Here is a 72,089-nt window from a genome sequence, read left to right as displayed (position 1 = left end):
ACATCCTCCATCAGAATGATGTATTTGTTACAATTGATGAACTTACATTGACACATCATAATCACCCAAAGTCCATAGTTTACACTGCTGTTCAGTCTTGGTGTTGTACATTCCATGGGTTTGGAAAAAATGTATAATGGCATGTACCATCATTATGGCATCTTATAGAGTGTTTTCATTGCCGTAAAAATCATCTGTGCTCTGCCTATTTATTCCTCCACTGCCAACCCCTGACAACCACTGATCTTTCTACTGTCTCCATAGTTTTATCTTTTTGAGGATGTCATGTAGTTGGAATCATAAAACATGTAGCCTTTTCAGATTGGCTTCTTTCACATAGTAATATGCATTTAAGCTTCCTCCATGTCTTTTCATGGCTTGATAGCTCGTATCTATTTAACACTGAGTAATATTCCATTTTCTGGGTGTACTATGGTTTATTTATCCATTTACCTACTGAAGGACATCTTGGCTGCTTCCGAGTTTTGGTAATTATGAATAAAGCTGCTATAAACGTTCATACACAGGTTTTCGTGTAGGCATAAGTTTTCAGCTCCTTTGGGTGAGTGGTAAGGAGTGCAATTGATGGATTATATGATAAGCCTTTTTTAGTTTTATAAGAAATGGCCAACCTTTTCCAAAGTGGCCATACCATTTTGCATTCCCACCAACGGTGAATGAGAGTTCCTGTTGCTCCATATCCTCATCAGCATTTGCTGTTGTCAGTGTTCTGGATTTTGGCTGTTTTAATAGGTGTGCAGTAGTATCTCATTGTTGTTTTAATTTGCATTTCCCTGATGGCATATGATGTGGACCTTCTTTTCATATGCTTCCTTGCCATCTCTATAGCTTCTTTGGTGAGGTATATGTTAAGGTCTTTGGCCCATATTTTAATTAGCCTGTTTATTTTTTTATTGTTGAATATTAAGAGTTCTTTGTATATTTTAGATAACAGTCCGTTATCAGATGTGTCTTTTACAAATATTTTCTCCCATTGCATGGTTTGTCCTCTCAGTCTTTTGACATTATCTTTTGCAGAGCGGAAGATTTAAATTTTAGTGAAGTCTTCCCTATCAATGATTTCTTTCATGGATTGTCTTTGGTGCTGTATTTAAAAGGCATCACCAAACCCAAGGTCATCTAGATTTTCTCCTATGTTATCTTCTAGGGGTTTGTAGTTTTGGATTTGACATTTAGGTCTATGATCTATTTTGAGTTAATTTTTCTGAAGGGTCTGTAGGCTGTCCTTAACTTCATTTTTTTTTTTTTAACAAGTGGATGTCCAGTTGTTCCAGCACCATTTGCTAAAGAAACTGTCCTTGCTCTATTGTATTGCCTTGGCTCTTTAATCAGAGATCAGCTGTCTATACTTATGGGATCTTTTTCTGTGCTCTCTATTCTGTTCCATTGATCTGTTTGTCTGTTCTGTTGCCAATAGCACACTGTCATGATTACTGCAGCTTTATTTTAAGTCTTGAAGTTGGGTAATGTTGGTCCTCCATGTTTGTTCTTCTTCTTCAGTATTGTGTTGGCTATTCTGAGTCTTTTGCCTCTTCACGTAAACTTTATAATCTGTTTTTCAATATCCATAAAATCACTTGCTTGGATTTTGATTGGCATTGCATTGAATCTATTAATCAAATTTGGAAGAACTGACCTCTTGATAGTATTGATTCTTCCTATTCATGAACATGGACTGTCTCTCCATTTATTTAGTTCTTTGATTTCATTTATCAGTTTTATAGTTTTCCTCATATAGATCTTACACATATTTAGTTAGATTTATACCTTAGCGTTCAGTTTTTGTGGGTCTTAATGTAAATAGTGTTGTGTTTTTAATTTCAAATTCCCCTGGTTTGTTTTTGGTATATAGGAAAACAATTGACTTCTGTATATTAACCTTGTATCCTACAACCTTGCTATAATCACTTGTTAGTTCCAGGAGGTTTTTTTTGTTGTTGTTGTTCTTTCAAATTTTCTACATAGACAGTCATATCATTTGTGAACAATGACAATGTTATGTCTTCTTCCTAATCTGTATAGCTTTTCTTTTCTTTTCTTCCCTTATTTCATTAGCAAGGTCTTCCAGTAAAATGTTGAAAAGGAGTGGTAGGAGGGGACATCCTTTCTTTATACCTAATCTTACTGGCAAAGCTTTGAGTTTCTCACCATTAAGTATGATGTTAGCTGTAGGCTTTTTGTAGATAGTCTTTTTTAAGTTGAGAAAGTTCCCCTCTATTCCTAGAGTTCTTTTTATAAATCGTGAATTGGTGTTGGATTTTGTCAGATGCTTTTTCTACATCTATTGATATGATCATATGATTTTTCTTTTTTTAGTCTGTTGATGTGATGGATTACATTAATTGATTTTCAAACAATAATTTTTCAAATCAAACAAATGTGTATCTTAGTATTTCAAAGTTTGGCTTAAAGAGGAAAAATGTAATTTTCCCTTTCCATTATTTGTTAAGGAGAAACCCAAAATACTGAAATATATCCTAAAGCTACTAGGAGACTTATGCTATTTTTCCCTGGGCATATTCCACTTATACTCTTGTTCAAGAACTGATAGGTGTTACACGGTGAGGATAATTGTAGCACTTTATCAAACTGGCAGATGCTCAGTAATCATTTTTGTCCCCATTAGGCAACAATGGGTACAAATAAAACGACACCTGTTGGTGTCCTTACAGCTGTGTCTGAATTGGAAGGCACCAACACTCATCATTCCAGATAGTAGGTGAACCAGAGGAGTACTGACATTTTTCATGGTGATGGCTGGATATAAATACTTGGATCATCCTGGAGACGCTACTGCCCAGCCCAGTGTTTCTGTTTAGCCAATTCCTTCTCCTGCTGTATTTGTAAGCTCCAGATTGTTTATAAAGCTGTGGTACAAGAATTAATACTCGAGAATCAAAAGACCCTCCAGTATTATTTCTACACTTGTGAGACAAGGCATAAGAAGGAAGTGTTTTTAAACTTAGGAATGCATTATTTCAGCTTTAGTACATGTAAATGCACAATATGCTAAGTGACTTTTTCAGGCCAATAGTTAAATTATCCAATGACCCAGTTATGAAAAAATCATTCATGAGGAAACAGTAAGATCCCTTACCATTGTGAGGGTTGGTTTGTTTTTCAACTTTAAATAGATTTGTATACCCACATCCTGGAGGTGATAAAAAGGAATTATTCCATTTCATTTTTATTAGATTTTACTACATAGAAAGTAAATATAAAGAAATAAGATGTTTAAAAATACTCCTTTCTTTTTTCTTTTCTTTTTTTTTTTGTGGTACGTGGGCCTTTCACTGTTGTGGCCTCTCCCGTTGTGGAGCACAGGCTCCGGACGCGCAGGCTCAGCGGCCATGGCTCACGGGCCCAGCCGCTCTGCAGCATGTGGGATCTTCCCGGACCGGGGCACGAACCCGTGTCCCCTGCATCGGCAGGCGGACTCTCAACCACTGCACCACCTGGGAAGCCCTAAAAATATTCCATATTTTAGACATCCAAATAACTTTATTGTTCAGAAATCTTACCCTGGGGGAAGGTACTTATTACATGACTGTTACCATTGCTGAAACATTTTTGAAAATCATTTTCTGGAATTTTCTTTTAGCTAGTTTATGTGTCATGCAAGAAACTAGTGAAAGGATATACTGATATATCAAGCTAACGCACAATTTTCCAATCTTTACAAGCAAAAACGAAGACACTTGGAACAATTTTATATTTTAAACATAGTAAGTTTAAGTTGAAAGTAGTAAAATCATGTTAGCTAGAAGCCTCTATTTTTAACTGATTTCTAGTGGTGTCTATGTAAATTAATGAAAGGTTTGAATTGTTGCCATGTAAAAAAACATGACAGTTGAGAATACTGTTGTATTCTGGACATAGGACAAAACCAGCAATCTATATTTTAACTTAATGAAGAATCCATTTTTGTCTTGGCTCATATGTAATTGCCTTGTGTGTTAGTGTATACTCAGAGGTTTCTGGAATCAATTAATCTTAAAAAGTTAAGAAGTAACTTATAGTCTTGTTGATATTGTAAATTTGCTTCGTAAGATTTTCTTTTTATAATCAGTACCAAGTGATACTTCAGCTCGGCTCCTGCCCAAATGATTAAAAATATAGAATATATGGGGATTCCCTGGCAATCCAGTGGTTGGGACTCTGCACTTCCACTGCAGGGGCAGCAGGTTTGGTCCCTGGTTGGGGAACTAGGATCCTGCAAGCTGCATGGAATGGCCAAAAAAAAAGTGTGTGTGTGTGTGTGTGTGTGTGTGTGTGTGTGTGTGTGTGTGTGTGTGTGTATTTATAGAATGCAGGCTAGATGGTACAAATTTTTCTGGTTAAATATTCTTATCTTAGTTTGAAGATTCTCCCATATATTTATTTTCTACTGTGTATCTACTGTGTATCTATGTATCTATAAATAACCATGCAACTATATTATATATAATAAAACCATATAACCATTTATAGTTATATATGGTTATATGTAATATACCTATAGTTATAATAATATACATATAGGTGTATGTACTATAATGTAACATATTACCTCTCTTTCTCTCTAGTTCTAGGCATGTGCAGAAGTTACAGAATGGTGGTCTTTAGTCCAGATTTACTTTTGTTTGTTCTGCAGAATGTTGGCTTACATAGTATTTTCAGTTTGAATTATTTAAAAATCACATAATTTTAAAATCCAGCTTTCTGGCTTCCCTTGACCAGTCATTACTTCTGACAGTACCGTCCTCCTAATAACAATAAACCAAGTTGAACTGAGGGGAGGCTGCGACTATGGTGTGGGCCTTTTGCCCTGCCATTCACTACAGTCTCCCCCACTTCCTGTACCTTCCAGACGCAGAGGCCTAGGGTCAGTTGTCATTTATCATCTAATACAAGGCCTGAGTTTGAAATCCTTGATCTAAATCTTACTGAGGATTTTGATTTTAACCTTCAGGTCAATGGGTAAGGTTTTAAGCCTGGGCATGGCATGGTGTGGAAATTTCCATGGTCATGGAAATTGAACAACTTGAACAATTACATGGAAATTTCCATGGTCATGGAAATTTGGCTAGTTTATTCTCAGCTCCTGTAAGGATAAGTGTTTTTTTCGCACAGGCTACTTTTTTCAAGCTAGAGGTAATAGTTATTTGTTGTCTGTCAGGTTTGTGATTCTCTCCCTTCACTTTTTGGCCGGAGAGGAGTCACACTGTCTCTGATTGCTCTTAACCAGCCTGTGTTGTATATTTGTCTGCTGAATTTGCTTTTCTTGTGTCCTGGGGCTGCACGCCATTGTGGAAAGCTGTGATGTTGGACCCCTGTGGCTGTATAAATACCAGAGCCTTGTTCAGAGAGCCCCTCAGATTGCCAATGAGTATGAATTGAATGATGATATTGTTCACAACTTTCCTTGCTGTTCTCCTGCATGGCCAAGCGTCCTAGCTTTTTAGACCCAGCTATTAAACATTAAGGTGACAGATAAAATTAATATGACAGAATGACAGTCTTGCTTTTGCTAGAACTAAATGATGCAGATGCCCTTAATTAGATTCAATGCCATATGCCTAGAGAGTAAACTCTTCTCCTCAAAAGATAGAATACTAATGTCTTGCATTGATGAAGGGCCTTTCATCTGGGAGTTTTCCCACATGGTTTATAAACCAATATGGCATAGTAAAAGCAAAGCAAAGATAACTTCAACCACAAATGGAATGTAACAACTGCCTAATGGTCTGTAACAAAACAGGAGAACAGGAACTGTAAAAAGCTATTGAAAACATCATTAATGTTTACCCTGAATGCAAAGTATTATTTAAAACATGAAGTTAAATTTTAAGAAAGGTAAGTTTTTAGAGAGTGAGAGCTAGCTGTTTTAAGTTCCGAGGACAGTACAAGAAGTAGTCTTCCAATGTGTAAAGATATTTATATACTTGATCTACAAAGGGGATTAGAGAATTTATCTTGAGGTCTTTAAAGAATGGCACGGCGCAGGGATGGAAGAGTGAGCGAAGGGGAGAACTAAGACCTCTCATGCCTCAGCATGCCAGTCCTTACAGTGATATTACAAGATGTATGTTATTAGGGGCATTGTAGAGATGAGGAAACTGAAGCTCAGGGAAAGTGAGGACTTTACCCAAGTTGTTCAAGTGTTTGGGAGTGTGGCTGCTTGTCTGGGAGTGTGACTTACTGTTCCATAGTTGTTCTTGTCATTCCTGCAGAGGCTCTAGGGTCCTAATGCAAATAGTTTCCTGCCTTCGTATGCCAGAGGGACAGAGGCCCTTGACTGCTGTGTACGGGTTCTCTACCATGAGTGGTAGTAAGTTAGCTATAACCTCTTCTTGCCTCCTCACTCTGTCCCAGAACGTCTGTTATAAAATCATCTCCTTTACCCTTATAAGGCAACCAGCAAGCTTATTCTGCTGTTCTTACAGTTTCCCCTTCTTCCTCCACTTTTGATAGCTGTGTTATAGCTCCATCGCCAGAGCATAGAAGAATTATATGTCACCCTTATCCTCATGAAGAGAAGAAAAAATTTTTTTAATGATGGAGATTCTTGCATATTGAATTGAATGACCTCCTTTTCTGCTACTCATGTTTAAGTAAGATGAGTTTATCTGTCCTTTTACAAGGAAGTTCCTGAGGGTTGGATCAGGATGGCGTTCCAAGCTGCAGAGCTCTTGGGCTTCTTCTCTAGTGTTGCTTTGAAGTATTCAAAACCATGGTCTCTCGGTGTAGCCGTCTCTCTAGTTATTTCTGAAAAGGGCCTCTACTGGCTTCCCATCCCACCACCCCCTGAATCTGGACTCTTTTTTTCCCCCAAAGTCCTTTCCCTGAGGTATGTCCTCAGTGTGGGACTCTCCTTTCTCCAGAGCCTGTGGGACCAGGCTCCCAGCAGTGCTCCTGCACTCACCTCAAGTGGAGGTCTGAGAAGCCTCCTTCTGTTTCCATTGCTTTTCTTAGATGAGCCCACTGAGCCCTCCATTCCCAGGAGGGATGCCTTCTCTTCATGGTGATGATTTGCTGCCAGTTTCTGGATTCCCTGGCTCTTAAGACCACCAGAAATCCCTTTGTCTTCCCTCCTTTTGTGCAGAGCTGCTGCTCCCACATTCCTCTTGCATCTAACCTATATTCTGCGTTCATGGAGATTCATTTGAATTCATTTTTTTATGTTACCCTACTTGATTTTTTCTATTTTCGAGAGGGGTGTAGAGAGGTGAAAAGTCTATGCCATCTCCACCAGTGTCTTGCCAAAGGACAACCTCTTAATTTATCTCCCAGCTTCTGCTGAGCCTCACCCCTAAAGTCCATTATCCACCTGGAACGTGCCTGCTAAAATGAAGTTAGACCATGTTTACTTAACTCTCTTCAGTGGCTTCCTATCTTATTCAGATAAAAGCCAAGGTCCTTACTCTCTGAGCCCTTCTCCTTCTACTCTTCCCTTGATCTCTCTGCCTTTCCATTTTTTCCACAAAAAAATCTGACTTGCTTCAAACTTAGGGACTTTGTGTTTGCTGCTCTCTCTGTCTTGAATGATCCTAAGATTCCCCCTTGGTCTATTCCCTCATTTGCTTTCTGGTCTTTTCTCAGATGTCATCTTTTCTGCGAGACTTTCTGTGCCCATCTTATCTTAGTGGCACACTCCATGACATTTGCTAGCCCTTTCTCTGTTTACTTCTTCTCCTTAGCACCTATGACTCTTAAACCTACTCTACATTTTTTTTTTTTTTGCGGTACACGTGCCTCTCACTGTTGTGGCCTCTCCCGTTGCAGAGCACAGGCTCCGGACGCCCAGGCTCAGTGGCCATGGCTCACGGGCCCAGCCGCTCCGCAGCATGTGGGATCTTACCGGACCGGGGCACGAACCCGTGTCCCCTGCATCGGCAGGCGGACTCTCAACCACTGCGCCACCAGGGAAGCCCCCCTACTCTACATTTTACTCACTATTTTGTTTATATTCTGTCTCCTCACTAGACAAAGATTGATATCTATTTGGTTTATTGCTGTATTTCTAGCCCTTATAACAATACCTGACACAGAGTAGGTTCGGCTAATAACTGTTAGTTGAATGCACTAATAAGGGCAGGAAAATAGGTAAATTATGCAATAAAAGTTCAGAGTGAAGAGTGGTTATACCTGGGTGGGCATAGGAGACAGGGATAAGACAAGAGCTGACTTTGAACTAGTTCTTGAAGGATGAGTCGGATTTAAACAGGTTCATGTGCCGCTGTGATTTCACAGACGTATGCATTTTTTTCAGACAGGTGTGTGAAATGTTAAAGAGGTAGAAATGACAGGGTGGTGAGGCAGATGAGGTTGTTAAAGTGATGCCAGGTTTGAGTGTGAACGATTCAGAAGGTGATGGGTCTACGTGTGTTGAAGGCAGATGTTAAGTTTGGATTGGGCTTTGGACCTTTCAGGGTTCTTGATTGCAAGAAACATAAACTAGGTCAGGCCCTCATAAGAAGAAGGAAAGTTGCCGGAGGGATTGGGGTGCACAGAGTTGATAGGAGGTGTCAGTCCTTTTGGGCTGCTATTACAAAAATACCATAAAGTGACTGATTTATAAACAACAAGCGTTTGTTTCTTACAGTTCTGGAGGCTTAGAAGTCCAAGGTCATGGCGCTGGCAGATCTGAGGTCTGGTGAGAGCCAGCTTCCTCCTAGACAACCGTCTTCTCACTGTAACCTCACATGGCAGAAGGGGCAAGCTAACTCTCTGAAGCCTCTTTTGTAAGGGCACCAAGAGCCCTCATGACCTGATCAAGTCCAAAGTGGGCAGATTACAAAGCAGATGTTGGAACCATGGAGGAAGGTGGGTGAGTGTCTCTGCCACATGTGAAAGTGAAGCACAGATAATGCAGTGTGTGTACCCTGCTTAACCCATTCTTCTCTTCTTCCTCAAATGTTCTGTTTCTGTTTGTAGATATGTTTTCATGGAATCAGTAACAGTCGAAGCAGCAATCCTAGGAAGCATGAATATTTTTCTCATTTGGGGCAGTATTCTCTATGGTGGAAATTTAAATCTCTCCTAACACTGACTCTAGGTAGCATATGAAAAAATTGGATATTGATATCCAGATCATAGAACAAAGTCATTATATTATAACCAGACATCTCCTGTATCAGAAAAACTTGACATTGCTGTGCTCTTATTCTTACTGCCTGAGGCTGCCTTGTTTCCTAATTTTCTTAAGAGCTGGAGGTCTCTACGTAGAATCCTATTTATCACAATAATGTAGTGAATCGTGATCCTCAGACATATAAACACCTAAATGAATCAACCTGAAGATGCATTTAAAGATGTGTATTTTGTAAAATGTTTTTGAGTTTCTTTTTTTTTTGCGGTACGCGGGCCTCTCACTGTTGTGGCCTCTCCCGTTGAGGAGCACAGGCTCAGCGGCCATGGCTCATGGGCCCAGCCGCTCCACGGCATGTGGGATCTTCCTGGACCGGGGCACGAACCCGTGTCCCCTGCATCGGCAGGCGGACTCTCAACCACTGCGCCACCAGGGAAGCCCTTGAGTTTCTTTCTGTTTTTTCATTTTCTCCTTTACTATCCTGAAGTAACATGTCAGAATACATCAGTAAACTGATTCTGCATTGTATTTGTGTTATTTTATAAAGTGAAGTTTATCTTGTTTGATTCTATTTGGTAGTTACTATTTTTATTAACGAGAGAAGTCATCTCTCACATATGTTAGTCTTTGGTTTGTCTAGATCTTTGCCAAGTGGTGTGAAGGGATATAATACATCGTCCTGGGAGGACCACAGTCTAGTTGAGGAGAAAGAATAGATGTGCCTGTAGCAGCCAGATTTAGTACCATAGGGCTTAGACGTTAATTATACACTGTCATATCTTTTCTAATCATTTTGTGGGTGTTGGAGGCAGTTATGAACTGGAGAATCACTGAAGTATTCGTGGAGGTTTTGCTGTGGAGCTGTGATTTAGACAACTTGGAGAAAAAGAGATGAAAATTCTAGGATAGAAGAACTAAATAGAAAACACCCCGGGATAAATGTGTATATTTGTGGAGGGAACAAATGAGGAAGTAGTGGCAGGAGGGGTAGAAGGCAGAGGATTTGAGAGCCCAGATGGCATAAAGAGTTTAAACACAAGTTCAGTGGGAAAGAAGATGAAGAGAAGAGAGAGAAGGTTGGATTCAGAGGAAGCATTTTGTTGTTCAGGATTTTAGGGCAACAGTGATTTGTGTCGAAGAAGTGCACTTATAAGCTCGCATTTCTTTCATGGCTAACTAACAGATTTACCTCCTTTATAATACCTTTCAGATTAAGCTCTGCATTTTCCCTTTTTCTGAGTGGTGTTTATGTTTGAGTGTACGTTGACTTAGCATCCAGTGATTTAATATATGTTCATTTTGTCTCCCCAAATAGATTTAATGATTGTGTCTTTTGTATTAAATATAATAGACTTGTTGAAATTTGACTCAGAAAACTGATTTAGAGGTCACCTACTCCAGTACCCTCTGTAGTGGCCACTGACCTCCACCCACAATGCCATCCCTCCCACAGCTTATGCATTCTTTCATTTCTAAAGGCTTTCTGTGACTTTCTTCAAAGGAATAGCCTTGGGCTACTGGAACCACTTTGACCAGACACAGAGAACTGGAAGTACCTGGGAGTTTAGCCTTACCATACCTACCCCTGGCCCTGTCCCTGCATCAAGGAAGCTTGGCCAGTGACTGACAGGTGTAAATATGAAAGTCCACCCCCCTTGACTCAAGTAGAGACAGGGTGGAGGCTTTACTTGTGTGATCCAGAGCTCCCCTGATCTGACTCAGGCTGGGACTTCACCCGAGGTCATACCCTTGTTCGTTTTTTCCCTCTCTGTTCCCCCACCCCTGCCGCCACCATCTTTCCTGGGAGCACTTAATAAATCACTGGCACATGAATCCTCATCTTAACGTTCAGTGGGAATACTGACCTAAGGCATTATTTCACTATTGGGAAACTGAGGCCTAATGTTGTTAACCAGTGTGTCCAAAGTCACGCACAGCCTAATTTCGAACCCAAATTTCTTGATGTCGTGTCTGTGCTCTTTTAACTTCTCCTTAGTAGTTCTAGGTGTACAGCAGACATATAATAGTTATCTATTGAATTGGTGAAAAATGATGAATGTACTGACTGTGTGAAAGGCATTTTATTGAATACTAAAGGAGGCATGAATTTAAGATGTAATTCTTGCCTTGCAGAAGATTAAAAAAAAGAGAAGGGATACGATTGATATTTATTAAGTGGAATAAGAAGGGCAGACAAATTGCTGTTGGAATCCAGAAGAATACGGGGCAGAGGGATCATGCATGATTAGAGCAGGCAAAGAGCGAGAGAGAGATGCAAAAACAGTGTGGCATCTGGATTAGGGCTGAGGAGGTGAGGTTTAAACAAGAGTTTATTTCAGAGTGTTTGACGTTTTTGTGTCCCAATGTTTTGTGTCAGTTTTGTGTCCTAATATTTTCACCCATCATTGGTAACATTTCCATATTATAATGAAATGGTGAAATGGACTTCGAAATCACTTTTTAATGAATTTCATTAATATTATAGGTAACACTGAATATATTTAATAATATTCCTGTTATTGAATATTTAGATTTCCCAAAATTTATGATTATGGAATGACACTGCACTGAAGATCTTTACATATAAACGTTTGCTTACATTTCTGAGAGTATTTGTCAAGGATAAATTACTAAAAATATAATTACTGAGGAAACTTTTTTGAGCATTCCTGAGACATATTGCTAAATTGCTTCCCAGAAAAGATTTACTATGCCAGCACATCACTTCTCATGGTACATGGCTTGTTGCTTCTCCAGAAATTCTAGTCATTTATTGATTTATTTATTAATTCACAAAATATTTATTGAGCACTAACTGGGAGACCACATGCTAGGTGGCACATCATTATTATGTAGAATTCCTTATTGGGTTTTCCTCCTTTACCTTTTTTCTCCCCACCCACAATATTCAAATTTTGGTTTTGCTCTTCCTTATTAGAACCATGAGCACATTGGCTTCTGAGGGAGAAAGAAGGCTGAGAATCTCAACATTCAGCACGTGAACTTGAACTCCTCTGTTGTCACTCCAGCACCTGCCTTCAGTTGGCCTGCTGTCGCTCAGTCCAGAGGCCTGCAGGTTTACCCTCGCCAGAGAACAAGTCTCTGATCTTTTGACGAAATAGGGGAGGGCCAGTGGCCTGACTGTGCTGAGTAGGGGAGGGCATCTGGGAGTGTAACTGACTACTTTTTTCTAAACATGGTTTTATTGCGATATAATTCACGCACTTAAAGTATTAAATTCAGGGTTTTTACTGAATTCACAGAGCTGTGCAACCATCACCACAATACATTTTAGAACATTTTTAGAAAAGGAAATCTCGTACCCACCAGCAGTCACTCACCATTCTCCGTCACCCGCCCGGTCCTAGGTAACCACTAGACCATTTTCTGTCTCTGTGGATTTGCCTATTCTGGACATTTCATATAAATGGAATCATACAATATATGATCTTTTGTGACTGATTTTGTTTATTTGGGTTAATATTTTCAAGGTCCATCCACGTTGTAGCACATATCGGAACTTCACTCCTTTCTGTGACCGAATAACATTCCACCGTATGGATATAGCACATCTTGTTTTTTCATTCATCAGTTGATGGACATTTGGGTGGTTTCCACTTTGGAGGCTGTTAGGCATAATGCTGCTATCAACATTCATGTACAAGTTTTTGTGTGGATGTGTTTTCGTTTCTCTTGGGAGTGGAATTGCTGGGTCACATGATAACTCCGTGTTTGGTCATTTGAGGAATTGTCAGGTTGTTTTGCAAAACGTCAGTACTATTTTACATTTACAGTGGATGAGGGTTCCAGTTTCTAACTATGCTTAAATAGACTTTCAAGTAGTGTTTAAGCCCTACCTTCCCTGTCACCTTTCCTGTCTCTGCCTGAGGCATCTGGGGTTCTGTGGTGTTTCAGTGTCACCTTTCCTGTCTCTGCCTGAGGCATCTGGGGTTCTGTGGTGTTTCAGTGTTTCTCACTGCTGGCTTGGCACGCAGGTATATTGGTTTCTACTCATCTATTGGCTTTCCCCTCTCTAAAATTTGTGGTATTGCCTTTTCCCCAGTCTCTCTTTTTTTTCTTGTATATGTATATTTTTTTCTTTTCTATCCATTTGCTCTCATTTCAAAGAGGTTTCAAGATGTATTAGAGGTAAGTGCATGTGTTCAACCTACCAGTTTAAACTGGAAATCCCTTCAGTTTCTTCTTTTATTTATTTATTGGCTGCGTTGGGTCTTTGTTGCTGCGCGCAGGCTTTCTCTAGTTGCAGTGAGCAGGGGCTACTGTTCGTTGCGGTGTGCAGGCTTCTCGTTGCAGTGGCTTCTCTTGTTGTAGAGTACGGCCTCTAGGTGCGCAGGCTTCAGTAGTTGCAGCACATGGGCTCAGTAGTTGTGGTGTGTGGGCTCAGTAGTTGTGGCTCACAGGCTCTAGAGCACAGGCTCAGTAGTTACGGCACATGGGCTTAGTTGTTCCGCAGCATGTGGAATCTTCCCAGACCAGGGATCGAACCTGTGTCTGCTGCATTGGCAGGTGGATTCTTAACCACTGCACCACCAGGGAAGTCCCTCTTTTTTCTTTTAAATTCATATAAATTTTAATACATCTGATTAAAAACAACATTTAGAATATAATCCCATTTTATGAGGTGGTCTTATCATTCTATCTTTTCCTGTTTGTTTCCCTATCTCTTTTTCTTTCTTTCTCTAATCTATGTGTATACCTACCCATTTCTTCATTCTATTTCTACAGGCATAGAGAGAAGTGTGGCACATCGTTCACCTAATATTAACACTGTTTGTTTCTGTTTGATGTGATTTGGGGTAATTCTTTTCTTTCTAACACTTTTCTGTGTTGCTTAGTTTTAAAAAAAAATGATAGTGAGGTGGATGGACCTAGAGTCTGTCATACAGAGTGAAGTAAGTCAGAAAGAGAAAAATAAATACTGTATGCTAACACATATATATGGAATCTAAAAAAAAAAGAAAGATGGTTCTGAAGAACCTAGGGGCAGGGCAGGAATAAAGATGCAGACGTAGAGAATGGACTTGAGGACATGGGGAGGGGGAAGTGTAAGCTGGGATGAAGTGAGAGAGTGACATGGACTTATATATGCTACCAAATGTAAAACAGATAGCTAGTAGGAAGCAGCCACATAGCACAGGGACATCAGCTTGGTGCTTTGTGACCACCTAGAGGGGTGGGATAGGGAGGGTGGGAGGGAGATGCAAGAGGGAGGAGATATAGGGATATATGTCTATGTATAGCTGATTCACTTTGTTGTAAAGCAGAAACTAACACACCATTGTAAAGCAATTATAGTCCAATAAAGATGTTAAAAATAAAAAGAAATAACAAGTAATGAGCATGGATAAATTTTATTAAAGTGATAAAATCATTATCCCCCCAAACCCCCCAAATTTGATGTCGTGGAAGTTAAGGGAATAGGATGCCTCAAAGAGAGCATAAATAACAACATCAAATAGAGTAGAGGAGTTGAAGAGGATGAAGACTGAAAAAGGATTATTATTCCTCCAGTTATAGGCTCTGCATTTATGTTTTCAACTGGCAACTTTAATCTTGATCTCAGAGGGAATCAAATATATACTACACATGTACCATGTGGTGGTTAAAACGTAATAAATAACAAGATACTTATAGGAGTCTCTAGAGACTCATGTGCAACTGTCTCTGAAGTTAATGAAAACTGTATTTATAAAAATGAAGCTATAATTTGGCCTATTTTATCAGAAGAGCATAAAAATAACATAGGAAAATTTTTTCAAGTAAAAATTATTTATTTTGTTTATCATACACTCTGTGTGACCGATGCCAATATGAACATGCATGTCTTGAAGATACCATATCAATAGATACATGTTTTTTGGGAGGAAAAATCCAACATCACCTACTCAGGAGACTTTCTGGCTCAAGTGCAGGGTGAAATGAAGCTCAGTAGAAGAAGGAAACAAATGAGAACAGGGGCATTTTGTTCAGCAAGAACTTTGCCTCTCAGATTGGGCTCATATAGGATCACACCTCCCAGTTTTTTGTTTTTTGTTTTTTGTTTTTTATTTATTTTTGGCTGTGTTGGGTCTTCGTTGCTGTGCGCAGGTTTCTCATTGTGGTTGTTTCTCTTGTTGCAGAGCATGGGCTCTAGGCTTGCAGGCTCAGTAGTTGTGACTTGCAGGCTCTAGAGTGCAGGCTCAGTAGTTGTGGCGCACGGGCTTAGTAGCTCCGTGGCATGTGGGATCTTCCCGGACCAGGGCTCTGAACCCGTGTCCCCTGCACTGGCAGGTGGATTCTTAACCACTGTGCCGCCAGGGAAGCCCACACCTCCCAGTTTTGAGTCATGGGCTTAGGAAAGCAAAATAACTTTGTCACCTCCAAGCTGCAAGTCAAAGGTACAAATTCATTGCCATGTACATAGTCCTGAAAATCCAAATCCCAATACTGCTCACCCTGAGTGAGAGTAGACAAACTCCTCTCCTCTTTATTTCCTTCTGTTTTTCTTTATTCACTTCTATTTGTGGGTTTTGTCACCACCTTTTCCTCAAATTCTAATTCCATTTATTTTCTACACATCAGTGAAGTTGTCATCTACAGTAGTGCAGAAAGCGTGGTCCAGGAACCACCAGCATCAGTTTCACTTGGGATCTTTTAGAAATGCATATTGTTGGGCCTCACCCCTACTAAATCAGAATCTCTGGGGTGAGGCCCAGGAATATGCATGTTTATTCTCCAGGTGAGAAGCAGCAGCCTACAAGATACCATTTGGGATAGCTTCTGAAAATCTCTTTCTGAAGAGGTGTTGGGAGACGATTCTCCATAGGTCTCTTATTTTTGCATATCTCGTGAGCAGAGCCACTGACTGGCTTTTGTTCTGGACTCTTTTTCCTAGGATATTTGTATGGTAGATAGCCTTGGAAGATAGAGCTCACAACCCGCTGGAGAAGAAGGCAGATTTACTTACTGTCTGGTATGATAAAAAGAGTTTCTCCTAATGAGGCAAAGGGCAGGCATGCTGACTGCCCATTATAAAAGATTCAGGTTCCCTAAGCTTGGGGTTCCTTAGCTGTGACTCACACCCACTGCAGGAGAACATCCACTGGGGATACTCTGTGTCACCCAATGGGACACTTGGAGTAAGGAGAATTGACACAAACATATTCATGCTGCTGGCTGTGCTGTGAGTAATAATGTCCTTTGTCTCTGATCCAGGAATTTCTTGTCCTCTTCCAGCATCTATGAAACTGTCGCAGATTAATTTGTCAGCTTGCAAGTAGGGTAAAATCTCAGACCTTTTCCAATTCCTGATAAATGGTTCTTCACTAATGTAACTTGGTACAAGCCATTTTTTGTTTTCAAAATCCATTGCTTTAGGTTAAGATATTGAATCTCTAGACATTCCCTACTCAAATATAAGATTCTCTGGGAAGCATGACATTAGCTCTCACTCTCAATTCACTTTATCAGATGAACTAGCAGGTCTTGAGAAAATAAAAGGTGGTTTTAAAGAGTCGAGAAGTGGACATATCTTGAAAAGAGATACAGTGGAGTTGGCTGGCCTCAGAGGGATGCCCTATAGTGAGAAAGGCCCAGAAGATACACTTTTGTGCTCTGATATTTTGCCTGGAATCTGTTTTGCCAGCATCCATCTCAGCTGGACACAATGCACACTGATTTCCTATAATTCCCTTCCTCATTCACAGTGAATCAAGGGCATCTGCTGGCAATGCTGTGGATTCTGTTGTTTGCAAATAGCAAGTAAACATCATCCATTGTCTGGGCTTTTTGGAATGGAAGTTGTTATAACATGGGCAGTAAGAAGGTTTACCATGCAGTGAGAGAAGTAGAAGGGAAAAAGAGCTAATAAAACAGAGAAAAGGACAATAGGGAGATTTCTGTGATTACCCATTTGTGCTGAAGCAAATTTGGCCCACATTCACTCTTGGGAATTCTCTCACTTTGTTTGATAAGTCTGCATGTGAAGTGACACACAGGTGATAACAGAAATACTTCTTTTAAAGCATAAATCAGATACTTATAATTGGAAGCACAGTCCCAAAGACCTGGAGTGGAGTTTCTGGTTCAGTACACATTCCAGTTAACTGAGGACTTACAATTAAATATGGAGACCAGAATTTTTGCATCCCACATTGGGATATATGGTCTGACAAATACGTATACAACAATAGAAAATGTGAAATTGAGAAAGTCCTGGAAAAGCCAGAATGCTCACCGTATGGTTAAATCATACACGTTTTAACAATGCTAAAAGTATTAGATGATAAAATACATTTAGTCCTAACATACAGAACACAGTTTATCTGTTGATTTAGTAACCTCAAGGTCACTTAAAGACCAGTTAAAATTTTTGACTCTTAAGCTATTTTAGTTTATATCTATTTCGGATAAATGGCGCTTCAGTGGGTACAGTTTTGATTTTGTTTTGTTTTTTGGTTCTTTAGTCTAACTGTGGTTGTATTTCTATCTGAATGTTTCTCTGAGAAACGATGAAGATTTTCATTGGAAAGCTTTGTACCATGTCTAACAGCTTAATTGTAAATTACTTTCTTTTTTAAAAAATTAATTTATTTTTATTTACTTTTGGCTGTGTTGGGTCTTTGTTGCTGCACATGGGCTTTCTCTAGTTGCGGCGAGCGGGGGCTACTCTTCGTTGTGGTGCATGGGCTTCTCATTGCGGTGGCTTCTCTTGTTGCGGTGCACAGGCTGTAGGCGCACGGGCTCAGTAGTTGTGGCGCACGGGTTTAGTTGCTCCGCAGCATGTGAGATCTTCCCAGACCAGGGCTCGAACCCGTGCCCCCTGCATTGGCAGGCGGATTCTTAACCACTGCGCCACCAGGGAAGCCTGCAAATTACTTTCTGATTTGGAATCTGTTTCGTATGGATTTCCAAAGTAACCTATATAATAATAGTAGTAATTGTGAAAATAATCCAGGACTGTCAGTGAAAAACAGAGAAGAAACTATCCTGTCTACATATTCTCTTTCCATTTTGTCCACCTGCTGTCCTGCCCTACGGTAGTTACTCTCACCAAACTTGAGCCTTTTGGGAAAAGGAGTTCTCAAGTAGCAAAGTCCCTTATTTAATTGCCCTGGTGGTAATAAGTATGGAAAACTTTAACAGAATCCTTCTGACTGAATTCATTGGGTCCACAAAGGACACTAATGAAACCATGAGAGCACAGGAAAAAGCTCCAGAAATGTCTAAAGTTCTGTTTTGTTTTTTTGGCCACGCCGTGCAGCTTGCAGAATCTTAGTTCCCCAACCAGGGATCGAACCCGGGCCCTTGACAGTGAAAGCCCAGAGTCCTAACCACTGGACCGCCAGAGAACTCCCAGTGTCTAAAGTTTGAAACCAACACCTTATGTTGTATTTAAAGTTCACAGATTTCTAAGATTGGTAATCTAAACTTTAGAGGACTATGGTATTTCAGAATAATGCTTGTAATATTTATGTCTCTATACCATGTCAGTATAGTTATTCATTCGTTTAGTCAACAAATACTTCTTGGATTCCTCCTATGTGCAACACTTTATCAACATTAGGAACAAAAAGATTGATGAGTTAAAAATTCCTGCTCTTGAGTGGCTCAAAAACTTGGCAGGAAAACAATGATCTAAACAGATTATTACTATACACTATGCTAAATGCTACAATACAAATAGGGACAAAGGTCTGTGAAACCAAAGGGAGGGCGAATAATTCAGCCTGGGAGTAGGACCCATGGAGGAGATGACATCTGACATCCGAAAAGGGAGCAGTGTTCAGGATCATCCTAGGAAGTATAAATTACTCCTTTCTGTAGCAGCAGGGGTAGAAGTAGATAAGATTATCAAGAGTAGCTATGAGTCACAAGGTATTTACTAAGTGCCAGGCAAAACACTAAACATTTGGCATTAGCTACCTTCATATAATATACCCACCAACCAAAATGACAGATACTGTTATTACCATTTTACAGGGGAACAGACTGAAACTTTAAGAAGTGAAGTAACCTGACCAAGATCACACAGGTAGGAAAGAGTAAATTTTTGATGAATGAGTGAATGAAATCATATAACATTCATAAATCTGGAATTGAAGTATCTCACCATCAAATTATAATATCGTTAAGAGAGATCATGTGAGTGGGATAACGTTGTCTAAACAATTTTCGTGGCATAAGCAATTTCACCTTTTCTTGGGAAGGAATCAGAAGCTCTTCATCCTCCCTTGGGAAAGGTAGCACTTAGCATTGCAAAACATTCACGTCCACCAATTATACCAACAACTCTTCACGGGGCCCTAACCTCCTGAGTGAGATGGAGACACCTTCACTCACCTACAATCAAATCGAAATGGATTTTGTTTGTTCTTTTGTGCCAGAATACCATTTTTTTTTCTTTTAAAAACAGGATCTTGAATATAAATAACCTCTCTTCTTTGCACTAGGTTTGTCATATGAACATTATAAGGTGGCCAATTCATATTTCCTTATTTGTAAATTTCTTTCCTGGTAGCCTACATTTTTCCAACCAGTATTTCGCCAAATGTTTGGTTACGTCCTTCAGTAAACATCTGTTGGACTCTTAGACTCACTCGCATCTATTATAATATTTCTTTTAATCCTCAAAATTAACTTTCTGAGGTATTATTATTATTATTATTTTGACCTCACTGTGCAGCTTGTGGGATCTTAGTTCCCCAGCCAGGGTTTGAACCCGGGCCCTCAGCAGTGAAAGCACAGAGTCCTAACCACTGGACCACCAGGGAATTCCCACTTTCTGAGGTATTGTTAAGCTTATTTACAGATGGAGAGACCTGGCCTTGGACAATTTGGTGTATGGCTCAAGGTCACACTCGTCCAAGGTCATAGAGTTAACAGAGCCAAGTTAAGAATTCAAATATTTTGACACCATGGCCCCTGTTTGTTCCACAAGACCAGAGGGTCTCCCTATAAATGGAATGAGACTATCCCTCCATGACTTGGCCGAGATAAAATATTAAACGATTCAAGATAGTCAATACCTGATTGTATCAGAAGGATTGGCCTAGCAAATAAGTGTTACAGGGGTGAAGTCAGTGTAGGCTCTGGTAATCAGAAACTGGGTTTGGCTGGGTGGGTGGAGCAAGAGCAAAAGGGTAGCCTGCTTGACTGGAAGGAAAGCATTAGCAAATATGTTGAGTTGCGGCTAAGCATGTGCTCTGTGGACAAATAAAAAGTCTTCCTGGTATAAATAATTTGAATTATTTCACGGATAAATTTTTCAGTGCTAGTACCATTGCCTTGAATACTTTATGGATTAAGATGTACGAAAATAAACAAAGCAAGTCTGGAAGAGAACCTGGAGATACGTTTTAAACCATGTTAATGTGCAGAAAACCAGAATGGTGGCTACTTAATTTGATAGACAGTTGACCATGTACATATAAAAACACAGGGTTATAGACTTAAGGCAGGTTAAACAAGGTGTATTTGATGGCAGGTATACAGCATAAAAATATGATCTTTGTTTTTAACTTTACCTCGGTGAATACAAGCATATTACATATTCCACTTGCAATCATTTTTCTCAGCGGTTCATCCATTGACATGCACACACACGCATGTGAGCAGATGTTTTCTAGTACCTTTGGCAGAAGAATTTAGTGCCTTGTACACATCACACCTGCCATGTCATGCTTATTGATTGAACGATTCAGCTTGCTGAAAGGTACTGGCTGAGATATTAATTTTAAAATGAAAGCCTTCACATCTGCTAATGCCTGTCAGTCTCTGGAGTGAATGTGCCATTCGAGCCAACGGAAGTGGGCAGAAGCAGCCCTCATGGGTAGGGCTGACAAGTTATTTTGAGTCTGCTGAATTACCTTTATTGTTGCCCGGTACTTATAGGCAGACCTCTCCTTCCATTAAAGTCCAGTGCTCACAGTACTTCTGAAAATAGCTCTAGTGGTTTGGAACTCATATTCCTGGGTTTTTGCATAAATGAACTATTTGTGGTAGTTGAACGATAAATGGTGAGATAGTGGTGTTTTACAGGCAGTGAAACGACAAGGTCAGTTTTAATTAAGCTGAGATCGACCTCAGTCTGTATTGCACACTTCTGATTAGGTTATTTCAAATTAACATAAGTTTTTGGAGACTTCGCTGAAGTCAGTGGTGTTAAACACCAGCTGTGCTGGCAGAGAAGCTGGGATATGAGAAGGAGATAGCATTCACATTGAAATTAGCACTTGGCACAATATAATTCTCTGATTGCAAACTATGTGGAGTTGCCTGTGCTAATTGGTTGATTTTATTTGAAGCAGATGTTGTTAGCTTTCCCACTAATGATCTGGAGAGAAATTCTTTTGAAAGACATGCCATGTTAGGATCTCTGCAGTATAATAAGCTAATTACAACTTTAAGTACTTGCAGTAATTAGCACAATGTGTATAAAGTGTTCCTGATCTTTTCACCCTGCCGCATTATTGTCAGGGCAGCTTGAAAAACAAAAAGGAACGCTAGCTGGATTGAGTCTCCCTGGTCTAGCCTCTTCGTTTCCCAGACTTCTGCACTAAAGAGATAATGAACTCGACTTAAATCCTTCTCTTTCAGACATGTCAAAAAGGTTTAGTGCCAACCCCCAACCCACCCAAAAAACGGAGAGTGGAATTTGTCAAACTAAAACGTTACCTTGCACACGTATGCCTTTATGGCTTGTGAGGTCTTCATCACATTAGCAAACCGAGGTATTTGAGGGCACCATTAGTGTATTTATCTCATGTTCATTTATTTTATTGTTTATCAGTTTGGTCCGGGGATCAAACCTGTATTTTATTTGAGAACATTTCCCCATCACGCTTCCAAGCCACAACTCAAACTTCTCTGTATAGAACACTTTATGTGTTTGATATTTCTGTAAGCCTAAAATCTAGTCTTTCTGTATTTTGAACAACTAAGTTATTACGTATATATTTTTTCCTTATAGTAATTATCAGAGGGAAGACGTAATAGGAGTAGATGTGGGGAGTGTGACAAAAATGGAAAAAAATGAATTGGGAGAAAAAGAATTGGTAGAGACAAATTCTTAATAACATATCAAGCAAAAGTCCAGAATTAACTGCTATTAATACGAGTGAACCTGACATTTGAGACTGGTGACTAAAATTCTTGTATCTCTAAGAAGATGCTAAGTTGATCAGTAGAAAATAAGTTATAGTAAAACATCACTATTTAAGTAGTTCTTTGTGGCCTTTTTAAAAAAGTTCCAGAGTTTGCATTTTTAAGATCTATTATTTGAGATAGATGCTTAAGACTAAAAATGCAGCCATTCGTAATGGAGCCTTCTGCCAGAACAGGTGAACCTGTCCAAGTTTTTGTATTTTCTTATGGCTCCTTCTTTGGTTTAAGGTACTTCTGGGGGGGGAGGCAGAGACTGAAGAAATTCTCCTTTTAAAGTACCTTTGAGGAAGTTGGCTGGTTCCCTTGGCTCTAATTTCTGGAAAGTAGGCAACCTGATCTCATATTCTCAACTTGACTGCAGAAATAAGGTAGAAAATTCCCTTATTCTTACCTCTACTGCTGTTGTCTCTTCGGTTCTGGAATTGAGAGCTGGGGTTTCTGTGGTTGCTGGATTTATATCTACCTCCAGTCTTGTAATATTTCACAAGGTAAATAGCCAGGCTCCTGATAACTTCAGTGGATTAAAAGAGAGGAGTCGTCAAACCAAAATACCAGTTATTTGAGAAAAGCAAAGATAGGCTGATGGAGATTCACCCTCTCCAATTATTAAAAGAAAGGAAGGGTTGTAGGTTTAAGGGGATTCCAGTACTTTAGCCATTCTTCATAAATACAAATAAACATTTATGGTTATGAAAATTTATTGAATATAAGTAATGAAAAACAGTGAAGGGACTTCCCTGGTGGCGCAGTGGTTAAGAATCCGCCTGCCAATGCAGGGGACATAGGTTCGAGCCCTGGTCTGGGAAGGTCCCACATGCCACGGAGCAACTAAGCCCATGCGCCACAACTACTGAGCCTGCGTTCTAGAGCCCGCGCGCCTAGGGCCCGTGCTCTGCAACAAGAGAAGCCACTGCAATGAGAAGCCCGCGCACCGCAACAAAGAGTAGCCCCCGCCCACCACAACTAGAGAAAGCCCACATGCAGCAAGGAAGACCCAAAGCAGCCCAAAAAATAATTTAAAGTAAATAAATAAATAATCCCCCAAAACCGTGAAGACTTTGTGCTTTTCCTGAGCTTACAGAGCTTCAAGTCCTCAGTGGAACCCATAAGAAATAATTATGCTCAAGCAAAACATACAAGGACAGAGTTTAGTGCTGACGTTTTACACCTGTCACCGTGTCTGGCGTGTCTTAGGTGCATAATAAATGGTAAATGGATGACTGCTTTTTTAGTGAAAAGTTAACGACTCATTCTCTGTCACTGCCATGAGGTTTGGTGAGTTTCCACATTCCTGGAAGTATTGTCGTGAATTGGAACTGCTTGAAATGACGTATACATTTATTTGTCTCATTGGACTTGATATCCTTAACGAGTGCTTTAGTGCAAAAAGTTGAAGGCACATCCTTCGTGTTGGGAGTTTTGACATCTAGCATCCTTACTGATAAAATTTAAAAGTCTTATTTGGCTGTGGAACGGATCAACCCACTTAGAAATGGAGCATCTGCCAGAGTAACCAAAAGTTGTTTGACGATAAACCAATGGATTTACATTTTTTGTCAGTAGGGATCTTTTATTCTTATCTTGTTTTTATTTACTAAAACCCAAAGCTGCTATTACTTACTCCTAATATAATACCATGGTCATAGGAATAGAAACTGGGTTCCTAACAATATATATATTTGCTCTCACTATAAATAATCTTCATTTTCATAAGTTTGAGAAAACTAGAAGTTGTCAAACTGTTGCTAGATGCTTGAAATATAATAATATATATGAATGTTATATTTTTATTATATATTATATAGATATAGGTGTGTGTATAACATTACATATATAATATCACATATTATACTATAAATTATCTATTATATAAGTTTAAAACTCTATCTAATCAGTCTTTCATGTTTCAAAAGAGGCCACCATTGGCAAGACCATAACCAGGCCAAATGATTAACTTTATAATTTTATTATGTTCTAATAACACTTATTTGGAGAAAGTTAATGGCTAAGCCATGACATTTTTTCATACACTTTTTCATGAGAAGAGAATAGTCTGACCTACAGAAGGGCAAACTGACTTTCTTAAACCTTTCAGCTTTCTGAGACTGAGGAGTTTTCCAAAAAAGAAGGTCCCCAACTTTCAGGGAATCAGCAGTGAGGCATGACCTTTTCTAATTCATCTGCGCACTGCTAGCCCTCTGTGTTCCACCGTGGCTCCACTGTCCTGTCAGGGTCTAATGAAGCATGTGACGCCAAAAACAGTTATTCCTGAGATGCCAGCAGAAATGGTCATTTCTTTTACTTCCAAATGTGCCAAGTGGGGACAAGAAATCCTTACTTGATTGTTGGGGAAAAAAATTAAAAGCTAACTCCAGATTTTAACATCAAAGAATTGAGGTTGTTTGATCTTTAGAGGATACAGCAATTACATACGAAAATCTCTTTCATGTAAGGTTTTTTAAAAAGTCGACTGCATGCCTTCATCTTTTGTGTCATAGATTACAGGGATAGAACTAAATAATATCATTTTTAGGACCAGAATTTTTTCCCCATTTCCCAATACATTTTTCTCTCCTTGCCATAAAAAGCTTGAAAAACAAACTCCCTGAGGCACCAGAAGCAGGAGTAAGCAGGGTGGTTTGGCTGCGGACCAGAGTAGCACAATGGGTTTCTGCTTCCTTTCTGTTCATGCTCCCCGCTTCCCTCCAAAACACACACAAAGCTCTGCATGACTTTCTGGTTTCAGGCTCCAGTTTTGCAATTTTTTCCATCATGTGTTGGGAAGAAATTGAAATGTAAAATTATATCCCCTGAAACAATCATATTGTTTTGGGGGCATAGGAAGGAGAGTTACAGAGATGAGTTTTTTTCTTCTTCTTAAAAAAAAAAAAGGCTACTATGAACCACAATACCCATCCCTTGCTGCTCTATGAACCTCTCAGGTGGCTTTTTTTTTATAACTCTTATTTAATTTTGCAAAAAAGTAGCTTAACCACTGAGAAAATTGTGCAGAGGAAAGAAAATTTCCTGATGAGGGATTATGCTCAGCAGAGATGCAATAATATACTGTTGTCACTTGTTTCTATCTGCTATTTTCTTTCCTCTGGGCATACCCCATTTCACACACACATCCTTTAAGTCATTGGGCTGAGAGTTTGGCAGACCCAGAAGTGGAAAAGGATGATTTCAGCTCTAGTCATAGCAGGTAATGGAGTTCGCAAAGAAGGCTTCAATATTGCTTCAAGGAAGTTGAAAATGACTAATGCGATGACTAACAGTAACATCTAAAACAAAAGTATAATTCTGCACTACAGTAAGAATGAGTGACCTTCTTGGCTTGGAAGAGGGAGGCGAGAGGGTGGAGGAATCTTTGGGAGGAAGATTTCAGAACAAATGGACCTATAATGTTAGTATTTAAATGCAATTTACTCATTCGCTTCAGCAGATAGTCTTAATATGCATGTCACCTGTGGACAGAGCCTGAAGAATTATAAGCATTAATTTGTTTTAAATAATTTGAAAAAGAACAGTTTTATTAAATACTACAGTCATGTAAGTAAAAATTTAAAATAAATCTCTTTATGTTTCAGAAAATTTCTGCCTACAGGTCTTTTTAATGGTTAGATTTTAAAATTATAAATAATGTGTGCTTAAAAAAATCACGCTGCAATGGTTGCCTCAAAATCAGCTACACTTCCTGAAATGCTGAAACCAAGAGAACTAGGGTCTTTAAGTCCGCGTGTGCTCCCTACTTGCCCAGACCCACCCGAGTGCCTGCACCATGACTTGGCTTTGCAAATCAGGCATCAGATGAGCTAGGTGAGGATGTGAAATAAACCCCTGATGGGCTCACATCTTTCCGTGGTTCTCTCTAGTGTTTCAATGAGGTGAAGTAGGCTTCTTATGTTTTGGATTTATCCCTGTTTTGCTTTGTTTCCCTGGAAACTTACTTCTTGAAATGGTGTTGCCTCTAGTAATGATCAGACTTAATACTTAAGGGCTACTAGTTTAGTGCAGGGATTCTCATTGGAGATTCAGGGGTGAGAATCCCTAATAATGGGTGAAAAATTGTGTATATTATGTGCATTTTATGGGAATAAGGCCCGTAACTTTTATCTCAAGATTTGTGAATTATGAAGCATAGTATTTGATCCTGATAATAACTCTGAGGCAAAGATAAATGATCAGTACTACTTTATACCTGACTTCACTGAGGCTCATGGAAGTTTCGTCACAAGTTTGAAATCCAGTAATCTTTCCCTGTAGCCTTTCAAGGCTATTACTTTCATTGGCTTTAAAACAAGATGGTCATAATATATGTACATACTCCCCTCTCCAGGAAGTGGAGATTAATCTCTCACTCCACCCAAGTTTGGTCTAGACTTAGTGACTTGATCTTAAAGAATAGATTAGAGAAAGGGACAAATAGTAACTTTACAGTGCAGAAACCTGGCTAATACTACATTAACCAAGTGAGGAAAGTTAATATCACCAGTGATGTCAAGGCCCTTCCTAAGATGACATGACTTGAGAAGGGCACTTCACTTCTGTGATATTCCTCAAACCACTAACCCCAGTCTAATCATGAGAGAAACATCAGAAAAATCCAGATTAGAGGACTGTTTACAGGATACCAGGTCAGTGCTCCCTAAGGCTGTCAAGGTCACGAAAAAGAAAGACTGAGAAATTGTCACAGGCCAGAAGAAACTGGGGAGACATGACAACTAAATGCAGTGTGGTATCCTGGATTGGATCCTGGAACAGAAAACACTAATGGAAAACTGGCGAAATTGAAGTCTAGAGTTGAGTTCATAGCAATGTACCAATGCAATGTTGGTTTCTGGGTTTTGATAAATATATCATGGAGATGTAAGATGTTAGCAGAGGGGTAAATTGGGTGAGGGATATAAGAGAACTCTCTTTATTATCTGTATTATCTAAAATTATTCCAAAATAAAAAGTTAATTTAAAAAATTGCTTGAATCTAGAAAGATGACCACAAACTCAACTCATATATTTTTCCTGGATTAACCAGAATAAATGTCACCTTCCCTGGAAATCCTTCTGTATGACCTTACATATTAATCTACTAACAGAATTTATGGTACCCTCCTGGGAGTTATGAGAGGCATTATTGCCTAGTGGTTATGAGTTTGGACTCCTGGGGTCAGGCTGCTGGGGTCTGAAGCCAGCTCTACCACTTATCAGCTATGTGACTGCCAGCACATGACTTGATCTTTCCCTGGATTAACCTACCTCATAGGGCTGTTGTGGGCATGTAATTTAAAGTTACACATTTGAAGTCCTTAGAATAGAGCCTGGTACATAATTAGCACTCAATAAGCGGTAGTGGTGATGATGCTGATGGTGATGTTCCAAAGCATTGTTTTTATAACACTGTCTCACAGTATCTAATTGCTTACCCCTGCTTTTTCTTTTAGATGGTGAGATCCTTGAGGACAGAAGCCATGTTTTATTTATCTTTGTATCCTTCTGCCTGATAAATAGTAAGTACTCAATAATTGTTGATTGAATTACACTTCATTTCTTGGATCCTCACTTGCCATATCTGGGATTTGGGTGTGACCCTTCTGTCACTACTGCCAAATTCCAGGCTTACTGGGAGATAACTACCAATTAATTAACACTCCTTAGGGCTTTCTTAGGTGCAGTGAGGGATGCAAAGACATATATATGAGGTCTCTACCCCTCAGAAACTTACCAGCATATATGCTCCAATAACTATATTTTAATTTATCTGAAAATGATAGAACTCTAGATTAAACAGTACTGAGGACAAGTGCTTAAATTCTAAGAAAGAATATATTGTAGCAAAACGGGATAATGTAAGAGAATACAGGATAATCTTTTTTTAAAAAATTAATTTATTTATTTTTGGCTGCATTGGGTCTTCGTTGCTGTGTGCGGGCTTTCTCTAGTTGTGGAGAGCAGGGGCTATTCTTCCTTGCAGTGCACGGCCTTCTCATTGCGGTGGCTTCTCTTGTTGCAGAGCACGGGCTCTAGAGCACAGGCTCGGTAGTTGTGGCGCATGGGCTTAGCTGCTCCGCGGCATGTGGGATCTTCCCGGACCAGGGCTCGAACCCGTGTCCCCTGCATTGGCAGGCGGATTCTTAACCACTGTGCCACCGGGGAAGCCCAGAATAATCTACTTTTATGGAACATTCAACATGCCTCCCTCCCCTGTAGAGCATGAGAGAAAATGAGCTAAAAATTTAAAAGAGAAAACCAAAGTTTGTTAGACATTCTAGAAGTGCAGAGTTCTTGTTTGAGATTTATTGTGGTGTTATTCCATTATTGAGAGGGAACTTAAGTAATTTAAAACTTTTACTAACTTGTACAGGACTTATTTCTTTTTAAGACAAAGTGTTGAGATATGAGTTGTAGTGGTACTGATGACAATGAATGGACTGAGCTTGGTTAAAAAATGAATTTGTTACTATAAAATGTACTTGAAAAGTAGCAACAAAAAAGTGGGGGGAGGATGAATTTCTTTGGGACTTCTGTTCTCTTTTACCAGTGCCAAGTTGCGTCCTTTGGTTTCCCCTTAACCGGTATCCATAGGGAAAACTTTTTAATCGGTATATATTAATTAACTTTAAAAAATCTTTTTCCAAATTCTTCTCTCAGTAGCCAGAGAGTGCATTGTGAGTAGGGAGGGTGTTCAAAATGACTGAAGCTACCTGGCCAGAGGACCCTGCCATATGTTTGAAAACTTAACCTTGCCCTGGTTTTCATTCCAGGGCAACCAAAAGCCAAGCTCACATCCTGGCCATATATTTGGAAGTCCACATCCTACCCACATAATTTAGGACCTGAATTATAATGTTACATCTTATAGCCCTTAGATAAAAGGGATGTAAATGTAACTCTTATAAGCACTGTTCCCATTCCGTCCAAGGCCATGAATTACCATATGGTCTGGAAGAGATCATCTTAATTTTGGGGACCAAGCTACCGGGCTGTAGTTGATATGGCTAATTCTTGAACCCTGCTTTTCAGATTGAATTGCCCAGGGTTGGAACTGACTAGATTTGGCTCATGGAATTCCAGATGCTATGGTAATTATAGTGCAAGACTAAATTTTCTGTTCTCATTTGTCTTTTTAAACTACTTTGATTCCTCATTTGGTCTCTTTCACCCAGTATTTAGGGGTTATAACTTCTATGAGTAAAATTTAGTTTTAAATGGAAGAAAATTTAGCTCCTGCTACTATAGTACTAGTTAATCATAAGTTCATAAAAAAGCTAACATACTGGGTCAGAGAGGCAGCATTAAAATTTGATGCGTTTGGGGAAAATAAATTAAAAAGGTCTGGTAGAAAGCTTGCACTCTAGAGCTTTTTCTCTGCCGTCTGTCATCTGAGGCATAAACCTGTACCCTCATGTGTATCCAGTTGCAATGTATCCCTTCTGTCTAAAGTCAGATAATTACAAGGTTCCGTAGTCCCTTGGCAGACTGAATAAAGAGTTACTTTAATTTCTTTCCTTAGGCTCTAGATGTATATATACTGTGTTCTCTAGAGATGCTGTACACAATTCTATAGTAAGGCTGATTATCAGCATTTATGAATTAATATCCGTTTAGTTAATGGTAAGCCAAGATTGACTCAAGAGCACATAGCATGTGGTTATCTTTAGGATGTGGGATGACTATGTTGATTTTGTTTATCACCATCTTCATTAAGAAGTATCATGTACAAACTGAGTAGTAGAAAAGCATCAGATGCTCCTGGCCCAATATACGGGACATGTATTCATCTAAACAACTAGTCAGTGAGCAAAAGAGAAATATGTTGTAGAGCAGTGATAAATGTAATGGCAAGTAGAGAAAATTGCTTCTTTAGCTGAGGGACATTTTCTATCACTGTTCTAATTAATCAGGGAATACATTAGGAAAAGTTTTAGGTTTCACAAGCGAAGAAGAAGGCTTTATGAGCAAGGTTTTGTTCTCTTTTTAATTAGAGATAGGAAGGAAGATATTGTTTAGCAAGTTTCTGTGGTGGAGGTTTGGAAGTTGAGGGCCAGGTTATTTCACAAAAACTGTGAGGTTCAACTTGGAGGTGAAAGAATACATTTTTAAGATATGACAAAGAACAATATCTCAGCTGCCTTTTGGCTTTTCTATATGTAATTTGAGAACAGTTTTTAAAAATAAAGAAATTGTAATAATTTTTTTCATTTAAATAATTTATTAAATTATTTAAAATAATATTATGGCAAGCACTGTATATATTCATATGACATGAGAAAAAGAGGAGTTGCAAAGCATTCTATGAATGTTCAATGAATACTAATTTATGATGGTAAATATAAAAATAATTTAAGGGCCAGTAAATGCAAGGGATGACAAAAGATTAATTCCCATTGTTCTTTTCAGAAGAGGAGAATATGGAATGATGGGGTTGCTGACTTCAAGTCTGGAGATCAGTCAGGTGAGTATTGGTGAAGGGTACATTTTTAGTTCTGCTCAAGAAGGAGCAAGATGAAATACACTTGCTGTGTAGACTAGAAAAATTTTAAAGTTTTAAAGAAAGATTTGGCACCCAAATACGCCTATTGTAAGTGTTCATTTTTGATGAGTTTTGACAAATATGTACACCCATATATCCACCACCACAATCAAGATTTAGAACATTTCCATGACCCAAAAATGTTTCCTTGAGCTTTTTCCTAGTCAATTCCTTATCTATGCCCACAAACAACTGCGTATCTGCTTTCTATCAGCATAGATTGGATTTGCCTTTAAAACAAAAGAGTTTCAGATAAATGAAACCATACAGTATGTACTCTTTTGTATTGAGATTCTTTTGCAGAGCATAAAGTTTTTTAGATTTATCTGTGTTGTTGCGTATATCAGTAATTTATTCCTTTTTATTGCTGAGTAGTATTCCTCTGCATAGGCATTCCACAATTTATCTATCCATCCACCTGTTGAAGAACATTTGGATTCTATATTAGTATGATTAAATCTCCATCATTTAGTAGGCCTATGTCTCTGGGTTGTGACTGTTGTTTTTCTCCAGTGGTATAGCTTTTATAAAAAATGTGTCTTAGGTGAGACAGCAATGCTATATAAGTGGCTGGAGTGGGAGAAATTCCCTTCCTCTAATTGTGATAAAGCTCTGGAAAAGTCTTTTCCTCTGGATAGCAGGCCTTCATTATGGAGAAGGCATGTTTCATAGTGATTACTCTTCCCTTTCCCTTGCCAGGGCCACGAGTGTATCTATCTTGAATCTTCACTATGAGAACCTGGTCCGTTTCCTGGAGGTAAAGCCTATGAGAGTGTGGGGTCCCCCAAAAAGTGGCCCTCAGAAGTTTCTTACTCTCACACTAGTCCGTGCTTAGTCTCCAGCAATTTGTCAACCCTACCATTAAGTGTTCCTACCAGTTTATGGCTCCCACGGCTTCTGCTCCAAGTAAGCAGATCTTGGCTATGCCTCTTTGAATGCATCTATCTCCAGATTTCAAGGTGGTGGTTTGCCCTGTGACCTCAATTCTCTGATGGCTCCAAGGAAAGTCTTGATTTTCAATTTGTCCAGCATATTCTTGTTGTAAGGACAGGTGTGACATCTTTTAAGTTCTTTTTTTAAAAGTTAATTAATTAATTTTTATTTTTGGCTGTGTTGGGTCTTTGTTGCTGCGTGCGGGCTTTGTCTAGTTGCGGCGAGCAGGGGCTACTCTTCCTTGCGGCGCGTGGGCTTCTCATCGCGGTGGCTTCTCTTGTGGAGCACGGGCTCTAGGCGCACGGGCTTCAGTAGTTGCAGCACGTGGGCTTGGTCGTTGTGGCTCACAGGCTCTAGAGCACAGGCTCAGTAGTTGTGGCGCACAGGCTTAGTTGCTTCGCAGCATGTGGGATCTTCCTGGACTAGGGCTCAAACCCGTGTTCCCTGCACTGGCAGATGGACTCTTAACCACTGTGCCACCAGGGAAGCCCTAAGTTCTTTACATGTTGGAACTGAAACCAGAAGTGTCCCTCACTTTCATTTTTGAAAGACATTTTCACTGGGTATACAGCTCTAAGTTGACATTTTATTTCCATTGTCTTTAGGCGTTAATGGTTTCTAACAGGAACTCTACAGTGTTTCTTAGTCTTGTTCCTCTGTATGTAAAACACCTTTTCCCCATCTTCCTCTGGCTGCATTTAATATTTTCTCTTTTTAATAATTTGATTATAATATGCCTCTCTGTGGTTTTCTTTCTGTTTATCCTCCTTGGGATTTGTTGATATTCTTGGTACTGGGGGTTTATAGTTTGTGTAATTAGGAAATTTTTCAGCCATTATTTCTTCAAATAATTTTTCTATTCCTCCTTCTATCTCCTCTCTTTCTGTGACTCCAGTTAGCACATTAGACCGCTTAATATTGTTCCATAGGTCATTGAGTTTCTTTTCATTTTTCTGCAGATTTTTTTCTGCTTGTGCTTCAGTTTGGTTAGTTTTTATTGTTATGTCTTCAAGTTTGCTAATCTTTTTTTCTGCAGTATCTAATCCAATGTTAATCTAAGTCAATGAATTTCATATTTCACATATTTCATTTCTAAAAATTTCATTTGACTTTTATTTATATTTTCTGTTCTCTCCTCATTATGTTCATGTTTTTCTTAAAAATTTTGAGCATGTTGATTACATTTTCCATTATGATTTTAATATAATTGTTAATTCTATCATCTCTGTCATATCTTGGTCTCTTTTTATTAACTGATTTATTTTCATGGTTATATGTCAAATTTTCCTGCTTCAGAGGTCTAGTAGTTTTTTATTGGCTGCTGGACAGTGTGAAGTTTATGTTGTTAAGTGTTGGATTTAGTTGTATTCCTTTAGACAGTGTTGGGCTTTGTTCTACAGTTAGCTCACTTGTGCGTCAGTTTTATCATTCCAGAGCTTGTTTTTAGCTTTTAAAAGGGCAGATCTAGATGCTGATTTAGCCTCACTTTTAAAGAATGACCTTTCTGATGTCTCTACTGAGTGATCCTTTTATTCTCTGAACTCTGTTTTCTTTGGCTGGTGGAAAGACCAGTGATTCCTAGCTCCATGTGAGTTCTGGGAATTTTTGTCTCACCAATCTCTGATAATTCCTTGTAACCTGAAGGATGAATTCAGTGGAGAGGAAAGAGAGTGAGAGAGAGAGAGAGAGAGAGAGAGAGAGAGAGAGAGGTAGTCTACTAAATAGAATAGGAACTATGATATGAAAGTAGTTTGTAGTTACCTGACTTGGGAACTGTTTTGTCTCCCTTTTGGCTCTAAGAAGGCTCTTGTAAATATAGGTATGAGTCTTACCTCCTCACTTTACACTTTTTCTTTTTTTTAAAAAAAAAATATTTATTTAATTTTTGGCTGCATCGGGCCTTAGTTGCGGCACACAGGATCTTTGCTACGGCATGTGGGATCTTTCGTCGTGGCGCAGGGGCTCTTCATTGTGGCATGCAGGCTCTTTGTTACAGCATGCGGGCTTCTCTCTAGTTGTGGCACGTGGGCTCCAGAGCACATGGGCTCTGTAGTTGTGGCACGTGGGCTCCAGAGCACGTGGGCTCTGTAGTTGCAGCACACAGGGTTTCTAGTTGTGGTTCTTGTGCTCAGTAGTTGTGGCGCGTGGGCTTAGTTGCCCAACAGCATGTGGGATCTTAGTTCCCTGACCCTGGATCAAACCCACGTCCCCTGCATAGGAAGGCGGATTCTTAACCACTGGACCACCAGGGAAGTCCCTACACTTTTTCTTAATTGTGAGTATGAAACTAGAGCTACCTTTAGTCATGACAGCTGAATCTGTATCTAGCTTTTGTCTTCTGAAGCTTACCCTGATATAGCCAGTAAACCAGGAAATTAAACATACAGTTGTTTCAATCTAAGGAGGCTCAAACAGAAGATTCTTAGATTCTTGGTCTCCTCCTCTACTGTAGAGAGAGCTGGCAATGTTGCTGATTGGAAAAACCACTAAACTAGGTAGAGGCCTCCAGATGTCAGGCTTCTAGAACTGGCTTTCCTATTCTTTGTGGGACTGAAAACTCACTTGATCCCTCCCTCCAGTGCTCTTTAGGTTAGATGATCTTCAGTCCCTTTCATCTCAGATAGCCTACAATTCTAATATAGGACAGAGGTCAGATGTCTGGTAGCTTCAGTGACCCCAAATTAGAAGGCAGTAAAAAAATATTCTGGGAATTATGAATCAGGAACAAGACCAAATTCCTCTTTTTCTTTAGCAGCCAATGAGCTCAAGTACAAATTGGTTTCTCTGTGCTATAAACTGTAGTGTAGTTTCCCATGAGTGTCATATATACATCCTGAATTGCTCCTTGGAGTTTGTCCATCAATTCTAAGTTATATTTTACCTGGTCTCATTACTGTGTTTCTGTATTTCTCAATTTTATTTTTTGTCTTACTTTGTTGTACGGATTCTTGTATGTTACATCAAAATCTTTGTAGAGTGTGGTGCTGGTGGTGAGAATTTTAAAATCCTTAAATAGGGAAACAAATAAATAATGAAAACAGATGCAAAAATATCACAATAAACATCTAACACTTATTCAGATATTTATGTATTTAAATATGCAATTCTTCACAAGTTTCTGTCTCTAAAGACAGCAAATGAAAAGTCTAAACTGGAAGATGAATGGAAGGATGCTAGAGACAGGAAAACATGGCAGCAGCAAGAGGTGACCATTTATTTTTCATATCAGAGGGAGAAGAGAGATCCAAAAGGAGATAGAAAACTGCCTTGTGTTTTATAACACCTCACCTAAGCTGATATTCAGAATGAAGACATCTCATCATGAAGACTAGATTAAATAGTTTTCACTAATGTTTTGCTTGGGAAGGCAGGGAAGAAGTACATTTTTTGTTTGGGATTGAAATAGCCAGAAAGCTTTAATTACTTTTACTGTGCTATGAGTTCACTTCTCACCAAAATCATGGAAAATATGTTCTTTTGATTTGCTTGGCAGATGCATTTCTAATGCAATTGGAAGGGTATGATAACAGAAATGCCTTCAATGATCCACTGCTTTCAGGGTTCTACAAAGAATGTATTCTGACTTCACAGGCCCTGGAGGAAGGATTTTTCATACCAGCCTTCTTGATATTTGAGGTCTGATCTTCTCATCTGTTCTCTTGATGTGGCATGAGTGGGTTTTCTGCCCTTCAGCACAGCTCAGATATTTGATTGTGGCCCTTCTCTCTTCTTGGATTTGGTAGACGTTTATCAGGCTGGGACTGAGTTACCTTCCTGTTTGATGATTCTGCTCTCCCCAGTTTCCATAGCTCTGTGCTGTAATGTGCTAGATTACAGACCCTCATCGTTGAGTGCAGATTATCATCGTCTGCATACCTAGAGACTCCATCAAGAGCTGAGTCTTTGGGTCACCTCTCAAAGTGACCCCTCTACTCTGAGGGCTTACTTGAGATGAGAGAGTCCTTTTGTTCCTAGAATGTCTTTGTTTTATTCTTGGTTCAAAGACACTGGCTTTAACACTTTATACAACTAAGGTGACCTATGCTGTGTTTCAGCCATAAGATTCTCTCAGCCTTGCTTAAGAGAAGGAGGGATACTCTCAGGATGGAAACTTCATCCTGGCCAAATCTTTATAAACATTAAAGTCTTTTTAAAAAAATTTAACTCTTAAACTCAATTTGCATTATTCTAATCTGAGTGCCTTATCTCTGGGCCCTTGACTGAAACAAAACCCAATAACAGTGGATTCGAATTTTCTTTGGATTTAACTTAATGAGTGTTTGGATTCTGAAATCTGTTTTAGATTCATTCTTCTGTATCTCAAACCTGAGTCCTTGGGTGATATTTCCTCTTTGCATTTATTAATCCTTAATGCCTGCCAGGAATAGTGAAATTATATTAATTTTGTTACAAGAAAAGAAATGATAAAACAACAAGCATTACCTTACATGTTCTGCCCAGGCAATGGTATCTTCTGGGTAACTAACTTCTGGTTTATGTGTAATATTTAGCATATAGGTAATCTTTTACTTGAAAAATCAGAATATACATTTCATAGCATAATTTAAATATTTCAAAATAAAGGTAAATCACGTTCATTTTTCTCGTATAATTTAGAAGGTACTTTAGGATATTTTTCATTAGCTAAGGATATTTTAAACATTATTTATCATGGTATTCTTGAAGTAGTTAAATGTTCTAGTTAAGAGATTGGGAGGAATATTATAATCTTTAAAAAATGAAATGTGTTCTGACAATGTTTTGGTTGAAATACCTTTCTGGGTTAGATATAGGAGAAACAGGGAGAAAAGAATGCACTCAGCTAGCATTTGGGGAGAAATCGTTTTCCTTTTCCTTTCTCTGTGGGCAAAAAACATGAGATAAAAATAATCAGAATAAGGTCCTTAGGTATCGAGAATTTATTAGAATCAGAACACTTACTACTTCAGAGCAAATGAGATCTATAGATCGTTAATTGCAGCTTGGTGTCTTTTATAAGAATGCCTCATGTAGTGAGCACATTGTCCCTTCACTAAATGGGTAGTGATTATCAGGGAGATTACTGTGATTTATAAGCTCATTTTCTTCATTTTACTTTACATGTGCCAGACACTGACTCATACAATAGAAAAACAAAGCAAGGCTGATTTTTAGAAATGAAATGCTTTATTGATTATTGTTGTTCACACCAGAAAGTTATAATATATGAGATTGTTGAGTATATAGTATATAAATTTTTTAAAATGACTTTACTGCAGGCTTTAGATGATAAACTCTTAGTTTTGGTATATTACATTCCTGCCAGAATCTAAAGAGGGTTACCCAAATGGAGTAAAACAGTATTCTTTATTGTTATGGAAGGAGAAATTATTTTCCTGGAAAAAGATTCTACTTTATCCTGAAATGTACCCTTTTCAGATAAGTGTGATTTCTACAGTAACATGAAGAATTTTATGTCTTCAACCTTTATGGAGAAAAAGAGTCAGATACTAAAGTGCGATGAATAATCAGGGAGTATGATCCACAAGCAACATGTTACTCCTTGTTTTTCAACGAATGGTTTTTGGTAGCTTCAGATATCAAAGGAATGATTAGATCCTTAAGTTACTTATACATGCAAAGTTAAGTGGAGAATTTACACAGTTATTCTGATTGTTGAGAGGCAGTAAAACATGATGATAAGAGCTTGGGCTCTGTAGCTAGACTGCCTGGATTCTCATCATAGCTCTGCCAGTATGATCCTGGGCAATTTACTTAACCTCTCTGGGCATGTTTTCTTCAACTATAAAATAATGATGTTAATATTACCTAGTTCATAGGACTAAATGAGTTAATACACATAAATTGAGTGGTGTCAAGCATAATACAAATGATGAATAAGTGCTAGCTGTTAGACAAAGAAATATGTATACAGATTCATGGGCTGATTTTTCTTGATCAAGAAGCAAATTACTCTGGCAACTTCAACATTTTAAAAAACATTTTGAAGTAGTCTGTTAATTTATATGTAATGGTGTAGTGATGGGAAATGTGGTAGAGTGAGAAAGGAATCCACCATTTTTGAAGAACCCTTGTAGACTTTGAAATAAAACAAATAAGTGCTCATATTCCAGCTCTGTTCCTTGCTGGTTTCTGAACTTGAGAAGATTATTTAACCTTATAGACCCTCAATTTCCCCACCTGTTAAAGGGGGGCAGTGCTACCTTGCAGTGTTGTGAGCATTTGCAATCATGAATATAGAGTTTTTAGCGTAATGCTGATAAATAATAGGAATCAGGCAATGATTTAGCGGCTCTCTTTCACCAGCTTGATAGTGGAATTCTGTCTCATCCAAATAGCTCTCTCAGGGTCAGAGTCAGGGAAGGGACCTGGGGGAAAGTCAAGCCACTACGTTTTACTTTTTCATTTTTTTCTGCTTTGAAAGTGAAGAGCACTTGTGATATATGAGTTTCAGAAGGCATTCCATGGATAGACCCAGTGAATCGTCTCAGCAGGATTTTAGAGACACTTCTCAGTCAAATCATCCAATGAGTTGGGGCAGGCACTGGGGTACAAATCCAAGTTCACATGATACAGAGCTGTTGAGACAGGATGGAGCATAGTGTTCTGGAAGAACATCAGGAGAGAAGAAAATATCCGTCATGTGTCTCTCAAAAAGCAAGGGTCCCAAAGAGGTCAGTGTTGGGCAAAGTCAGAAATTTGAGTACACAGATGTTGCTGACTTATTTCAGAGGCTTAGCTCAGGGGCCGGCATATAGATTTGGAAGAGCAGCAAGACCAATTCCCAGTTTCAGAGGTTCTGATAAATTGCTCAGTTATCAAAGAAAAATCAGCACAAAACATGTGAGTGGTGGGGATTAACGTTTACCCAGCATCTACTTCGTGACATACACTGTGCTACATTTTCTGTATGGTAAGTACTGTTATTCTGCAGTTCTAAACTGGGGTTTGGAGAAACTAAGAAACTTGCCCAAAGTAAGAGCGCTGGCAAGTTGTAGAGCTGAGATCCACACCAAGATCTGTCTTGTTTAGCCTCTATAGATTCTCAGGGATTCTGGAACTAGAGAACAAGTCGTGGACTTAGCTGCTAGATCAGTGATACTGGGAGAAACCTTATCTTGTGAAAATGGAAGAAAACCCACAGATTATAATTAGGCACACTGTCAGACAGAGCCAGAGGTGTAGAGTGACTTGATCCTGAGTCACGGTGATAAACTATAGCACCTTAAATTTCTGAAGACTAAGGCCAGGATTTATCTCAAAGCCTGGGACTAGTTGAGCCTTGAGCGGAAAGGTGATCCCAGTGACAGGAGGAGGGCTACAGGCAAGTAACTTCACAATTCATTTGTCTCCCACCCCACCTTCCACAGTACTTTATTTTTTTAATTAATTTTCCTTGGAGTATAGTTGATTTACAATGTTGTGTTAGTTTCTGCCATACAGCAAAGTGAATCAGTTGTACATATATCCACTCTTTTCTAGATTCTTTTTCCATATAGGTCATTACAGAGTAATAAGTAGAGTTCCTTGTGCTATACAGTAGGTTCTTTTTAGTTATCTATTTTATATACAGTAGTCCTGCAGTACTTAAATGGTCCCCTGGAGTCTGCAAAGTGCGAAGCGTTAATGTAAAACTCTAAGTGCTTTTGCTGTCTAATTTGTCATCATGGAGTGGCCAAGTCATATTTATGGCGAGCAACAAGGATCCCTAAGTTAAGGATGTAGAGGTATGTTGGCAGTGTTTTATGTGGAAATTCTGTTCTCTGAATTTCATTAAAATAAATCATGGCCTGAATATCCTACGTCTAAAGGAAATAGAAAAATATTATCACCAAGTTGGAAACAGGATGAAAACAGAGATGTCTCTATTACTAAGTTATGCCAAAAAGTTTCATATTTAACTACTTATTTTTAGGACCACAGGACAGAAATTATATCTTAGATACTTAAATTACTATATGAAGGTTGGATTTTTGAGGCTAGTTAAAGTCAGGATTTGATTCCATAAAACTGATTACTCGTTAAGGCTGCCTCACAGGTGAAACATTTTATGTCACACTCAATTAGTTGAATTCTAAATTTTTTATGTGTCAGAGGATTTGTTTACCATTAGGAGAAATGGGAAACAGTTTGGGACCATTTGCATATTCTCTTTAATCATGTAGTAAGTTAAGTTGCTTGTTTGGTTAACAGAAAGAATCCCTCTTATCTACTATGGGAAGGCTTGCTTTGGACCCAGTAATATTCTTACATCATCAGGTAAGTGTCTCATTGGATTGTCAAAATTTGTGAGTGAGGATATAGTTAAATTGAAATTTTAAATATTCCAGGGACATATTTATCTTTTTTCTAGGTTGTGAAACGGTGACACATTTTGGAATGGAAGGTTAGCTTGTTTGTCACTTTCTTCAAACTTTTGTTTCCAAAATCTTCTTGTGATGTTTGGTATGTATGTATGTATGTACGTATGTATGTACGTATTTAAAATTCATTTATTTATTTATTTATTTTTGGCTGCATTGGATCTTTGTTTCTGAGCAGGCTTTTCTCTGGTTGCGGCGAGTGGGGACTACTCTTGGTTGCACCATGCGGGCTTCTCATTGCAGTGGCTTCTCTTGTTGCGGAGCACGGGCTGTAGCTGTGTGGGCTTCAGTAGCTGTAGCACATGGGCTCAGTAGTTGCGGCTCGCGGGCTCTAGAGCGCGGGCTCTAGAGCGCAGGCTCAGTAGTTGTGGCACACGGGCTTAGTTGCTCTGTGGCATGTGGGATCTTCCTGGACCAGGGCTCAAACCCGTGTCCCCTGCATTGGCAGGCGGATTCTTAACCACTGCGCCACCAGAGAAGCCCATTTGGTAATATTTAAACTGTCTCATTGGGTTGGAGCAGTCATACAAACCCAGCTCCATATAAAAACATTAGAATATTTTTTTTTTTTTTTTTTTTTTTTTTTTTGCGGTACGCAGGCCTCTCACTGTTGTGGCCTCTCCCGTTGCGGAGCACAGGCTCCAGACGCGCAGGCTCCGTGGCCATGGCACGGCATGTGGGATCTTCCTGGACCGGGGCACAAACCCCTGTCTCCTGCGTCGGCAGGCAGACTCTCAACCACTACGCCACCAGGGAAGCCCTAGAATATTTTTTTAAACGCCCAGGATCATACCACCTTAAATCAAACAAAAACAAGTGTACAATTGTTTCCATTTAAAATTTTTTCTTCCTTCTCTTCAGGATCTTTCCACGCACATATGTGATCTTTACATTTTAATTGGTTAATTTTAATTATACAATTGCATGAATACATTCTCATTGGAAAAATTCAAATACAGAAATATAAAGAGTAAAAAACGAAAGTCACCCTTCACTTTCTCCTCTCCCCTTAAACCTCATGATCCTTATTAGGTCATCCTTAACCATTATTAAAGGCTTAATATGCATCCACTTAATTCTTTCATTGTAGCTTAGTATACATATATACACATACAAACAGAAATACATTTTTAAACTATACCAATTGGGCAACACATTTTCTTCACTTAATATGTTTTATTTTTGAAGTCATCCTTATAACTCTGCTCTTAATTGATGCCCCCTTTCCTGGACTCCTGTTACATCTTACTATGTATATATATGTATTTTTTTTACATCTTTAGTAGAGTATAATTGCTTTACAATGGTGTGTTAGTTTCTGCTTTGTAACAAAGTGAATCAGTTATACATATACATATGTCCCCATATCTCTTCCCTCTTGCGTCTCCCTCCCTCCCACCCTCCCTATCCCACCCCTCTAGGTGGTCACAAAGCACCGAGCTGATCTCCCTGTGCTATGCGGCTGCTTCCCACTAGCTATCTATTTTACATTTGGTAGTGTATATATGTCCATCCCACTCTCTCACTTTGTCCCAGCTTACCCTTCCCCCTCCCCGTATCCTCAAGTCCATTCTCTAGTAGGTCTGCATCTTTATTCCTGTCTTGCTCCTAGGTTCTTCATGACCAAGAGAAAAACCAATACCGTATGCTAACACATATATATGGAATCTAAAAAAAAAAAAAAGGTCACTTAATATGTTTTTGACATATCTTTCCTTTAAAATCAGTCTCATTTTTAAAATTGCTACATAGTATTTCAAAATAGACATGGAGCATAAGATAGTTAGCCACTCCTCTACTGATGGACATTTAGATTGTTCCTCATTTTCTACTCATAAATAATGTTGAAACGAGCATCCTTGAATATACATATTCTTTTCTAGAATAGATATTTAGAAGTGGAATTGTCAGGGTGAAAGATATCTTCAGTTTAGTTGAATTTAGATTGAAGCTGTCAATTTCTCATTTAAAAAACTATAAAGTTTATGCTCCCAGTGGTATTGCAAGAGAGTACCATTTCTACACATCCCTGTCAACATTGACTATAGTAAATCTTTTACTATTTTGCTAATCTGATGGGTCAAAAGGATAAACATTATTTCCATTTTAATTACTTGATCATAATAATTTTTTTTTTTTTTTTTTTTGCGGTTCGCGGGCCTCTCAATGTTGTGGCCTCTCCCGTTGCGGAGCACAGGCTCCGGACGCGCAGGCTCAGCGGCCATGGCTCACGGGCCCAGCCGCTCCGTGGCATGTGGGATCTTCCCGGACCGGGGCACGAACCTGTGTCCCCTGCATCGGCAGGTGGACTCTCAACCACTGCGCCACCAGGGAAGCCCGATCATAATAATATTTTAATCACAGATTTAATTTGCTAATCTTTACTTAGAAATATATATATATATATAGACTGCATTGGGTGTTAGTTGCAGCATGTGGGATCCTCGTTGCAGCACGTAGGATCCTCCACTGTGGCGCGTGAGCTCCTCCTTGTGGAGCGCATGCTTCTCTTTAGTTGTGGTGCACAGGCTCAGTAGTTGCGGCGTGTGGGCTCTCTAGTTGTGGCGTGCGGGCTGCAGAGCTCGTGGGCTCTGTAGTTGTGGCACATGGGCTCCAGAGTGCGTGGGCTCTCTAGTTGTGGTGCGTGGGCTCTCTAGTTGTGGCCCACGTGCTCAGTAGTTGCAGTGCGTCGGCTTAGTTGCCCCGCAGCATGTGAGGTCTTAGTTCCCCGACCAGGGGTTGAACCCCCATCCCCTGCGTTGTAATGCATATTCTTAATCACTGGACCACCAGGGAAGTCCCGTACTTTTTTTTTTTTTTTTTAATATTTATTTTATTTTTGGCTGTGTTGGGTCTTAGTTGTGGCACTCAGGATCTTTTGTTGTAGCGCGCGGGCTTTTCTCTAGTTGTGGTGTGTGGGCTTCTCTCTAGTTGTGGCACACAGGCTCCAGAGCGTGTGGGCTCTGTAGTTGTGGCACGTGGGCTCCAGAGCGTGTGGACTCTGTAGTTGTGGCATGTGGGTTGTCTAGTTGTGGCACACAGGCTCAGTAGTTGCAGTGCACGGGCTTAGTTGCCCCGCGGCATGTGGGATCTTAGTTCCCTGACCAGGGATTGAACCCGTGTCCCCTGCATTGGAAGGCAAATTCTTAACCACTGGCCCACCAGGAAGTCCTGAAGTCCCTTACTTAGAATCTACTTATTTATAGCAGAGTGTCATATGGTTTTAGTTTTTTTGTTTTGTTTTTTGGGTTTTTTTGGTCTGCTGTAGTAATGGTGTTAAATTAAGCTCATCGTATAATTTGAGAAGATTTTCTTACTTTCCTATGATCTGGAACTATTTATACACAATATAGGAACCTGTATTGAAACCTTCTCTTCCTGGTGACTTTTGTCCTGGTTGGTTTTTAAATTTCTTTCATGATCATCAGCCTCTTCGTGTTTTTTACATCTTAAGTCTATTTTGGTAACTAACTTATATAGTTTAGAAAATCATTAAGGTCATCTGGCTTTCACATTTATTAAGTGTGAAGTGATACATATTGTTTTCTTACAATTTTATTTAGTATTATCTCTATCTCTAGTTATTCTCATTTCAGAATCCAAGTGTGTGTTTGTGTTCTCTTTTTCTTAGCTGTGTTTTTGTTACTTAATTAGCTTTTTCAAAAAACTGGGTTTTGGGCTTCCCTGGTGGTGCAGTGGTTGAGAGTCCGCCTGCCAATGCAGGGGACATGGGTTCATGCCCCGGTTCGGGAAGATCCCACATGCCGCGGAGCAGCTGGGCCCGTGAGCCATGGCCGCTGAGCCTGCGCGTCTGGAGCCTGTGCTCCGCAACGGGAGAGGCCACAACAGTGAGAGGCCCGCGTACTGCAAAATAAATAAATAAATAAAAACAAAAAAACAAACTGGGTTTGGTTTTTTCTTTTTGTGGTTATTTTCTACATTATTATTTTAGCTTTTATTTATTTTTAAAATTTGTTTTTTATTTTTGTCAAAGTCACATATGCACATAGTTTAAAGAATTAAGCAGTTTTACAAGGCACGTTATAAGAAACATGGAGTCCTCTTGCTCCTATTTCTTACTCTCAAGTGTTTTAGATGATTCATATGATATTATTTCCATATCTCTATATAGCATGCTTATATGGCTACTTCTTGATGTCTCAGTTTCAAGCATTATCAACTGACTTCCCATCATATATGATGGAGAATTAACTTTCTGTCCAGCTACTCCCCATCCTTATCATCCCCCCATTTTCTAACCATGCTCCCCAGGCTCCCAATTTGTTGTAGTTTTGCTTACATCAATATTGAGGATTTACATTATTATGAATAAGTCAGTGGTTTTCATATTGGCTGTCCATTTAAATCACTTGGGGAGCTTAAAAAATACTGATGCTTGGGGCTTCCCTGGCGGCGCAGTGGATAAGAATCTGCCTGCCAATTCAGGGGACACAGGTTCGATCCCTGGTCCGGGAAGATCCCATATGCCGCAGAGCAACTAAGCCTGTGAGCCACAACTACTGAGTCTGCGCTCTAGAGCCTGCAAGCCACAACTACTGAAGCCCACATGCTTAGAGCCTGTGCTCCACAACAAGAGAAGCCACTGCAGTGAGAAGCCTGCGCACCGCAGCGAACAGTAGCCCCTGCTCACCACAACTAGAGAAAGCCCGTGTGCAGCAACGAAGACCCAGCACAGCCAAAAACTAAATAAATGAAATGAAGAGTAAAAAAAAATACTGATGCCTACTTCTGATTTAATTGATCTAGGTGTGGTTTGGGCATCTGAAGTTTTAAAAGCTCCTTAGATGATTCTAATGTTTGGCCAAGGTTGAGAACCAAGAAAAGGTTATTCACAGTTGATTACTCGGTTTAATTTTCCTTTCTGCGAAACCTGTTAATTTTCCTCAGAGGTATTATCTTCTTTTTACATTTGCTTCATTTTCTATGTTCTTATCCTTAATTCAACCCCACATTCCTCTCAATATGTTCATGTTCATCAAGTGTTCATTCAGTGTTATCTTCTGGAAGAAATCAGTCTGGGAGCCTTCAGAACAGTTCTTGCCTTACTTAGTTGCTCTCTAAGCTGTTCCAAGTAGTCATCTCAGTATCTTACTCCACCATCCTTCTGAGAGTTCCTTTCTCTTCTCTTGTTTTGGCTTCTGGTTTTCTGGATCCTATGTCTTCTTCTCCTCTTGGTTTACTACCTCATTATGATAGAGCACCTCTCTTAACTTCCATACAGAGAAGAGTTCATAGAAGGTGACTTTTTAGAAATTATCTTTGCAGTAATACTTTAGCTGCCTATATAAATTTTGGTTGGAGATCATTTTTCTTCAGAATTTTAAAAGAAAATGCCTCCTTTTAATTTCCAGTGATGCCACTGAGAAGTCTCATGTCATTCTGCTTTTTATGAGACCTATTTTTTTTCTCTCTCTGAAAGCTTTGAGGATCTTCTCTTTATTTAATGTTCTGAGATTTCCTGATGGTATGACATGGAGAGGATCTATTTTTATCAATTGGTGGGTTCTTTCAATCTGGAAACTCAGGTCTTTCAGTTGTGGGACATATTTATGAATAATGTTTTTTGATGATTTCTTCCTCTCCATCTTCTCTCCTCTCTTTCTGGAACTTCTTTTATTGGGATGTTAGGCCTCTTGGAAGTGTCCTGTGATTTCATTTTCTCTCTCCTTCTCCATCTCTTTGTCCTTTTACTGTGACTTCTGGGAGATCCTGAATAATATTTTCCCTCCTCTTACAATTTTAAAAACAGCTATCATTTGATTTTCTTGTTAATTCTTGGAATATTCCTTTGTTTTAAAGCATCCTTCTCTTCTTTCCTAGAAACAACATCTTCTCATTTCCTTACAGGGAAAATAACGATAGTTTTTCTTTAAGTTTTCTTTCCCTTTCTTTCTATTTCTTCCAACTTTTGCTTTGCTTTTTTATCTGTGTGTGTGTGTGTGTGATATTAGAGGTCTTCTAATAGTAATTAATTAATTAATTAATTCTTGGTTGTGTTGGGTCTTCGTTGCTGCACAGGCTTTCTCTAGTTGCGGCGAGCAGGGGCTACTCTTCGTTGTGGTGTGTGGGCTTCTCACTGCAGTGGCTTCTCTTGTTGTGGAGCATGGGCTCTAGGTGCGCGGGCTTCAGTAGTTGTGGCGCACAGGCTTAGTTGCTCTGAGGCATGTGGGATCTTTCCCGGACCAGGGCTTGAACTCGTGTCCCCTGCATTGGCAGGCAGATTCTTAACCACTGTGCCACCAGGGAAGTCCCAGAGGCCTTCTAACATCTAGGGATTTTTGAGTGTTCACTTCTGCATAACAGGTGACCACTAAATGCTCATCAGGGACTTCTTTGCAGATAGCTGAGACTTGTTGTCTGTAGCTTCTGGCTAGACCTTTCTGTAGACATACTCCATAATGTCATTTTTTAAGTATATTTCTTCTTGGCAGTCAGAGTTCCTAGAAAAGTACTCTTCCATTTCCCTGCTGGGTGGGGGTAGGGGGCGGTGGTGGTGTATAACACTGGCTGCCATATTTTGAGAGCCAAGTAGAGGAAGAAAGTTAGAAGTCTTAACATTCAGCATGCAAATCATACCACACTTCACATCATACCACACTTTCAGTGTGGTACCCTTCTGTCAACTGTGCATGATATTCCACAGTCTACAGAACCTGCATTTTTTTGCCTCCAGAGAATAAACTACGGTCTTCTTCTGGGTAGTAGAGAGACCTTTCCTGACTGCATGGAGTGAGATGGGAGATCTTTTTTCCCTCACCAGATGTTGATTTTATCTTCTTGTGTTAGCCTCTTCATCACTGCACTTCAGAGGTAACTGGAACAACAAATTTTGATGCATTTTGGAGGATCTGTGGTATAAACCAAGTTCTTCCTTGGCTTTCTGCATTGCTGGCATAGGATTCAGCTTTCTCAATTCTGGTACATAGGCAACCGTTTGTTCATTTGCTTTGCAGGTACCAAAATTCTGTTTCTGTTTGTTCTTCTCCTGTTTGTGTCTTTGGAAATCTGTGACTATTTAAAAAAAAAAATAATTCCTTTACTGTCATTGAATTTTTTTTTTTAAGAAATACGTAGGAGACATATGTGCTCTGTCATCTATAAAATGGTTTAATTCTATTATTTTCAGAGAATATATTTTGTATTATTTCAGTCCTTTGAAATTTGTTAAGATTTGTTTTATGGCCCGGAAGATAGCTTATCTTGGTAAACGGTCCGTGTATATTTGAAAAAATTGTGTATTCTGCTATTGTTTGGTGGAGTGTTCTATAAATGTCACTGAGATCAAGCTGGTTGACTGTGTTGTTCAGGTCAACTACATCCTTATGATTTTCTTTTAATTTTCTTTCTTTTAAAAATATTTATTTATTTATTTGGTTGCATCAGGTCTTAGTTGTGGCACGCGGGATCTTCATTGTGGCATGCCTGGTCTTTCGTTGTGGTGTGTGGGCTCTTTGTTGTGGCACGTGGGCTTCTCTCTAGTTGTGGTGCATGGACTCAGTAGTTGCGGTACGCAGGCTCTCTAGTTGTGGTGCGCAGGCTCCAGAGCACACGGGCTCAGTAGTTGTGGCATGAGGAGGGCTCTCTAATTGTGGCACATGAGCTCTAGTGTGCACGGGCTCAGTAGTTGTGGCATGCAGGCTTAGTTGCACCGCGGCATGTGGGAAATTAGTTCCCTGACCAGGGATCGAACCCATGTCCCCTGCATTGGAAGGCAGATTCTTAACCACTGGATCACGAGGGAACACCCTCTTTTGGTTTCCTATAAATGGAATTTTTACTTTTGTTGTTATAATGATCTCATCTACTTTTTTTGGTGTTATTTTTTAGCATCTTGGAGTAATGTTATTTTCAAAGTTTTAGGTTTTCTAATAAATGCTTTTAGTGCAATGAATTTTCCTCTTAGTATCACTTGGCCTGCAGTGCAGTGTTTTGATATCTAGTCCTCTGATTATCAGTTATTTCTAGAGGATTTTAAAATATAGTTTTTCTGTGTACCTTAACACAAGAAGATTATTTTTTCTATTAAACCTCTAGTAAAGTAGCATGCAGTAAAATTGTCTTTTTTGTTGTAAAGAATCTATGAATGTGCTGGAATTCATAGAAGGATACTCTTTAATTGTTAAGAATTAAAAAGTTTTTCTTTCCACTGTTCTCAGAGAATTTGGTCCAAATGTTCTTTTTAAATTTTTTTGAAAATTTTCATATGGCTTACTTAACACAGTCATTTATAAATATTTTTATGGATATTTAAAAAGATGGTATGTAAGATGTCTAGTATATGCTACTAGTTCAGTTGTTAGTCATCTCACTCTTATGACTTAATTTATAAACTGAACTTCTGTAAAAAGTGGTTGGTGTGTTCCACTGCAATTCATGACTCATAATTTATCCTTTTTGTTTTTCGTTTGTTTGCTTTATAAGTAGTTATTTAAATATTATTAAAATCTTTTTCTTTTTTTAAGAATTTATATTATTTATTTATCTTTGTCTGCATTGGGTCTTCATTGCTGCGTGCGGGCTTTCTCTAGTTGTGGTAAGCGGGGGCTGCTCTTCGTTGTGGTGTGCAGGCTTCTCATTGTGGTGGCTCCTCTTGTTGCCGAGCACAGGCTCTAGGCGCACGGGCTTCAGTAGTTGTGGCATGCGGGCTCAGTAGTTGTGGTGCACAGGCTTAGTTGCTCCACAGCATGTGGGATCTTCCCGGACCAAGGCTCGAATCCGTGTCCTGCAATGGCAGGCAAATTCTTAACCACTGCACCACCAGGGAAGCCCTATTTAAATATTTTGAAGCTATCTTGTTACATGCACAAAAAGTTTTGATTATTGTATCTTCTTGTATTATATTATTCATCAATATAAAAAGAAATATAATTTCTTTTGTCCATTTTAATGTTCACCTTGAATTCTACTCCACTTTTCTTTTAGCTAATTTTGGCTTGGGTATCATTTTAATCCCTATATATTTTTAAAATTATTTAATTTATTTATTTAATTAGTTGCAGCAGGCGGGCTCCTTAGTTGTGGCTCGCTGGCTCCTTAGTTGCAGCTTGTTGGCTCTTTAGCTGTGACAGGTGGGCTCCTTAGTTGCAGCTTGCCAGCTCCTTAGTTTCGGCATGTGAACTCTTTAGTTGCAGTAGGTGGACTCCTTAATTGTGGCTCGTGGGCTTCTTGGTTGCGGCTCTCCGGCTGCTTAGTTGCAGCATTGCAGGCTCCTTAGTTGTGGCATGCGAACTCTTAGTTGCAACATGCATGTGGGATCTAGTTCCCTGACCAGGGATCGAACCCAGGCCCCCTGCATTGGGAGCACAGGGTCTTAACCACTGCACCACCAGGGAAGTCCCAATCCCTATATTTAAAAGCATTATTTTTTATTTTAAGAATGTGTTTGAGGGGCTTCCCTGGTGGTGCAGTGGTTAAGAATCCGCCTGCCAATGCAGGGGACACAGCTTCGAGCCCTGGTCTGGGAAGATCCCACATGCTGCAAAGCAACTAAGCCTGTGCACCACAACTACTGAGCCTGTGCTTTAGAGCCTGTGAGCCACAACTACTGAGCCCGTGTGCCACAATTACTGAAGCCCGCGGGCCTAGAGCCCATGCTCTGCAACAAGAGAAGCCACCACAATGAGAAGCCCGCACACCACAAGAAAGAGTAGCCCCTGCTCGCCGCAACTAGAGAAAGCCCACGCACAGCAACAAAGACCCAACATAGCGAAAAATAAATAAATAAAATAAATAAATTTATTTTAAAAAAAGTGTCTTTGAGACAGTCTCTTCAGCAAGTGGTGCTGGAAAAGCTGGACAGCTGCATGTAAATCAATGAAGTTAGAATAAACTCTCACACCATACATAAAAATAAACTCAAAATGGCTTCAAGACTTAAATATAAGACATGATACCATAAAACTCCTAGAAGAGAACATAGGCAAAATATTCTCTGACATAAATTGTACCAATGTTTTCTTAGGTCAGTCTCCCAAGGCAATAGAAATAAAAGCAAAAATAGACAAATTGGACCTAATCAAACTTTCAAACTTACAAGCTTCTGTACAGCAAAGGAAACCATAAATAAAATGAAAAGACCACCTACAGACTGAAAGAAAATATTTGCAAATGATGAGATTGACAAGGGCTTAATTTCCACAATATACAAACACATCATACAATTCAATAGCAAAAAAACAACCCAATCAAAAAATGGGCAGAAGACCTAAATAGACATTTCTCCTAAGAAGACATACAGATAGATGGCCAATAGGCACATGAAAAGATGCTCATCATCGCTAAATATTAGAGAAATGCAAATCAAAACTACAGTGAGATACCACCTCACGCTAGTCAGAATGGCCATCATTTAAAAGTCTACAAATAATAAATGTTGGAGAGAATGTGGTGAAAAGGGAACCCTCTCGCACTGTTGGTGGGAATGTAAATTGGTGCGGCCATTATGGAAAACATTATGGAGGTTACTCAAAAAATTAAAAATGGGGTTGCCGTATGATCTAGCAATCCCACTCCTGGGTGTATACCCAGACAAAACTATAATTCTAAAAGGTACATGCACCCCAGTGTACATAGCAGTGTATGTACAATAGCCAAGACATGGAAACAACCTAAATGTCCATTGAGAGATGAATAGATGAAGAAGATGTGGTACATATACAGAGTGGAATACTATTCAGCCATAAAACAGAATGAAATAATCCCATTTGCAGCAACATGGATGGACCTAGATATTATCATACTAAGCGAAGTAAGTCAGAAAGAGACAAATACCTTATGATATCACTTATATGTGGAATCGAAAATATGACACAAATGAACATATCTATGAAACAGAAACAGACTCACAGACATAATGAACGGACTTGTGGTTGCCAAGGGGGAGGGGGGTTGCGAGAGGGAAGGATTGGGTGCTTGGGGTTAGTAGATGCACACTATTGTATATAAGATGGATAAACAACAAGGTCCAGGGAACTATATTCAGTATCCTGTGATAAACCAGAATGGAAAAGAATATGAAAAAGTATATATAGATGTATAACTGAGTCACTTTGCTGTACAGCAGAAATTAACACAACATTGTAAATCAATTGTACTTCAATGAAATAAAAAAAAAAGAATGTCCTTTATAAACAACATGTCTGGAATTTATTTTATTTGTGTGTTTGCCCTGAGACTCTCTGTCTTTAACATGGTTATTTAACCAGTTTTACATTTATTGTTATTCCTGATATGTAGGATGCATTCTTGCCATCTGATTTATTTCATGTTTTCTCTTAACCACAATTTCTCTTTTCTTTTCCAGCCTTTTGTTTTACTTATTGAATTTCCTTTGTTTCAGTTTTTAGCTCAAGTAGTTTGATAACTGCATATGCTACTTATGCTCTTCTGTTAGCTAGCTTTAAAATTTACCACACATTTAAACATATTTTTCTACCACTTCTAGAATCAATTAGTATTGCTCTTCTTACAATATTTTCTTAGCTATAATAAAATCGGAGAAACATTTTCATATCCATTTTTATTAATATTACATGTGCACGTTCATTGTTAAATCACCTTCTTAATTATTATTTTAATAGCTACTTAATATTACATTGAATTGTTATAATATGAAATATATATCATATCGGATTAAGGACACATCCTACTCTGGTATGACCTCATCTTAACTAATTACATCTGCAGTGACTATATGTATTTTTAAAAAATATATATATAACATTTAAATAAGCAAACAGATATCTGTTCCCCTACTGTGTGTGATTTTGGTTCTTTAAATGATTGATTATGATATCCATTGCTGTGGTTGAATATATTTGTGCCGGTAGAGTTTCTAATTCAGCACATTAATTCTCTGGATTGAGTTTATGGGATGGCACAGTCTTCTCTTTATGAATATCAAAAGTTTTATCTCCATTGGATAACATTCTTTTTGGTATATAGTATAAAGGGATTGTAGAGACAACGTAGTGAGCTGGGTAAGGTGCTAAAGGAGAATGGTATAGATGAATGACTAGCCTACAGCAGAGAAGAGGGCCTCAGAGTGAGATCCAGGCAGCTAGATAGTGGAAAGTTCAGTTAGGATGTGCTTGGAAACATCAGGGGAATTAAATAGAAACAGAAGTGAATAGGAAAGGTTAAAAGGTAAAATGATGTCTTTTCTCCATTTATTTGCAGAGGGCAGGTAATAACAGTCACAAGGGAGTAAAAACTCATGAATTCAGAAAAGAGGTTGCAACGACTGTCATCCCAGGTAGTAAATGAGTGTCTGGAGCCTGGATAAACTCAAAGATTGGGATGAATTCCTCACTATGTTAAGTTACAAGAGGACATTGTAACTGATTCTATGCATAAGATTATGGACTGGAATAAGTTAATAATAGTTCAGAAGGCTACTGCATAGTGCCTACATGCTTGCTTACTTTAAACGCTTACTTCAATTTATATAATTTTTAAAAGTTCAGTTATTGAAAGATGAGTTGTATAAAAGTATACTTTTGTACATTTCAGATAAACTACAACTTTGAAGAATGAACCTGTTATATGTTGACATGTGTCCCCGTCCCCCCCCCCAAAAAAGATATGTTGAATCCCTAACTCGCAGTACCTCAGAATGTGATCTTATTTGGAAATGGGGTCACTGCAGACGTAATTAGTTAAGATGAGGTCATACTAGAGTAGGATGGGTCCTTAATCTGATATGACTGGTATCCTTGTAAGAGAAGAGACACAGGCACAGACACATGGGTAGAGATGCTATGTGACAGTGGAGGCAGAGAATGAAGTGCTGCAGCTGAAAGTCAGGGATCGCCAAGGATTGACAGTGACTACCAGAAGCAAGGAAGAGGCAAGAAAGAGTTCTGTCCAGTCTCAGAGGAAGCCCGTCTCTGCTGACACCTTGATTTTGGACTTCTAGTCTCCAGAATGGTGGGGAAATAAGTTTCTGTTATACAGCAGCCAATAGGTAATCAACACAGAACCTATTAATTTTACCAGAGGGCTGTGACTGAAGCATCCTAGCTACAACAGGCCAGCCTATCCTAAGTGAAACAGGAAATAGTCTTTTCAGTGTGGAGATGCTAATGTGACTACCAAGTCAAAGGTATGATGAGTCCTGAAGGAATATCAAGCTGGAAAGAAACTGCTACCTCTGCACTAGCAGATTCTTATCTACCCACTTCCTTGCCCAGCTTACAAATGAGGGTGGTAAAGAAAGTTGGATCGAATAGAATTGAATATCCATTATGTGTGGCATATTCTAGGAACTCCGGAGCATAAAGATATAATGCTTATTATATAATGCTTATTATATTGAACCATATGAAATTGCTATTTTTTGGGTAAAAGATTAGTTAAATAGTGACAATTTCATATGGTTCAACCTAATAGATTATACTGGAATTTAGAAGGTGATATTATACAGATTTCTAACAATAAACGGGACCACATAATAAACATCAAATGAGAATTATTGCATCTTAAAAGATGGGAAAGATTCAGGAAGACCCTGGAAAGTGATGCGTATTTGGGGGTGGGTAGTGAAGGGACCAGTTTCACCGGAGATGTAAGTCCACATGCAGGAGTCAGGAGGGAAAGTTCTAGAAAAGTATCTTGGGCGTATGTCAACGAAGATCTTCAATGCTAGACTAAGGAGTTCCAGTTTATTTTTATGAAATTAGTGAATAAATTGTCAAAGATTGCCTGGAAAAGAAGATTGGAAGTGACAGCTTAGGAAATTAATTCAGCATATATTTATTTAACGAATATTTGTTGAGGCCAGTTTGTTGTGCAGGCAGATTGGAGAGTTATAGGACTGAAGACCTGGAAACCAAGTAAGAGATTATTAATTGCTGACTTTGTTGTTACTACAGTGTAACTATGGTGTTATATGTACTTGAACTGGAGTGGTAGGGGTGGAAAGGAAAAATTAAGGTGGCTTGGAGAACACCTGAGAGAGCTTGGTGATATATTGTGCAAGAAGGAGGTGGAGTCAAAGGAGGTGACATCAGAGTTTTGCATTTGAGTGAATTTAAGAATGGCCTTGGGCTTCCCTGGTGGCGCAGTGGTTAAGAATCCGCCTGTCAATGGAGGGGACACGGATTCGAGCCCTGGTCGGGGAAGATCCCACATGCTGCGGAGCAACTAAGCCCGTGCACCACAACTACTGAGCCTGCGCTCTAGAGCCCGTGCTCTGCAACAAGAGAAGCCACTGCAATGAGAATCCCGTGCACCGCAACAAAGAGTAGCCCCCGCTCGCCACAACTAGAGAAAGCCCACGCGCAGCAACGGAAGACTCAACACAGGCAAAAATAAAATAAATAAATTTATATATAAAAAAAAAGAATGGCCTTAATAACAAAAATGGAGGAAGCAAGAGAGGAGGCTGGTTCCGGGATTGAGGTGCTGGTTTTTTAAAAAAACCTTAAATTTAAAGTAATAGTAAGATATCTTAGTAGAACTTTCCAGCATAGGACAGAGAATGAGGTTAACTCAGAGTTGCCAAGAGGGAGTTTATGGTTGAGGGTGTGAACGTGGACCAGATCTCTGAGGGAGAAATCATATTAGAGAAAAGTAGAAGATTGGATCTTGCAGGATGACAGTGATTAAATTTAAATTATGCATATTATTCCCAATTTTATAGCTTTTAATTATAACCCCTCTCTGACATTGTCCTTCCAGACTGAAAAATCTTACTCATTTCTATCCTTGATCAAATAGTAGCTCTACTTCACAGCATTCTTGAAGTTCAGGGACTAATATAATCATTACATATTTTTCTCTTATCACCAGATGATTTTGTAAAAGGGCAGACTGCTATTTGTGGTTTGATTTTTCAGCACCTTTATGTTTTGGAAATTAAGTCCCCTGAAGGAGGGAGTATGTCTTATTTAACTCTATCTCCAGCATTCAGCATTTAGAATTCACTGCAAAGTAGGTAGTTAATACATGTTTCTCATACAAATGAATTTTGGAGATACTATTAAAAAACATGTCAATTTACTTAGAATGTTTCATAGAACAGTACAGTAAGTAGTTCATTCAAACTTCTAAAATACTGGGTTTACATCTTGTTGAACTATGGCTTTTATCAAGTGAAATCCAGAGGGTTAAAAGCACAAGTTTGGTTTAAAGAATGGATCTCTATTTTTAGAAACTAGCCGTTGTACAATATCAGCCTTCCTATCTATTAAACTATAATAGCTAAAATCATGTGTCAAAATTCCTCCTCAGTCTCTAAAATCCAGTGTATTAGGTTTGCTATGAAGTTTCCTTCAGCTTACATATTTTTTCTTTTTTTAAACAGAGTTAAAGAGATCATTTTTTCCCCTGGCACTTAAACTGTGAGAGAGACAAGGACAAATTGGGTCCTATTACAACCTTGCAGACTGCCCCGCTCCAGGCTGCAGCAGGAAGCATCAGGTAGCCTGATTGAATTCATTTCTTCCATGTACCAGCTGGCGTCACATTCCAGATCTTGAAATTCCCAAGGTTCATTTATCTTCACAGTTTCTTACTTGACAATGAAAAGAGGACTACCAAGCTGATTCTGCATTTAACGTCCCATAATGCCAATCTTGGTGCATTGTTTTATGAATTATATAGGTAAAAGAGCTTATACAGTATTTGACAAAAGGACCATTCTCCAGTTGTTTGTGAAGCTAGTTAACCACAAGAGTTAGAGCAGTGCTATTTCCTTTTCTAATTTAAATATGATATTTGGATCGAGTTACAGAGAATTGGAATGACAACTCAGGACAGAGGTATCAGCTGTTAATTAAAAATTAGTGGGAGAGTCCATTCTCTATGTCTGTGTCTTTATTCCTGTCCTGCCCCTAGGTTCTTCAGAACCTTTTTTTTTCTTTTTCTTTTAGATTCCATATATATGTGTTAGCACACAGTATTTGGTTTTCTCTTTCTGACTTACTTCACTCTGTGTCCACCTAGAGAGGTGGGATAGGGAGGGTGGGAGGGAGACGCAAGAGGGAGGAGATATGGGGATATATGTATATGTATAGCTGATTCGCTTTGTTATACAGCAGAAACTAACACACCATTGTAAAGCAATTATACTCCAATAAAGACATTAAAAAAAACTAGTGGGAGAAAGTGAAATTTGCCTTTTTTCATTATCACATGTAAGGAATAGTGGCAAAATGACATTATTAAATAAGCTTCCTTCAAGTATTTTCCTTATTGTAAATCCGTATTTTAGATTAAAGTTTATTTTTGGTGTTTGTAATTAAATTTGTGTCTATACTTGTAGCATTGTTAGTTTTCATCTCTGGATGAAATATATACTATTAAAAAAAGCACATCATGGCTGGTAGATCGGAACTGTTTTGATCGATCATCATCTTAATTATGTTTCATTCTGACTTAATGTCATTTGCCATTGTCTCTATTTCTGTGTGCTGACAACCCTTAGCTGAGAATGGAGAGACTGGCATTAGGGCTACAGTTGCATCAGCAACTAGCTAATGTAGGGAAGGACATAGGAGGGCTTTGGCCAACGTGCTTTCTAAGGTGTCTTTCTGCACTCAGGTCTTATACCTTGTGGTGGAAGTATCTATATGGGCCCCTTATGGAGAATGAAGAGGGACAAGAAGAGAAGTGAAGCAAAGGGACAAAGGGAAGGAGGCAGAGCTCCCTTTCCAGGATTGCCCTGTCGTCCCACCCATTTTTATTCAAGCTGTGATGAATGAATGTTGGGTGAGTTCTGTAGACTTCAAAACTGTCATGATTTTATATTTCTAACATATTATCTCCTGTTAGTTCAAGAAAGCGGTTGTATCCATATATATGAAGGCAGCCCTTGAAGAATCTGTAGGAACAATCATTCAGGTGTTTATCGTGACAGTCTTTGACTGTAGAAATTAAGTTTTCACATTCAAACTTTCCTTTGCTATTCATTGTGGGACATTTGCTGTTAGGATGAAGAAGGAAGAACGTTTTTTTTCTCTGCCTTCTTCACATCACTGTACTTAAGGTATGTTCTCTTGGGGTGCCAAGCCCACCACAGACATTTAGGATGTACCAGATGATAATGTTTAATTCATCAGTATGGATCCCCAAGTGGTCACCAATTTTGGCAGCTAAAGGAGAAGTCATTCCTTGGGTGGTAGAAGAGAATGGTAAGGTTTCCCAGAACGATAGTCATGGTCGAGGTTAGCAGCGGATGGTTAGTATGCTGGGGTGGCAGTAAACTTGAAGCGAGTAGAGGTCAGTGTAGCACAACATCAGGGGTCCATCGCACTTTAATTCATGGCAGTCAGTAACTCTGGGAACTGAAATGTCTTATTGATTCACCTTGGACCCAAAGTATGGAACTTGAGAGGTGCAACGTATATGGTGAGCTCTCCATTTTAGCGGTTGAGTCCTGCAAGTGCTAAAATCTAGGAAATGCTCAGGCGTCTCTCTAATGGTAGCTCAGCAAGTTTCTCTTTATAGCCCCAATATAGGTGGCGAGCCCTCATTTCAGTGGGTTCCTTCCTTCTCCTCACCTATAATAACTTTGATATTCATTAATAACTACCCTATCACCTGGTTCTCCTCAACAGATTATGAACATCGCAACAAGTGAAAACTAACAAACCCAAGTTAGGGGAGAATACTGGGTGGTAAACTAGGTTTCCTCACTCACTAAGTGACTCACTTCTACGTACCAGCCCCATGGTGCATAAAGTCCAAATTTGTGCTTTGGGGCAATTGCGAATTATTACATGTCATAGGTATTTGGCATTACTTAGGAAGAGTTGAAACTGTTGATTTAAAATCTGAGAATGGGGCTTCCCTGGTGGCACAGTGGTTGAGAGTCCGCCTGCCGGTGCAGGGGACGCGGGTTCGTGCCCTGGTCCAGGAAGATCCCACATGCCGCAGAGCGGCTGGGCCCGTGAGCCATGGCCGCTGAGCCTGCGCTTCCAGAGCCTGTGCTCTGCAACGGGAGAGGCCACAACAGTGAGAGGCCCGCATACCGCGGAACAAAAACGAAAACAAAACCAATAAATAAATAAATAAAATCTGAGAATGGGGCTTCCCTGGTGGCACAGTGGTTAAGAATCTGCCTACCAATGCAGGAGACACGGGTTCGAGCCCTGGTCCGGGAAGATCCCACATGCTGCGGAGTAACTAAGCCCTTGCGCCACACTCTCTGCAACTAGAGAAAGCCCGCGCGCAGCAACGAAGACCCAATGCAGCCAAAAATAATAAATAAATAAAATAAATAAGTTTATAAAAAAAAATCTGAGAATGCCAGTGGTTTACTAGGGTTTATACATCTTAGTGTGCCAAAAAGAGAAGAAAGGATATTTCTTTTTGTACTCATATCGTCACTGCAGATGCCAGGGTGTCATTTGGCTCATCCAGAAAACTAAAGATTTCTCACCTTCTGTTTGGGCAGTTTATTTATTTTTTTTAACTTCACTGTATATGCCCTTGAGATCTGTACATGTTTATGGCCTTTAATCTCCCGGTTTACCAGTGGGTCTGATTTCAGAACAAGATGAATCTTAGTTTGGTCTCTTGGGCCTGCCACTTCTTAGCTGTTTGACTTTGGGCAAGGTACTAGACCTTTCTAAGCCTCCTCAGTTTTCTCATCTCACAACGCCTTTGTGACAAGGGTTATATAAAGATTTAATGAAATAAAGCAACATGCACCGTAGAGCATGGTGCAAATTAGGTGCTCAACAAATAGCAGTTTCCTTCTCCTTCCTCTTCATTTTATTAAGTAGGCTTATCATTCGCCAACATCGTAGATGTCTTGGAAAGGATTCTAAAGATTGCTAAATATGTTGCTAAATATGGACACCCTTCCCCAGAGTTCTGTTAAACAGGGCACAGTGTGTTTGTGTGTGTCCACAGTGAGGGTGTGAGTTTCTGTGCTTGTGATTGCATGTGTATGTGTGTACACTCGAAATTCCTATGAAATGATAAATCAGTATAGGTCCTAGCCCACTTAGAGTGATCCATGAGTTGCCTCTAAATCCATCACCCCTGTTAACCCAATTCTAGAAGGGTACTGAAGTGAAGAATTGGGATCGATATCTGATATTTGGATAATCCAGGCAAGAAATAATTTTATTTTCCTTCTAAGCCAAACTGTCAGGTAGCATCCTACTTATAAAGCATTCCTTCGCACCAGATATAAAGTGTAAAGCAGGAGCAAAGAAGGTATATTCCCTTTAAATTTACTGTAAATAGAAAGCTGTTATTGCAGCTCCACTGTTCCATCTATTGTAAAAATGGAGCCCAGAGAAGAAAACACATTTATGTCAATCATCAGGAAGCACGTTTTGAGGCGGAATTATCCAGATAATTGCCCTAATTTTTCATCCTGGCCTGTGATTATTTCCTTTTCTACTGCCTTACACAGTTTTGCCTTTTTCTTTGTCCTCATCATTTTGCACTTCCTGACATCCTATGTGTCAGCTGGCCACATTATTGACTTTTATTTTTGTGGAGGTCACTTCTGTAGGAGCATCTTTTCAGTTGCTGATTGCCCTTAGCGGAGAGGAATTTGAATAAAAATGTCTGACCGATGCTGTTGAGATGGGGGAAGGGTTCGCTGGTGGAGAGGTGAATCATAATGTGAAAGCTGTATAACTCAGTTCCCCAAACACCCACTCCAATTTTGGCTCTTTGACAATGCTGTCTCTTTGAGAAAGAAGAACAGTTTGATCTGAATTCTTATTAGGTTCTGAGCCACCAAATTAGAATCTAATAAGCTCATTTGGAAGGATTTTGAATTAGCTTAAAACAGACCCACACTGAGCTCATAGAGGAGACCCTCCTACTCTTTCCAGGCAAACCTGTAGTTTGTAGACTTAATTTTCAAAGTCTCTCCTTTGTCTCTTTTCTCATCTTGTACTTGTGCTCTTTTCTCCTTTAGCACGGACCACCTCTAGCTATATCTTACACTTCTAGGGAGAACCGTAACATCTTATTTGTAAGATTCTTTAAGAAAATCATAAATTTGGAGAGAAAAAAGACACCTTGGCTTCTGGAATCTTCCCGTTTGGCATTCTCCAGTAGCACTGGTTATCTTTAAATGAGGACTATTTGGACATACATAAAAATACTCCCCCAATACTAAAATATATCATTACCTTGCTTGTAGATGTACAGAAATGTAAAATCGTTTAGGAAAATACGAGCCTGGGTTGGGTAGGAGGGGAAGAAATAGTGTTGCAGTCAGCCCGTTGGACCTCTGAGGAAATCAAGGAAGTTAAAAAGGGAGAAGAATAGGCATGGTTATTGGGTGGAGAAGACAACTTGCTGAGGTGGGTTGGGGTCTACTCTAGGTAGCCCAGTCAGTATGCTTCTACGGATGTCATTTTGTACCTGTGCAAATTTACCTGTGGGATAGATTCCTAGGAATGCAGCTGCGTGGTCAAAGCGTATGTGCGTTCTTAATTTCTCCATAGTTATTGCTGAGTTGCTCCCTATAAAGGTTGGATCAATTTACATTTCCATGAGCAATGTATTCCTAGAACTTAGACACCTTTTTTTTTCTCCTTTTCTTTTAGCATCCCCTGTTATGGACAAGAAATACGATGCCAGTCCAATTCTCATTTCTTGGTGACTTACTTGGTTTACCTCTCAGAAAGCTGTTACTGTTGTTCAGAAATTCTACCAGTACTTGTCTATGTTGATGTCCTTCAGTTATTACTACAGGGCACTTGGTGGATTTCACAACCTGAAGAGTATCTTTGCTCAGGTCAGCGAACATTTTCTCTTATTTCTTGGATTATTCTCTCAACTCAACATTCTCTCTGTTCTCTCTCCCTGGAACCCCTGTTAATAGTGTAATGGAACCACTGAATCTACCCGCTAAGCCTTTTAGTTTTTCTCATACTCTTCAGCTTTAGTTTTCTGCATGGTACTAAGAGAGATTCCCTTGATTTTGTTTGTTTGTTTTTTTGCGGTAGGCGGGCCTCTCCCTGTTGTGGCCTCTCCCGTTGCGGAGCACAGGCTCCGGACGCGCAGGCTCAGCGGCCATGGCTCACGGGCCCAGCGGCTCCGCGGCATGTGGGATCCTCCCGGACCGGGTCACGAACCCGTGTCCCCTGCATTGGCAGGCGGACTCCCAACCACTCCGCCACCAGGGAAGCCCAAGAATCCCTTGATTTTATTTTCCTCCTTTTTTATTATGACCTCAGCCCATCCCATGAGCTTTTTAAAAGTGCCCATGATATTTAAAATTTTCAAGTTCTCGGGGCTTCCCTGGTGGCACAGTGGTTGAGAGTCTGCCTGCCGATGCAGGGGACACGGGTTCATACCCCGGTCCGGGAGGATCCCACATGCCGCGGAGCGGCTGAGCCTGCGCGTCTGGAGCCTGTGCTCCGCAACGGGAGAAGCCACAACAGTGAGAGGCCCGCGTACAGAAAAAAAAAAAAAAAAAAAAAAAAAATTTCAAGTTCTCGGTTGCTTCTTGTTGGAAGGGGGCATGGGGAGGATGTGATCGCTGGTTGACTCAGGCTATCCGAAGCTCCTCCCCTCCTCCCCTCCTCCTCTCCTCCCCTGTCCTTGTAATATACATTCCGCCCTCTGCTCTTGTAGCCTGAGCCATTTCAGGGACACATCCTTGAGAGAGTCAGGTGTGTTGAGACCATCTGGGCTGAATATGTGACTGAACCCTGTTAAGGCCTCTGTATAAACTTTTAAGATTCTGACGGGCCGGAGCGGAGACTGAGTCATCTTGCGGCGCCCAGACAAGCCTCCTGGGTAATTCCCTTGCTGCTTAAACCTGCCACCTACCAATCTGGAGTGGCTGTTTCTTTCTTATGTCTCTCCTTGCCCTCCCTGTACCAGGGCTGGTTTCAGATTTCACCCAGGGGACTCCCTTTTTAGAGAAGCCTGTTATTTCTAAATGGATATAAATCTCGCTGAAAAACTTACATTTTTTTCTTTTTTCTGTACTGACTGACACTGTTTCTTGTGAAGTTAATTTTTCTGGTTGTTGAGTTTGGTAGTTTTCCTTCATTTTGTTGATTTTCCTCTAATACATGAGGGTTCTTGGTGTTCTGTCCATATTTACACATGTTGCTCTAGATTGATCAGTATTGGTTAGTTCAAGCATAGTTCCTGCATCCTAGGAGAGAATCCCTGTTTCCTTGGCAATGAGTAAATGTTTTGATGATAGGGCTTCTGAATCCAGCACTTAGTGGGGGAGGCAGAGCCTATATGGCTGCATGCCCTTTCATTTAGGGTGTGTGGGTAGCTCGTTTCTTGGGTGCAGGGGCTTCCCTTCCCTCATAATGGCCTTATGTGACTCAAGGCACTGACCTTCTCCCACCACGAGGGACATTCTGAGGGTACTTGTCAGAACTCCAGTATTACGTGTAGAGTTGTTGTGAATGCTTTTGAGTCTGTAGCAAATGCCACAGCCATGGTTCTGTGGTTAGGGGATCAGTCCAGCTCGTTTCTATTCCTTTAATCACCTGTTTACTTACTGTCTCTTCCTTTTCCTACCCGCCATGGCTCTGGTTTTGGGATTATTTCAGGCTTCTGAGAAAATTCACGTTTTCCTGCATTTTTCCCCCTTTTGTCTTGACAGGTTTACAAATTCTTCAGCATTGTTGAGACTTTCTGTCAATTTAACTTGCTTTATGTCTTTCAGGATTTCCTCACTGCTCTGGTCCTCTGATGATACCTTTCTCAGCTTTCTAGGACTAATATAGATTTATTTGCATTGTTCTCTTTCTCCTTTACTTTTAATAGGATTCCAAAACAGGTGGTTGTGTGTGTGTGTGTGTGTGTGTGTGTGTATTCTCTGTTACTAGTGAAATAATTTTGGTTTTCCAAATTTGTAGCTATTTTAAGAGAAATCTAATATTTTTCCTAGCTTTAATGAGGTATAATTGACAAATAAAAATTATATACATTTAAGGTTACAACATGATGTTTTGCTGTATGTATACACTGTGAAATGATCACCACGGTCAAGCTAATTAATATATCCATCAACTCATAGTTACCGTTTTCTTGTGTGTGTTAAGAACACTTAAGATCTATTCTCTTAGCAAATTTCAAGTATGCAATACAATATTATTAACTATAGTCACTATACTGTACATTAGACCTCTAGAGTTTATTCATCCCGCATAGCTGAAAGTTTGTACCCTTTGACCAACATCTCCCCATTTCGCAGCCCCCCACCCACCAGCCCCTGGCATCCACCATTCTACTTTCTGCTTTTATGAGTTCAACATTTTAGATCCCACATATGAGTGAGGTCATGCAGTACTTGTCTTTCTGTCTGGCTTATTTCACTTAGCATAATGTCTTCTAGGTTCATCTGTGTTGTTGCAAATGGCATTATTTCCTTCTTTTTTAAGAATCAATAATATTCCATATATACACCACATTTTCTTTATCCATTCATCTGTCCATGGACACGAGTTGTTTCCATATCTTGGCTATTGTGAATGATGCTGCAGTGAACATGGGAGTGTAGCTGTCTCTTTGAGATAGAGATAAATGTAGTGTTTTAAAGGCCAGCCTGCCTCTCTTTGTAATTTATGAGGTAATATTTAAAATTCTTTTTTAGGTTACCCCTCAACATAAATTGAAGTCACTAATTGTGAAATTGATAATTATACAGAGAAGTGGCAGTGTCAGAATTTTACCAAGATTTCTTATTTTCACTTTTCATAATATAATTTTCATCACTTAGATTCTCATTTCACACTTGAAATGCCAAAAGTGGGGGAATATTGTCTACCGTAGTTTTTAAACATGATTTATGGAAAAAACACCTACTTATTTGCTCTTCATTACTTTAACTTTCTTTAAGAACGTGTTATTTATCACCTACTTCAATTTAGACTGAGGAACAAAACAAGCTCGTGGACCCTCTGACTCATGTTGTTTTGTGTTAATATATTGGTCCCAGATTAGATTGCAGCTTTATTAAGAATCCCTATGCTCCTTTGAAGAATTGCCTCACTTTCTTTTTTTTAAAGCAGGCAAAGCCTTTTAAATCTATAAAAGATGCTAAAATTATGATTGATTCTTATGCTTTTAAAATCTCCAATCTTTTTTCTCATTTTGAACTGGAAAAACATATTGACTTTTCGGGGGTAGAGATGTAGGAACATTCATATTTATTTAGCTGGAGAGAGAAGATTATGAATGTGAAATTTCAGAGCCATATTTTAGTCAACGGGTAATGGAATTTTAGAGCCGAAAGGCATCTCCAGATAGCTTTGTGGTGATGTGTGAAGAGCAGAGAACCGAAGTCAGAAAAGCTGAGGTCGTGTTCCTGTTTTCCACTTCCTCACTGTGTGACCCAACTCAACTGACATAAATTCTTTAAACATAAATTTCCTCATGTGTGAAAGCAAGATAATCCCTGCCCTGTTAATTGTATTGCTTTATTGTCAGGACCAAATAATACAGTATACAAAAAGTCTATTGGGAACTGTAAGCTCCTGTTCAAATGTATGATGATTTTTTTTTGAAGTAGAAAACAAACCCCTGTTCATGAAGGGATTTGCCTAAATTTACCAGCTGATTAGTGGTAGAGCCAGGTCTCCTAAAGCAGTCTGATAGTCTTTCCACCGGAGTATAACTTTTAAAACTTGCTCATCTGCTCGTCTAGATACTCAGAGAACTTACCAAAACTCTAAAGTTATGCCACTCTCCATAAAGACATGAACTCCTGAATCTTACTAATGTCTTTTCCTGGATAAGAGGAAGCAGTTGGTTTATTTTGACGGATCTTGTTCTGTCTATAGTGGCAGGATAATCACCTAAAGCTGGTTCTGTTCTTTTTTTTTTTTAAACTAGTTATGTTGTGATAAAAATCTCCAATTTATACCTAGAGCAGTATTTCCCTGCCTTAAATCAGCTTCTTATCATAATTTTACAACACGCTTCTTCTATGGATCTTTTTTAAAATATATTAATTTGGGGGAATTCCCCGGTGGTCCAGGGGTTAAGACTCCCCACTTTCATTGCTGAGGGCAGGGGTTCGGTCTCTGGTCGGGAAACTAAGATCCCACAAGCTGCGTGGTGCAGCCAAAAAAAAAAAAAAAAAAAAATCTGGAGCAAAGCACTGCAGACATGGCTTTTATTTTTTATTCTTATTTAATAAACTATATAGAATTCCCCACTCACATTGCACTTTGCCAAACGACTGTGAAAGTCTTGATTGTTTTGTTTCCTTTTATAGCTGCTTTTACAAAGTAGCAAAAACAGCTGGAGGATGACTTTCCACCTCAGTCTAAGGTTAGCTGGAACAAAATGGTCCCAGTTCTCTTCCAGAGTTCTCAAGATAATTAAAGGGAAGCTGAGTGCCTCATGTTTAATAGAATCATTTAGGTTCATTAAATAAAAGGGTCCAGGATAAGGAACTGAATATACACATTCAAGATACAATTAATTGAAGCTTACAATATTGTTCACTTAAGCAGATGTGGGAAAACGAGCAGTAAGTCATTCCAATAGAAAAAAGTGAAGATTCATGTCCAGCTAAGGAGAAGAAATGGAGAAAAAAATATGAAAAATTGAGTCTTTTCATATAATATTTTTAGGACAAGGATGATGCAAATTAGGAAGTTTGGAAGCTGTTAAAACAATAAGATCTGCTTCCGAATTTGTAGAAAGAGCAACTTTTTTTTTTTTTTTTGGCTGAAACATGTATTTTCCCATGGATTTATTTTCATTATTAAGGTGAGGACTTGGCATGCAGGTGGTTTGGATATCTCTCATTATCAGGAGGAAAGACTGAATTTTTAAAATAGACTTTAATTTTAGAATAGTTTTAGATATCAGAAAGATTGTTATGATAGTACAAAGGGTTCTCATATATTCCACATCAGTTTCCCCTTTTGTAACATCTTACGTTTGTGTGGTACATTGTTCACAATGGATGAACCAGTATTCATATATTAGTATTAAGTGAAGTCCATTCTTTATTCAGATTTCCTTAGGTTTTTTTTTTCTTTTATCTAATATCCTTTTCTGTTCTTTTATCTAATATCCTTTTCTGTACCACATTATGTGTTGTTGTCATGTCTCCTCTGCCACATTACATTTTGTTGTCAAGGAAAAACAGACTTTCCTTGTTTTTGATGACCTTGACAGTTTTGAGGAATACTGGTCGGGTGTTTTGTAGAATGTCCCTTAATTGGGATATGTTTGATGTTTTTCTTACGGATAGACTAAGGTTATGGATTCTTGGGAAGAAGAACACAGAGGTAAAGTACCATTTTCGTTTCTTCATTGTAAAGTTGCTCTTTCTACCCCTTTCCATACTGTGTTCTTTGGAAGGAAGTCACTATGTGCAGTCCACACTACGGAGTAGGGAGGAAAGATTTAATTTTAACTATAATAAAAAATCATTATCGTTGGCAAACATTCTAATCTGAAAGTTATCAATATCATAAGTGCATTTGGCAGGCTCCTTTGACCGGTAAACTTAAGAGATGTGTATTTTGCAGCTAACATCTTTTTTTTTTTTTTTTTTGCGGTACGCAGGCCTCTCACTGCTGTGGCCCCTCCTGTTGCGGAGCACAGGCTCTGGACGCGCAGGTTCAGTGGCCATGGCTCACGGGCCCAGCCGCTCCGCGGCATGTGGGATCCTCCCTGACCGGGGCACGAACCCGTGTCCCCTGCATCAGCAGGCAGACTGTCAACCACTGCGCCACCAGGGAAGCCCTGCAGCTAACATCTTGGTAGGCAAAATGAGTGGCCATATTTCTTAGAGGCAGAGCCTCCTTTAGGCAGTTTTCTTTCTCTTTGGGAGATGGCCAGAATTACAGGCTCTGCAAATTCAATTTACCACCGCTACCCCTTCTCTGAGATATTTCAGGGCCTACCCACTCTTGAGTCACACCTGAGCAAACATCCAAATCACCTCGAGGGCTTGTTAAAACACTGATTTCAGGGCTCCACCCTCAAAGTTTCTGACTCAGTTAAGTCTGGGGTGGGGCCATAGGATTTACATTTTTAACAAGTTCTCAAGTGATGCTTATGCTGGCAGGCAGCATTTTGAGAACCACCACTATAGCACTCACCTGAGCCACATTACCTTAGCCCTGTGCTGAGCCGCTGCCTCAGAATTCCAGTTTATTGTTAGGCCTTTATCTCTCACTGAGGGCTGCTGCAAGAAACAACTTTTGATATCTGTCTGCTTAAGACTTTTCTGTAAAGCTGATTTTATGGACCCTGCTATTAGACATAGTTTCCTCTACATAATGCCCCCTTTGAATTCCTCCACCCTGAAAACCCTGTCTTCACTAAGAAACTGACGTAGGATCTCTTCTGGGAGAAAGAGAGTGGTATGGTATGTTGCTTTGGGCTCTGGAAGGCTTATATCTCAATTAACAAGACTGTATTGACTCCTCTTGTTCCTTTGTTTCTTTATTCCTTCCTATGATGGTGCCTGCTCCATTTTGTTAAATAATTTTTGTATTTGTACTATTATATAAACAACATATAATTCTTTTTGGAAATTAATAATATAATACTGACTGGCATATACTAAATGCTTACTCATTTAACCTTTGCATCCACCCTAAGATTAAAAAAAATTTTTTTTAATTGAAGTACAGTTGATTTACAATGTTGTGTTAGTTTCTGGTGTACAGCAAAGTGATTCATATATATATATAGACACACACACATATATATATGTGTGTGTGTGTATGTATGTATTCTTTTTCATTCCACCCTAAGGTTTAGATTCATTATTTTTCCCATTTTACAGATGAGAAAATGAAGAGTCAGGTGACTCATCTTCCTAAAGGTCCCCCAGCTATGAAGTGGTAGACTGGGGGCTGAAACCCACATCTCTTACTCTCAGCTGGTGCTTCTCAGTTCTCCTGAACTTAGGAACAAGAGGCCGCCGTGGTTTAGAACAGAGAACGCAGGTGGCCATTTGCTGCTTATATCCCTGGAACCTGGTGCTTCTTCCAGACTTGGCTTCCTCATTCCTACAATGGCGGATAATAATGCTCTCTTCACAGAGCAGGGTTGAAGAAAATCATGGATATAAAGTACTTTTAGAATGCCATGTTCATGGTAAGTACTCAACAAATATGTTCTTTCAAAGCCAGTTGCCCACATGAAATTATTATTTCATTTAATTGTGTAACTAATAGCACCTGAGTTAAGCATTCTGTTTGTAAAGGAATAAATTAAGAATGAATGAAGAAAATATTGCTAACTTTACTCATATTGGCACTGAAGTGTTTATCTGTACTTAAAATTCTCTTTTTTAAAGTTTTCTATTATATACAGATTTAAAAATAAAAAGTTTAAGAGGCCAATATGGCAACTTAGAAAAACCATGCAACTTAAATATAGGATTATTATTCTGTCTTTGAATAAAGTAATTCCAATGCTTGAGGAACCTAAATTGAGCCTGTTCCTAAGAAGCACAGGTCAGAGAACTGAGTATAGTACATCAGGCTGTGAAATCTTTGATTTGCTACCAATTTTTTTTTTTTTTTTTTTTTTTGCGGTACGCGGGCCTCTCACTGTTGTGGCCTCTCCCGTTGCGGAGCACAGGCTCCGGATGCGCAGGCTCAGCGGCCATGGCTCACGGGCCTAGCCACTCCGCGGCATGTGGGATCTTCCCAGACCGAGGCATGAACCCGTGTCCCTTGCATTGGCAGGCGGACTCTCAACCACTGCGCCACCAGGGAAGCCCTGCTACCAATTTTTGTAGTCATATAGTCAAACACTCAATTATCTGCTTTGTGGTTTCATGTAAAATTTTTCCCACGGAATTCTTTTTATTTTTTTTTAAAGTTTTATTTATTTATTTTTGGCTGCATTGGGTATTTGCTGCTGCGCGCGGGCTTTCTCTAGTTGCAGCAAGTGGGGGGCTACTCTTTGTTGTGGTGTGCCGGCTTCTCATTGCTGTGGCTTCTCTTGTTGTGGAGCACAGGTTCTAGGCGTGCGGGCTTCAATAGTTGTGGCATGCGGGCTCAGTAGTTGTGGCTCACGGACTCTAGAGCACAGGCTCAGTAGTTGTGGCGCACGGGCTTAGTTGCTCTGTGGCACGTGGGATCTTCCTGGACCAGGGCTCAAACTCGTGTCCCCTGCATTGGCAGGTGGATTCTTAACCACTGCGCCACCAGGGAAGTCCCCACATGGGATTCGTTGTCTTTACCTTTAATGTTTTGGTGTTTTTTTTTTAAAACACAAACCGAATAGCAAATATATTAAATTTCATTACCTAGTAAGTCCATTCTTATTCATTATCTCGTCTGAGCTACACAACAACCCTTCCATTTCCTTCTGTTGATTTGTATTTTGCTCCTTCTTTATCTGGTTGTTACTTTGCTTATGTTCCAGCTTGACTTTTTTTCTTTGGAGCAGTGTTCTGTTTCTAAAATCCCATTAGTTTTGAGATGTGAGGATTTTTGCTCTCACTGGTTTTTGACATCAGCCTGAGCATATGAATTGATTTTAGGAGAAACCAAGCAGAGGCTGGAGTGGAAAATGCAGGGCCCAATGCCTCTGAATCAGGTCTCTCCAGCATGGGATAAATTCTCCTTTACAAAATGTTTTGGAAGCTAATGTCTAGGAAATAAGATCTTACAATAATAAGGCAGTGATAATTTACTATTTATAATAATTCATAGGTGAAAAAGTGCAGTCTGAAGTCAAATATAATTTATAAAAGGCCTCTATTCCCAGACTGTCTACACGTCCACTCTCTTCTGTTAGTATAAGCAATCCAGAATTGACTAATGATGTACAGTGTTCCTCTCTTTATAAATCGGACATTTGCATTCATCATTCCTTACCATTCATTCTTGATTGGGAGAGCTGGCTCATTTCAATGCTAAAAATTCCCAGAGATGAAAATGCTGTCTCTTTTTTGCTTAGGCTCTTATCTGAAAACATTTTCTTGAAGTTTTGACAGCTGCAGACAAAGTAGCGAGCAGTACGGTAGGAAGAGCATAAGCTTTGGAGGCAGATAACGAGCTTTGAAACCCTGAGCAAGTTACTCACGCTCTCTGTGTCCACTTCCATGTATGTAAAAACACACACACACATAATAGTACATACTTGTCAAGGCTGTGGTAAGGGTTGAATGAAATAACACATACACAGAGCCTGGGATGGTGTCAGGGATATATGAGGTGCTCAAAAATGTTCATTTCCATTCCTTGGTTTTAATGTGTATTAAATGCCATTGGTTCTATGTGAATACGCCTCAAAGAAGGATGCCTTGCAGCCTTTTCTACCTGAAGGAAATGGGAGAACACAAATAAGTGCTCTTATAAGAATCAAAACATCTCACGCCTTCCCGTCATTCATAAATGACAAATGTTGTTAAATGATAAACTGATAGGTACGTTTCCTTTCACAGAAATTATACTATCTAGGGGATTTCTAATGGCCTGAAGTCTAGTCGACGCTCTATGACTAATATTTAAGATAAATAATAGACAACAAAATTAATAGCTGGCATTTTAAGTGCTGCAACTTGTCACCAAATACCATAGCTCCTTAAACCCCTAGCTGCCACGTCGTGTAATTGGTAGAACGGTACTGTTCCATGCCCAGTATGGTTGAAACGTTCTATAACACTCAGACAATTCTCTGGCCTGTTTTCGGTGCTCCATTTAACGTTTTGCCAAATCTGAATTACTGGGGTTTGAACTATTCAAATGCTACCTCATGCTAGCTTTCAGATTGATCCTAATTGCATTAATTGATAGTAATTTCCCCATCTAAAAATTGGGGGGAGTAATTTAGTCTTGGTAAGACTTCTGAAGACACCAAGGTGCCACCACCTGAAGACTTAGTGCACTACAGTGACATAAAAAATGCACACTAGAACTCTGAATTTTAAAAAGAGGTTTACTTATAAAGCATATCTTTTGTGACAACAGTTTTCTGAAGCTGTTGGGAAGTAATACTCCCATGAATAGATGGAAGATGTGAGAAATCAGGAAGAAAGCTTATGTTGAGTATGGAATTTTCCTAGATAGCCTATAGAGCCCACTCCCCTCTGTCATTTCTCCAGTGTTACCGCCTACTAAATCAACCCATTCTGGAAGGCTCCTATGGGTTAAACAGTCTGTCAGGCATTGTGTGTGTTTAGGGGAAAAGGATAGATAAGACAGGAAAGACAGTGTCCTTGCTCTTGTATGACTTTGCATTTTAATTTGAGACATAGCTTGTATCTCCCAAATAATAATTCACTGAGACTGTTAGCAAAGTGAAAGTGTAGTTATTCTCATAAGTGGTTGGAGAGTATGAGAGACGATACAAGCTGTTCATAGGCCCATTTGGCAATATAGAGAAAACGTATTTTAAAAGTACATGACTTTTGACTGAGCGTTGCCGTTGCTAGGAATTTGTTGTGTGGATATATTTGCACACATATGCAAACATTTATGTGAAAGGTTGTTCTTTGTAGTATTATTTGTAATACAAGCAGAAGCAGCCGGAATGTTCATTTATGCGGGACCGGTTAAACGAATCACGGTCCAGCTTGGAAACAGAATACTAGATTGGAAAGAATAAGGTAGCACTGTAGGTACTGACATGAAAAATGTCAGACAGAAGTTTTTAAGTGAAAAGAAAAGGTTGAAGAAAAGATGTATATTATGGAGATATATATATATATATATATATATGCATGCCATATACACTAATACAGAGAGAGAATTTATGGAAGGATAAGCTATAAAATTTTACCGCTATATTTTAGCAATATTATCTCAATAAAGTAGGATTATAGGGACAGAGGGGTGGGACCTTTTATCCTTATTTTAGTCCCTTTACTGTTAAGTTGTTTACATAAGTGTTTGATTTTTGTGATTCTAAAAATACCAAAACAAGTGAATATGTTCTAAGAGAAAGTAATGAAATAATCAGAAGCAGATGGCATCAACGAAGAAATATTGTTCTTATTAATGATGATTTAATGGAAATATGCAGTGTTTACTATGCCAAAAGCCGAACACTGAACATATATTATCTCCTTTAATTTCTCATACCTGCATACTGATTTAAAAGT

The 72,089-nt window shown here is 39.3% G+C and overlaps 1 long non-coding RNA gene across 1 annotated transcript; it reads left to right on the top strand.

Moving 5' to 3' along the window:
• The first annotated feature begins 27,576 nt into the window (after positions 1 to 27,576).
• On the top strand, positions 27,577 to 55,882 carry LOC149744391 (uncharacterized). Its single transcript, XR_016391387.1, has 4 exons — positions 27,577 to 27,762; positions 30,653 to 30,707; positions 39,912 to 40,104; positions 55,407 to 55,882. It is a non-coding gene; the product is annotated as an uncharacterized LOC149744391 (long non-coding RNA).
• The last annotated feature ends 16,207 nt before the right edge of the window (positions 55,883 to 72,089 follow it).

Source organism: Delphinapterus leucas, chromosome X, assembly GCF_059928025.1.
Source record: "Delphinapterus leucas isolate spDelLeu-1000000601 "Yukka" chromosome X, BTC_Dleu_Yukka2, whole genome shotgun sequence".
Lineage (NCBI taxonomy): Eukaryota > Metazoa > Chordata > Mammalia > Artiodactyla > Monodontidae > Delphinapterus > Delphinapterus leucas.
This window is presented reverse-complemented; position numbering and strand designations above follow the sequence as displayed.